Source organism: Mixophyes fleayi, chromosome 10, assembly GCF_038048845.1.
Source record: "Mixophyes fleayi isolate aMixFle1 chromosome 10, aMixFle1.hap1, whole genome shotgun sequence".
NCBI lineage: Eukaryota > Metazoa > Chordata > Amphibia > Anura > Limnodynastidae > Mixophyes > Mixophyes fleayi.
In genome coordinates, this window is record NC_134411.1 from 71,187,274 (window position 1) to 71,259,362 (window position 72,089).

The following is a 72,089-nucleotide window of genomic DNA, read 5'->3' on the forward strand; positions in this document are numbered from 1 at the left end:
TACCAAGGGATTGGCGAATAGCAGATGTGGTGCCGTTGTTTAAAAAGGGGACGAGATCACAACCAGAGAATTATAGACCTGTAAGCCTGACATCAATAGTGGGGAAACTACTGGAAGGTATTTTAAGGGACAGTATTCAGGATTACTTGGTACGCAATAAAATTATTAGTGGGAATCAACATGGATTTGTGAGGGATAGGTCATGTCAAACTAATCTAATTAGTTTCTACGAGGAAGTTAGTGGGAACTTAGACCAGGGCAGGACAGTAGATGTGGTCTACTTAGATTTTGCAAAGGCCTTTGATACAGTGCCACACAAGAGGTTGGTTTACAAAATAAGGGAACTGGGTCTAGAAATCAAAATTTGTACTTGGATCGAAAACTGGTTAGAGAATAGGGAACAGAGAGTTGTGATAAATGGAACATTTTCTAATTGGTCAAAGGTCTTAAGTGGAGTTCCTCAAGGTTCCGTGCTGGGACCACTCCTTTTTAATATATTTATTAATGACCTTGGTGATGGTTTAGAGAGTAAAGTTTCTATTTTTGCAGATGACACTAAACTCTGTAAGGTAATAAAATCAGAGCAAGATGTAGCTTCTCTACAGAGAGACTTAAATAAACTGGAGGATTGGGCGGCTAAATGGAATATGAGGTTTAACACAGATAAATGTAAGGTTATGCATTCAGGGATCAAAAACAAGAACGCAATCTATAAATTAAATGGAATTAATTTGGGAGAATCTATAATGGAAAAGGATTTGGGAGTGCTCGTAGACAGTAGACTTAGCAATAGTGCTCAATGTCAAGCAGCAGCTGCAAGGGCAAACAAAGTATTGGCATGCATAAAAAGGGGCATAGATGCAAGGGAAGACAGTGTAATTTTGCCACTGTATAAATCATTGGTAAGACCTCATCTTGAATATGCAGTACAGTTCTGGGCACCACTCTATAAAAAAGATAATTTGGAACTAGAAAGGGTTCAGAGAAGGGCGACAAAATTGATAAAGGGTATGGAGTCATTAAGTTATGAGGAAAGGTTAGCCAGTTTAGGCATGTTTACTTTAGAAAAGAGGCGTCTAAGGGGAGATATGATTACTATGTACAAATACATTAGGGGTCAATACAGAGAGCTTTCATGGGAACTTTTTACCCCAAGGACCATACACAGGACACGTGGTCATCCCCTAAGGTTAGAGGAGAGGAAATTTCACAACCAGCAAAGGAAGGGGTTCTTTACAGTAAGGGCAGTCAAGATATGGAATTCATTGCCAGGGAAGGTTGTGATGGCAGATTCAATAGATATGTTTAAGAAAGGGTTAGACAAATTCTTAGCGGAAAGGTGTATCCAGGGATACGACCGTTAATTTAAAATAAAGGATAGTAGTGGATATAGGGTAAAAATTGGATTGCAATATTGAGTCTGGGGGGGATTTTCAAAATTGAAACAGATGGGCGGTTGCCTACTCTGGATTAATTACAAATATAAGTGCAGGATCGCAGGAGATCCAAAATAGGTTGAACTTGATGGACTGGTGTCTTTTTTCAACCTCATCAACTATGTAACTATGTATGGCCTATTGGTAATGTGTGACATAACTGGAGGTAGGATATGATGTCATTGGGATGGGGCCAGGTCCTGAAAGGACAGAAAACATGGCAGAGGGCAGGGAAACAAGAAGCACACCTATTGTTTCTAATAGACTGCACAGGCAGATAATATAAAACGTTGTCTAACATATATATTCTCCCACACTATGCACAATTAAGCAAAACATATTTTGGAAGTTATAGTCCCTTTATAGGCAATTAATTAACCTAGTTTTCAAAGTTTCCCATAAAGGGGATGGAAACAATGGCAATATCACATTATTGTACAGTTCTGGTGCAGTAGAGTGTGTCTGCAGAAAAGGGAGCCACATGTGTGTGCTAAATATGACATTATCAACTCACATCCACGCATGAAATGCCTCATTTGGTCAGGTATGCCTACCTGCTGTCGAGCCTCCCAGACGATTACTCAAAGATGCCTCTACTATGAAGATGGATTATATCAATTGTAGAATAAGAATACCTGTCTGTGCTGCCCCATACCCACCAACAGAGCTGAATCATGGATTTCAGGGACCCCTATGGTCTAATACACACATATCCAAACATTGCCCCCCTCATATCTCTCCCATTGTCACCTCACATTGCCCAATCCTTACTCTCACATTGCCCCCTCCAAGTCTTCCTCATTGCTGCCTCCTCCATGTCTCTCTCATTGTTACCCTCTCAATGTTTCTCTAATTGCTGGCCCCACCGTGTGTCTCTCATTGCGCCCTACATGTTCCACTCATTTCAGCTCCCTTCATATCTTTCTCTTTGCTGTCCCCTCCATGTGTCTCTTATTGCTGCCCTTCCACGTCTCTCTCATTGCTGCCCCTTCCAGGTCTCTCTCATTGCTGCCCTTCCACGTCTCTCTCATTGCTGCCCCCTCCAGGTCTCTCTTATTGCTGCCCCCTCCAAGTCTCTCTCATTGCTGCCCCCTCCACGTCTCCCTCATTGCTGCCCACACCATATCTCTCTCAATGTTACCCTCTCCATGTATTTCTCATTGCTGCCCTCTCAATATGTCTCTCATTGCAGCTCCCTCCATGTCTCTCACTTTTACTTACCTGCAGATGTGACAGCAGTTCTACACTGCACTGCATGCTCCTTGCTGCTCAGAGGGAAAGTGCATACACGTTCTCAGGTAGCTGGTGGTAGGTGCCAGGGGCCTCCCTGTGAGAAGGATGTGCAGGGCACATGTCCCCATTCACCCCATTTAATCCGGCTCTGCTCTAGCCAAAAGAAAGTGAAAATCCCCCGCCAGTGAATGACTTAATAGTAAGCCATTATTTGTGAGAATTTCCTTTTCAAAGATGTTAAAAAAAAACTTGCTCCTGTTGATGGTGAAGGAACCGATCTAGCGTAGGGTAGTCTGTTTTCTTCACAATGCTCCCTGGTATTGGTGGCAGAGCATCATCATCATTTAATTTTATAGTACCACTAATTCCGCAGTGTTGTACAGAGAACTCATTTACATCAGTCCCTGCCCCATTGGAGCTTACAGTCTAAATTCCTTAACATACACATACACAGACACACACACACACACACACACACACACACACACACACACACAGATTAAGGGAGATTAAGGCCAATTTAATAGCAGCCAATTAACCTAACAGTATGTTTTTTGGAATGTGGGAGGAAACTGGCGCATCTAGAGGAAACCCACGCAAACACAAGGAGAACATACAAACTCCGCACTGACAAGGCCACGGTTGGGAATTGAATTCATGACCCCAGGAACAAGTGCTAACCACTAAACCATTGTGCTGCCCTTCTGAAAAGATTTGCTGTCATCCAATCATTGGCCAGGACGATGAGCCAATCAAGGCTCACCGCCTGCCATTTGAATTTGGTGCAGCAGTAAGAATTATTAAGCTTTGCCCACAGCAGTCTAAATGTCGGGAGAACAGGAAAGGAGCGCGGTGCAGAAGCGCAAAGACCAGAAATGTACAGGAGCACAAAGAAAGTCCCTCTCTAATCATGTGCAGGAGTCCAATGGTAAAGACCTACCTGAAAGGAGCTCTGGATACCAGATGCCAACATCAAACAAGAAGAAGGTGAAGCAAGTTGTTGTTGCAACTAGACTAGAGTGGGTGGGGTACACTAGATATAAATAAGGGCCAGTCAGCCGTGTGGGGAGGAGTTTGTACTGTTTGCCCCAACAGCTGTTGAGAGGGAGAGAGCACACAGCAAACAGGAAAACGGATGTTCTGGTGAGTGGTCGCTGTCTTTCTGTTAGTTTGTCCTTGTGTGTCTTGTGCTTTGTTCCCTGCCGAGGTTGCGGATCATGTTTATGGTTAGGAAGATATGAATTTGTCGAAACGTTGAGGAATTTCAGCAAGGACAATTAGTAAAAGACTTCAAGGATAATTGATACACCCCCATCTGGAGCCATTTTGGGATGTCCCAGTGGTTTCCTCGTGATCAGGTAAGATCTGTGTGCGTCTTATTGTTTGCTGCAAGAGTTACAAAATAAGTACTAAGCCAACATACACTGGTAAATTAGGGCTGAAGGTACAATTAGGTAATTGTTGTTGTTCTTATAAATTTATATGCTAACATGAGCTAAAATTGTACAAGATATGACATATATTCCTTTCTGTTAGACAAAAGAAGCACCATAACAGCAAAATAAATGAAGGGTCCTCAATGTAATGCTCACCTGCTTCTCTCCAGTAATCTCTTACTTGTTGTAATATTATGAGTAGTTTTGAACCTGAAACAAATTTCTGTGTAGTGCCTCCACTTAAGGAGCAATTAAGGGGTCAAGTACACAGCTGGAATGTTGGATAGGTTTGCTGATGTGTATCTTGCGTGAAGTCGCTTTGCAGATGGCAAGAAAGTGGCCTCACATATATGCGCACATACAAATTTGAGCATGAAGAGGTTTGACAGGTTGAGATGAGGACATTCTAATGTAGGCTGAGTACAGTAAAAGTGTGTTCATGCAATTCAGAAAGTTTGTAGTCCAGGAAAAAAACGTATCTATAGATTGTGGATTGTAAGGTTGCAAGTAGGGTTCTCTTACCTCTCTGTCTGTATGTATTACCCAGTATTGCTTTATTAATGTTTGTTCCCAATTGTAAAGCGCTACGGAATTTGCTGGCGCTATGTAAATAAACGATGATGATGATGATCTATGCCTGTGAAAGTCGTACTATCGGCAGGTAGTTAAAGGCAGGAGTACATAGTGGACAATGATGATGACGATCTCCGGCACTAGTGAACTGCTTGTAATTGGCTACTTGCGATTGCACTGCTGAAGCTCATTGGTGCTTTTCTTCATCGGTCAGGCACGTTTTTTGGTTTACTTGAGAAAGGAAGTTGTTTCCGCTGCATTAGAAAGTTTTTAAAAAAAAGTTTTATTACTACTGTTGCTGAGCTGTACAGATCTTACGATGTATATTAGCATATGGGTGTAAATACGCATTTCCTATGTCCTGTTCATTTAAATGTAAGTTACACCCGTTTCTGCATCAGCCCCAATATGTGCAATGTTACGAATATCTTCATATTCCTTCTGGAGTTAACAATACTTCATACTCTGCTTGATGGTGATTTACACCTCATACTCAGTATTAGAGATCCATAAAAATCCACCCTACCATTTGAAATTGATTTTTAAAAGGTTTTGTTTCCTCTCTCACCAAATATGTGTGTGCTCACTTTCTAGATGTGCTTTTGTTTTTATCTAGAAGCTGCCCCCTTAATAAAGTATGGTGGATTATAACCAACAATCAACACTAAGATCAGTTACTTGTTAATTATACCTTTATCTGGCTTACATGCACCTCTGATGTACCAGCTCACTCTATTGATAGACTGACTATCTATCCCAATACACTAGCAAGAGTGTCACAACAGTTCGGTGACTGAGGGTGGTTTTAGATGCATACATGAGGGTAGAAGTAAGGCAGCCTAACTGAAGGGTCATCAATGTTACATGACAGCTGGTGAGAAAAGGATTGTGGGAGGGGCTCGTTTTACCATTTGACGGGGTTCACATATAAGTTTGATACATAGGATTCTGGATGAAAAGAAGTGGTTTGGAGGGCAGATTTAGTGGAGTGTTCGTTTGATATAACCATGAGTTATGATATTATTGCATAGAATGGGTTTGAAGATAGATGTATGAGGGTTTAGTGATGAGTGTACGGATTTTAGAGAAGGAAGTGGGGACCCTGTGTGTTATGTGATTGGGGTATTATTGTAGACTGGGGTACGGTATAATGTGTGCGGTTCACTGGTGTATGCAGGGTCTCCAAGAGGAATTTCAGGCCCAGGTACGGCAACTTCTTAGGGCCTCTTCCATAGGCTCTGGAAGGCAGCATGACCACACCAACATTGTGGCTCCTTCCACTATGGGCTTTGTTACTGTGTAGCTGCTCCCCCTCCCTTTTCGGTGACCCTGGCAGTATGTAAGAGTATTAGTGTAAAGATTCAGAGACCTAATTCAAGCCCTTCCTCCACTTCTTGCACTGATTAGTGTTGTACTCATGAGCATGAGGCTTAACTTTGTACCCACATGGGGTTAGTTCTAAGAAATGGACTTTTGAGGGGTTGGTCTTAGGAGGCTATTTATCAAAGATCTCCCCCCTGTAATTTAGAGGTAAATCCCCGAAAACTGATGTTTTCAGGGATTAACTGCTAAATTACTATGTATTATTCTAGCATCGCAGCAGATATCTCAGATATCTGCTGCTTTGCATTTCTCATCGTTTTAGTGAGCACTCCCCATAACAGTGTATGGGAAGTGCTCAGTAACGCTATGTATTGAAGTCTGCCTAGAGAATTTTTTCTCTTTTTCTACATGTTAATGTACGTCATCTGAAGCTGGCGCACATTAACATATCTGAAGAGCAGAGCTGCACAGCACATGTGTGGAGGGATCATGTGATCCCTCCCTGTCACATATCGTACCTTTTGCCGTCCAGGATGTTAGTGCACATGCACCAGGTTTTCGGTCAGCGTATGCGCACTAACAAAAAGAAGAAAAAAAAAGATAATATCACCGCAGCTTTCAAAATTGAGAAAAGACAGCGATGATCAGGTGAGTCACTTCTCAGGGACAGCAGTTTATCGGCACTGCTGTCCCTGAGATGTTTTTTTAATAAATTGCCGTTACTTTTCAATCCGCATCAATGCGACGAGGATTGAAATGTTTCTACTAAAAAAAACGAAATAGTAATAAATAGACCCCTCAGTGTGGCACCCAGAATCAGGAGTTTAGGTGAGGAGGGTTTAAAATGAAGAGCACATGTATTGTATTACTCAGTATTGTTTTATTAATGTTTGTTCCCAATTGTAAAGCGCTACGGAATTTGCTGGCACTATATAAATAAATGATGATGATGAACTATCATTGTTAGACTTTAATGCAGTGTTTACGTGTATCTGCTTTTTCTTTTGATTGATTTTGTGTGCGTGTGCGTGTGTGTGCGTGCGTGTGTGTGCGTGTGTGTTGCTCCGCTGCAGACCAGGGGGGTAAATTTATCAAGCTGTGGGTTTGAAAAAGTGGAAATGTTGCCTATAGCAACCAATCAGATTCTAGCTGTCATTTTGGAGAATGCTCTAAATACATGATAACAAGAATCTGATTGGTTGCTATAGGTAACATCTCAACTTTTTCAAACCCGCAGTTTGATAAATTTACCCCTGGTGTTGTCTGACTGGATTAAGTGTGTGTCCATTCATCCCCACCCTGTACTAATGTAATAGGTTTGTATCATCCCCACCATAGTCCTATCTCCTGATTGATTAGAGCTCCCTTTTGTCTGTATTCAGCATTGTCTTACATGCTACAACAGATTTTGGGCTCTATTTATTTTTTATAGGGAGAAATCAAAGGTTTAGTCCCATCCGGCAAACAGATTAGCCAAACTCCTAGAAAATCTTAGCTATCAACGCATAATAGTATATAGAGCCCTCACTGTGGTATATGTGTGTGTATCACAATTTTTTGTTATTGCTAATGATTGTACCTTTCAATAAAAAAAATAATAGTGTTGAAAATAAAGTCCTGAAATGGCATTTAAAGTTTTAGCTAAAGCCAAATAATTTCTCCTTGTACTGCTATCCTTATTGGTACATGGTAGCTTTTGGTTATAAAAATCTGTGTGCTTGGTACTATATTCAAATTTATTTTGCATAAGACCATTGTGTTAATAGGATAATACATCTTTCCATCTTAAACCAAACAGGCTGCATATCTCTTCTTGCAAGAGGTGTTTCATTATATGCAATCAACATCATCCACCCTTTCCTTGCCAGAAGGGATGGCATCTAATTACACGTGATAATAATGCAAAGTGATCTGACGTGTGGCACAGCTCATATTATCCTCAACTTAGATTCTCCACATGCAAATTTTGCTGACACTATTTTCCTCTCTCCAGCTGGAGGCCCTGTGGGGAACATGACAGTTGTAGAAAAGCTGATTGGGGTCATGTTGTGAGGTCAACAGGATTACAGCCAATGTCAACACCAACCCAGAGACGACCTAGAGCCAATACAGCTACAAATCCGTTCTGTGCTCAAAGTGGAAGTGAGAGACACTCTCTGCGGTAGGGTCAAAAGTCAGAGAAGCTCTACAAGGATTTTGTTTATTAGGTGATGCATACATTAAATAGTGGCTCCTAGAAGAGAAAGATATATGGATTTGTGAACGGGTGCCACCCAGAACCTTATCATTCCACTTCTACAGAACAACCTCCTTAATAATAGATGTCAGAGGGGGAGACAATATATTGATATTCAAAATAATGAGTGTTTACATGGGGGAAAGCATTGGCAGGAGCTCCAGAAAGTTTAAAGAAAAACAAAAACAATAAAAATATTATAACTTAAAATATGTACAATAGCTTAAAATAACAATAACAAATAATAAAATAACAAATAATGCATACTTGCCAACTCTCCCGGAATGTCCGGGAGACTCCCGCATTTTGTGAGAGTCTCCCGGACTCCCGGGCGAGTGTGGCAATCTCCCGAATTCTGCCCACTTCACTAGGAAGTGCCCCACTTCCTAGTGAAGTGGGCAGAATTAGATCCCAAACGCCGCGATTCCCGGTGAATCGCGGCGTTTGGCCCCGCCCCCGCTGTCAAATGACGCAATTTGCGTCATGACGTCACAGGGGGCGGGGCCGAAATGACGCGATTTCGGCCACCCCGCCCCTTCACGCCCCCCTCCACTGGCTGGCTCCCGGAAGGGAGCTGAAGAAAGTAGGTAAGTATGAAATAATGGGTAACATTTATTAAAATTTTTGGAAAAGGTATTGTGTAGAATAAAACAAAACTTAAATGAAATAACTATCAGACTGTTCATGCTCTCAGATAAGTGTGTGTGTGTGTGGTCTGTGCATATTACTTTACTGCCTGCCTGGGTGCACAAATGGTAATGGGGGATAATTTAGCAATATCTGAAATCAGACATTGCATAATGCAATATAATAAAGTTCTATTTTGCCTGTGTCTATGCATATAGAGTGCAATGTGTTTAGAGTCCATTGACATCTATGAGTTTTGATACCTTTTCTGATATATATTGATACCCATGCATTCATAACGCACTCATTGAATTTGTTTACATGTATTTACAATCGACTTTGAATACGTTTCAGCTTATAAATACAATTAAGTCTGTGTACTGACACATTGATTATTACTCTTATTTATTTATTTTTTTAAAAAAACAGGCTTCATGTGATTAACATGCACAAAAAAAACAAAATAGTAAACTGTATAGGTATGTAGTAGCCTTTGCCCCACTGAAATATAAAATTGCAAATATATATAACACCCTGAAATATAGAAATTAAATTGCAGATCCTCACTGTATTTGCAGAGTTTAATATGCAAAATTTACTATAAAAGAATAGAAAATGTTATATTATTGTAGGAAGGAAAACACATGTAGAAGCAAGCCCAACTCTTTCCAGGTTTGTTCATATTAACTAAACTCATTTTCTTTTGCTAATTTGGCAGTCAAATAATGTACAATTAAATAGACATCAAATAATTAATTGCAAAATCAGTTGCAACGCTGAATAGCATGTGTACAAAAGCTACAGTATGTAAGTATGGATTATTCAGGTGAAAATGCAATTATTAAATCAAGCATGGTACTGTAGCTCAAGGAGTTATTTGGCTACTAATTATTTTCCAAGCATATGTATACATATCTAATAATCTGAGCCTGTAGGCTTGTCTCTGCCTGTTAGTGTAACAAGCCTGGTATTAATGAGATTGCTCTGTAATTGAACCAACTCCTGTATCCCTTGATAATGGTTGCATGTTAATCTGAATTTGCAGCCACAAAGCATCCATCATACTTGCTCAAACAATAAACATTAAGGTTGATTTGCCACGGGTATAAATGCTCTGTTAATTATTAGGCAAATAAAAGAACACACTCATAATTGTATCATTCAGGCAAAGAAAGGTGCAATATGATGTAGTCGCCACTATGGGGCAGTATGGGACAAATTGTTTCAATTGTATGAGTGTTTAAGTTGGTGGGGAGAGAAGGCTGAGGGGCGTCTGTTAGAGAAAGCGGTGTGAATTTCAGCTCAGGATGAGTCAATGTTATGGTAAAAAAGGTGCGTTTACATCGATCAAATACATGCATTAATAAAGCAACCGCACAGAGCTGTTATCCTTCCAAACATAGGTTGCTGGTGACTTTGAAAAGTCTACGGTTTCCAGATGGAAAAAGCCTGAAAATTGTCTGTTGTAATATCTGTTACACTAACACAGAGGTAGGCCTGTGAGTTATAGTCATGGGAGAAAGCATGACTATTCCTATGCATCATTTAGACATTTGATTGTAACATATCTAGCTCAGCTACGTTATTCAGTAACCCTTTAATATCTTACAGAGTTTTATGTTCTAATGACATAACTACTTGTCACGTGCTTATAATGTCTTGATTTCAATTAGATTAAAATCAGTTAGTTTACCAAGGTATTTTTTTTAAAAATAATTTCTGGACATCTACGGTCTTGCATTTCAGGCATAACAGGTGTTTTCAATCCCCCTATCTATGTAAAATAGAGAAAACAACTCTGTGTTGTGAGCACTGTAGAAGCTGTGCTGGGTCTTCATAGGACAGTGTTGTCTATAGACTCTTCTTTCCAAAGAAGGACATTAAGGGGTATATTTACTAAACTGCGGCTTCGACAAAATGCTGATTCTCGGCGCTTTCCTGTTATTTTTTTAAAGCGGTAATTTTATTAAAGACAAAACCGATGGGGTTTGTCTTTAGTAACATGGCAGTTTTAGAAAAATTACAGGAAATCGCTGAGAGTTTGCGGTTTGTCGCAACCACAGTTTAGTAAATATACCCCTTAGAGTCTAAATTTACTGCAAATTCTGCCCGGGTGCAAGAAAAGAGGAAAACTTTTTTGTGGCATGCAGGGGAAATACTACATGCCCCTGCTTTCTGCACACACATACTCATCAGCTATATTTTACACTGCATTTTACAGTTGGACCAGCCACCAGATCAAAATTTAGCAAGGTGCAAAGTTTGCACTCAGCAGCTAGATATGCTCCTAATTCTACATTAGCTGCTTGCGTTTTCTATACATTTTACATTGTATGTAGTTTGTAGACACCAAACTAACCTTATATTAACGACAAACACAGAATTACAAGGTTGAACATTCAGCATTTACCCAATTATGTATTTTTGTGAATTATAGGGAAATATAAAATATTATTTTATATAATTATGCAGTTCTAAAAATGTAGTACAATATTTAATTGACTATTAATCCTTATTATTTCAACAATGTTTATTCTACTGAAAGGCTGGTACATGTGTAGTTCCCTGAAAACAGGGCATTACAATTTATTGCCCTCATACTTTAAATCACTTTCTTTTTTTAAACAAGGCAAACTCTTCTTTTTCCAGAACTTTATCGCTATCAGTTACTGCACCCAATATTACTATTGAATATAACCACTGAACAAAATCTTCTAGCCTGGCTCTATTTATATGAGAACATAGTGGGCAGGTCGTATGAGCATATTTACCAACCTTTGAATATTGAATTCCGGGAGATCCCAAGCAGGGGTCGTGGTGCGGTTAATCGCGTCATTTTGGCCCCATCCCCGCGACAAAACCAACATTTGTCACGGGGGCGGGGCCAAAATGATGTGATTCACCACAAATCGCATCATTTTGGCGAGTAAATTGCAGTATGCGGATATTTGCCTGCTCTCCCGGGAGTCCGGGAGACCTGGCCGGATTCCGGAAGTCTCCCGGACATTCCAAGAGAGTTGGCAAGTATGCGTATGAGAACCTCACAGTTTACTTCTTTGTGATGCTGTGTAACAGTCTTGACGTGAGTGTTGCAATGTTCAGTCATCCTTCCATGCAAGTAAATATATGCATGTGTCTAAGGCTGAGTACACACTACAGAAAATTTCTCCCGATGCGATATCGTTAATGATTATAACAACAACTGAAAAAAAAAAATAATCAGTATGGCGATTCCTGTGTACACACTAAACACATTTTACAAGATTTACCTTCAGATCTGTGCTCTACATCTGTTATAACCATCGGCTGAAAAGCTTGTGACTCTACACACTCCATAGAGATCTATGGACACTGCAGGATTGGAACAGCATCGTTATATTGTTGAACAAGATTTTTAGTTCGGTTTAAAAACCAAATGAAACTTTGCTGTTCATACACACATTTTGAATATGTTTCTATCAAGGGCATCATACTATAGCATTTTGGACTTTATGCCCACTTAAAAAAAGGTTTAAAGTTGCATGATAATACTGACGAGTACATGTAAATCAGGTGTGTCAAACTCAGAACCCCAAATAATGAAAGTCTAAGATTGTGTGAGCTGCAAGAAAGAGAAACATTCTCATATGCAATTTTTGTCACCTCCTTTCTTCACACTGCGTCCTCTTCATCATCACACAGAGCCCTTCATGCTGCTTTGGCTCCCCTTCAATTCTCCCCTATTTCACATTGTGCCCTCAATAATGCTGCTCTCCTTCATGTCTCCCCTAATTCACACTGTGTCCTCCATTATGCTGCTTTTGCTCCTCTTCATGTCTCCACTATTTCACACTGTGCCCTCCATGCTGCTTTTGTTCCCCTTCATCTGTCTCCCCTATTTCCCATTGTACCCGCCATGCTGCTTTTTCTCCCTTTCATGTCTCTCCTATTTCACACACACTGTGCCCTCCATGCTGCTTTTGCTCCCCTATATCTATCTCCCCTATTTCACATTGTACCCTACTTGCTGCTTTTACTCCCCTTCATGTCTCCCATATTTCACAATGTGCCCTCCACTATGCTGCTTTTGCTCCCCTTCTATTGCCTTCTTTCTTCTCTTCTACCTTCTTTTCTTCTTGTGGTTGATCCCTGGGTGACCCGTGCTGGAAATGTCGGGTGTGATGACATTGCGCCCAACATTCAGTGCGAGTGGAAGGGAGGGGGGTAGGGGCAGGAGGGGAGGGCCCCCTGGCAGAGAAGGGGTGGCAGGTGGGGGAGCGCCTCTCAGGCTTGGCGTCCGTCGCCTTACCCTGTTGACCATATTTCACAGTACAGAAAATTATGCTTTTGGGCTGCATGCAGCCCGCGAGTTTGATACCCCTAATGTATATAATGTAATCTAGATTGTGATTGGAAGAAATGAAAAGGAAACACTATCCACTATGTCATCACAGATCCAGTGAAGTCCAGTACAGTCCAATGGGATGGGGCAGCACAGAAATCATTCTAAAGCACAGGCAGAAAACTTTTAAATGAACAAGGACATAGCCAAATCTGTTACTTGAGGTCATTTACTAGGTGCAACCAATACACACCAGAAAAAGCCTTGGTTTTACTCTGCTGTGCCTCTATAGCTCAGCTCATACCAAGATGAGGCCTCAATTCCTCATCTACTGCTTGGTTTAGCCTCATGTAGGGATTCAATTACATGTGATAGATGCCTCTTATATTATAAGTCCAATCAGTTAAGCTTACCACTCTTGGACAGCTTGGTAATTTTGATACCGCTTGTCTAAACTGGCGTAATCGACATAGCCTTGGTGCTTGATTCATTTTATTTCTGTTAAAAGCAAGATATCCAGCTATAAGATGTAGAGACCATTTTTATCATGAACAGACCCATTTTTTAAAAAAAATAAAAATATTTGAAAAAATGTAAAAAATTTTTAAATTCTTTATACATTAAAAATGCTTTATTGAAGGAATAAAACATTTTCTTAAATTATTAAATTATTTAAATCTCTTATATGTTAACAGAATAGGTATTGCAGTGGTACATGTACTGCCATAATACTAGTGCAGAGGGAGAGCCTTTCGCTGGTGAAAGACGGCAAATCTGAATGCTGGCAATAACAGGTTAATAGGGTAAAAATGATTAAAATCAGGAGTGTGTTTACCTGCCACCCCCCGATTAGCCCATGTTGCTTTTGCTCGGCAGCCAGCAGGACTCCAGCAACTTCAGGAGACGAGGAATAGGGAGGTAAGGGGTGAGAGAACGGAGGAGAGGGGGAGCGGAAGGTGTAGGGCAAAGGTAAGGTGGATGGTAAAGGGGTCTAGGGGAAAGTGGGTGCTGGGCGACATGGCAGAAGAAGGTTGGTGGGGGTTGAAACTGTAAGAGGGGTAAATGAGACAGACACAAACAGGCAGAAACAAAAGAACAGACACCCACAATCCAGAGACACACAAACACAAAGGAGGAGCAGCAAAGAGAGACAGGTGGGGGAACAGAGGTGCAGATACAAAATTATAGACAGACACAAAGAGGAAACACAGATGCACACAAAGGGGAACAGAGGCACACATGGGTGGAGATAGACCATAGTTGCCTACTCTTCCGGAATGTCCAGGAGACTCACGAATTTCTGGGAGCCATCCTGGATTCCCAGGAGAGCAGGCAATTCTCCCGGATCCTGGCCAGCTTTGTTAAATTAAAATGAGGGGGCGGGGCTTAGTGACGTTGTGAATGCATAATTGTGGCCCCATCCCCTGTTTTTATTGGCTCAAAATGCTGATGACTGTTTGGGGGCAGGGCTAATGATGTCATTCTTTGAGCCCCGTCCGCACAGACCCACCTGCCTCCCGGGAAACAACTTGCCAATGTTGGCAAGTATGAGATAGACAGAGAGGCACAGAGGTGACAGAAAAAGAGGAGTAACAGAGATATGCACACAGGGGAGACAGCAACAGAGGAATAACAGAGATATACACACAAGGGAGACAGAAACAGAGAATTAACAGAGATATACACACACAGGGGGAGGGAGGAATGCAGATTGATGAACTGTGAGGGAAGCAGTGGGAGGTGCAGAGGTCTTCATGAAGGTGTTGGAGGTTGGAGGTAGAGCAGAGGCCATGGGTGAGCATTTGGAGTCGGACTGTGCTCCTGTGCACAGGAAGAAACTCACAGCAGTGGGGGCGGTACCGCAGTCGCGTCCAACATGTGTATGCAAATGATGAGAACATGTAATTTCTGCGCCATTTATTAGTTTACCTCTGCCAGAGCCCACCCTCTGGCACTGTCACTCGCAGCACCTACTCCATCAGCTCTGCCCTCTCTACGCCCCTGAATAAAGCTACCCAGAATTTCTGTTGTACATGCAGATGCAGGCAGTATTTTTCCTGCATGCAAAAAACTGGATGCCTACCTCCTGCATAGCAACATGATTTGCCCTTTTAGATAGATTTATAAATGAAGCCCCATGTCCTCTAGAAATTAACCTGTTCTAACATAGATCTAGTTAAAGTGTGTTCTATATTGCACGCAGAACAATTTTTACAATAGGTACTGTTACTATTAGGGAACAACTACTGGTTATGTAACATATGGGGCCTGATTCATTAAGGATCTTAAATGAAGAGGATTCTTATTTCAGTCTCCTGGACAAAACCATGTTACAATGCAAGGAGTCCAAATTAGTATTGTGTTTTGCACATAAGTTAAATACTGACTGTTTTTCCTTGTAGCACACAAATACTTGATAGCTTATTTGTACACTGAAATCTAAAGTTGATATGTGTGTGCTACATGAAAAAACAGTCAGTATTTAACTTATGTGCAAAACAGAACACTCATTTGCACCCCTTGCATTGTAACATGGTTTTGTCCAGTAGACTGAAATAAGAATCCTCTTCATTTAAGATCCTTAATGAATCAGGCCCATAGTTTGGAAAATGTGATCAGATCTCTAGGAGCTCTCTTGCACTGCTTACTGATCTATGTAGCAGCAATCCTGGGAAAGATATTTGCATGCATAATAAATGGGGTACAGACTTATGGGTAAAATATGTTTTGTCTCTAAACCCTCAGTAAGGCTTCACTTTTAAAATGCAGCTTGGTTTTGGGCACAGGTTCACAAAAAATAAATTTGGGAACTGGAAGGAGTTCAGAGACAGGACAGAAAATTAATGCAGTTAATGGTGAGATTTTATATAAGATAAAAGGCTTTTTATACAAGCGTTGCTTACACTAAAAAAGAGCAACCATTGAGAAGACATGGTACCTTCAAACAAGTATATTCAAGGTCAATAAAAAGAACTCCCTGAGGAACTTTCCTTCGAAAATACACAAAGGACACAGAGCTCTCTTTTACATTTACCAGCAGAAATACTACTTGGTACATACTCTCTTTCACATTACAAAATTGTAAATGCATTATGATACCAAGTCATCTTAATAACATACTGTATATATCATCTTTACCCAAACAGTACAAATAAATGGGATAATTACAAGAGACTAAAGAAGAGCAAAGTTATGGTTATTGCGTTCAAATCAAGTTTGGTGGTGGAACAGGATTTCAGTGATAACGTTTTTTGAGTTCCACTTTTGTTTCATCATTCCACAGAATGACATTCGGCACTGTATATTCAAATTTGCATTTTGTGAAATCTGTAGTCTATTGGGGTGATTTAATTCTCTTGGATGTGCCGCAGAGTGCCTCCAGCATGGTCACGAAGGTATGTTGTGGTGATGCAAGAGTTTTCTTTGCACCCCATAGAAAATCTGATGGAAAATTTGCTTTGTTATGGTACCATAGTACCTGGAAATGAACACAGCCGAACCTCATGGTGATGATCTGCAGCTCAACGCTGAGCATTGAATCTGTCGCTATAAATAGAGTTGAGATAATGACGGTCAATTAATTCTCCTATGTGGTGTAGTTTGGGTAGTACTTGGAACACTTATGCGAGTGAAATGTACACATTGTTCTGCCCATACAAGTTGTATATTTTGTGGGACAGTTTTGAAAATTCTTCTTACTTATACATGAGACTTATCCAAAGAAATGATTCACTGAGCAATTGTGCCTTCACTCATAGACTGCTTGTCTGGGCAGCCAACTGGTTGTAAAATAGTGTTCTGCATGTTCCCTCTGTATCAGTGTGGTCATATGAGCCCATTTTCTGGGCACAGCTTCATTGGCATTGTGACGATTATGTATTATTGTTATTTTCCCTTAATAATCAGATATGATAATGTATATTGTATGTAACCTTGTAATGTAATCTTAACATGTGCTTTGCTAGATGAACCTATGCAAGTGTCAATAATCTTTTGAAACTAGCCAGAAAGAGATAGATAAGCATCTCTGAGGAGTTTTTTTTAGGTATGCAGAGGATATGGACCTGACCATCCATGCCGAATGAGCAGAAGTGAGAATTCAGGTCCTGTAAACATTCCAGATCTCAGGACATACCTAGCTCACTTCAAACGCCCTGTAACATTTGAGAGATCAATCTGTCCTTATTGACAGCTAAACTCCAAAGGTGGGAGGTAAGAGCAATGTGGAAAAGGGTTTAAAATCTTCTGCCTTAGGCAATAATGTGTTCATTTTGATGAGGAGGTCTATCAAGACTTAAATGTCACATATTTCTCAATTGTGTTCCCTCACACACACCAAGTCTTAACTAAGTAAGTAGTGACTCTGGTTTTATTTCTTATTTGATTTCCTGAAACTTATTTGTGCAACATATTGTATGTGTTGTTATTAATTTTTTGTAACTATTATTATTATTATTATTATTATCATTTATTTGTTAGGCGCCACAAGGTTTCCGCAGTGCCACACATATACCCTGTATAGTCTACTGTTTGTACTAACAGTACAGAACAATAAACAAAAGTACCAATACTTCAGAAACTCCAGGCAGGCAGATGCAATAGACACGGAGCAGAAGAACGGGTAAGGAGACAGGAGGGAAGAGGGCCCTGCTCAAGCGAGCATACATCCTAAGGAGATGTAGGAGAGAAATGTATGTACAGAAATTAAATAAGTGCCAGAGCCATGAAATGCATTATTATTATTATTATTATTATTATTATTATTATTATTATTATTATCCTTTATTTATTAGGCACCACAAGAGTTCCGCAGCGCCGTACACAGCACAAACAGTAGACTAAACAAGGTGACACATTACAAACGGTTAACAAAAAATACCAAAACTTCAGAGACTCCAGGCAGGCGAATGCAGCAAAGATGGAGCAGAAGAGCAGGTATGGAGAACAGAGGGAAGAGGGCCCTGCTCAAATGAGCTTACATCCTAAGGGAGGGTAGACAGATCTCAGGCACACAGGGAGCAAGTTGAAGTAAGTGGGGAGAGAACAGGGGGGCGGGAGGAGAGAGGGGAAGAACAGGTGGAGGAGAGGTTAGGTGGAAGGTTGGTAAGCCTTTAGGAACAGGTAAGTTTTGAGTGCCTTCTTAAAGGAGGACAGATTGGGAGAAAGACGGATGGAGCGAGGGAGGTCGTTCCAGTGAAGGGGGGCAGCACGGGAGAAGTCTTGGATTCTGGAGTGGGAAGAGGTGATCAGAGTGGAGGAGAGGCGACGGTCATTGGCCGAGCGCAGGGAGCGGGCAGGGGTGTGAATGAAGAGGAGGTTAGAGATATAGGGAGCAGTAGACTGAGAGAGAGCCTTGTAAGTGACGGTCAGGAGTTTGAAAAGGATTCTGTAAGGAATGGGGAGCCAGTGTAGGGCAAGGCAGAGAGGGGAGGCAGACGAGGAGCGGCGAGAAAGGAAGATGAGTCTTGCAGCCGCATTGAGTATAGAGCGGAGGGGGGCGAGATGGGAATGGGGGAGGCCGGTAAGAAGGAGGTTGCAATAATCAAGGCCCGAGATGATGAGTGCGTGGATGATAGTTTTGGTGGCATCCTGGGAGAGGAAGGGCCGGATGCGGGCAATGTTGCGTAGCTGGTAGCGACAGGCTTGGGCGAGGGATTGGATGTGGGGGGCGAAGGAGAGAGAGGAGTCGAGGGTGACGCCCAGGCAGCGGAGTTGGGTGACAGAGGAGATGGTGGTATTGTTAACAGTGATAGAGAGGATGTGGTGGGCGGGGAGTCTAGGGGGAGGAAAGACAATCAGTTCAGTTTTGGAGATGTTAATTTTGAGAAAGCGCAATGACATCCAGGAGGAAATGGCAGAGAGGCAGTCAGATACACGAGAGAGGAGGGAGGAGGAGAGATCAGGCGAGGAGATGTAGAGTTGGATGTCGTCAGCGTAAAGGTGATACTGAAGACCGAATGAGGAGATGAGAGCCCCTAGGGAGGAGGTGTAGAGCGAAAAGAGTAGAGGGCCAAGAACAGAGCCCTGAGGGACGCCAACAGGGAGAGGGAAGGGGGTGGAAGAGGAGCCAGACGTGGATACTGAGAAGGAGCGGTTAGCGAGATATGAGGTGAACCAGGCAAGGACAGATCCAGAGAGGCCAAGAGAGAGAAGTGTTTGTAGCAGGAGGGGGTGGTCCACGGTGTCGAAAGCCGCAGAGAGGTCAAGGAGGATGAGCAGGGAGAAGTGACCCTTAGATTTGGCTAAAAGTAGATCATTAGTAAGATCATAACTAAGCCTTGGAAACATTTTTCAGATTAAATTAATTTTACCTAGCGTATTCTCCATGATTCTTTGTGAACTTACAAAGCCCAGGGAAGTTCATGCTACACATGTATGTGATTTAAGTGTGAAACATTAATAAGTGGTTTTCGTGAATGTAAGGACACCATAATTAATCCTTCATGGTGGCAGAAAATGTGTATTCATTGCTAAGTGACTAAGGTGACGCCAGTCACGGCCAGCTGTTCAAATTGCTGTATCTGGGACAGGCTGGGTGTTCGTGACAGGCATTATCTACTGAATTTGGTTTCCTGCTTACATCCTTATTTTTGCACTCAGTCCTGTTTGTCTTAAGATTTAGTCCTCATTGGTCTGCCAGCAATAGCCATTCTTACCTTCCCTGCAGCTGCTGTGACAGCCCTGTTTAATAGTATTGAGACTACACAGCTGTAGAGATAGCATTACTGATAAAACCATAAAGGTAACAACAGGACTATCCAGTCTGCAAGTTGTTTCAGGGGGCACCTGAATAGGGACCCCTGCCTCCTAGTCTCAAGATTTTTGCCCAAAATGACCTAGACATTTTGGGCCTGATTCATTAAGGCACGCAAAACTAATGAATTGTGCGTATTTTTACAAACGAACATAACTTATAAAAAGCGAATCTGAAGAAACGCCTCTTATTGAATACGGGTCTAGGTACCCTCTGCATATATGGGAAAAGAGAGAGGAAAGAGACGCTGATTTGATCTGGTGCACTCTTAAAGTCCCAAAATTCTAGCAAATAGCCATTGAGAGATCAAAACATATGGTAAGAACCCACTCTTAGTGATCCTAAATGTGAATACTCCTTGCCAATGAAGTTCCATTTGTGTAGATGAAAGGACAGAGGAAAGATGACCTATATCATTAGGTGTTTGAGAGAAAGTTTGAGAGAAAGTAGCAGCACTCCTCCCACTTACTAAAAGGGCTCGTAAGGAACAGGCAGCACTGTTCAGAACAAAGTACTGGTAGAGCTACTGGTACAGACACAATTGCTAAATTAATGCAGGATATCTGTTGTTAAGGCATTGGAATAAAGTCATGGGTGTCTTAAATAGTTAAAGCACATGATCTCGGCAAGCATTCACCAGTACACAACCTGAACATAATGAAATACATCTAGATTGGCAACTGCATATATCACACTTGTGAATACCTAGCTAAAGTGCAGATAGACAAGCACAAAAGGACAATGGTGTTGGCATCTCAGACACCATGAACGGAGTGGTGTGAAATGGCTGCCTGACACCTCCCCATGAGTAAAGTGCTGGGTAGAAGTAGAGATGTTCACTGATCCTCATTTTTTTTTGGTTTTGGATATGGATTAACTTCGTGTTTCGGTTTTGGCAAAACCGCCCTCGCGTGTTTTGGTTTTGGTTTTAGATCTGTAATTTTTTGGAAAAATAGCTAAAATATGGTAAAAATGACATTATTTTGCTCTTTTCTTGTTCCTACATTATTATTAACCTCAATAACACTAATTTCCAGTCCTTCAGACAAAGGCTGTAGCGACCTGGCTGGATGCTACGCAACAGAGCAATGACACAAACACGGCAGTTACTAGCACATCTAGGAAACATTGCCACACAACAGTGGCAGAAAAAAGTGGTGCAAGATGGAGTTATCCTTGGGCCCTCCCATCCACTCTTATGTAAGATATTGAAAAGGACATGTACAGTTTAACAAAGCAAGCACTCCAGCGACAAGCAGTGTCACTTTTGTGGCTGAGGTGCTTGGTTTATTTGTGCCCCCACAAAACAATCTACCAATAGCTTAGCTGCCTTAAGCCTAACAGTGCTGTCAATGAACTTTACATTATTAAACCATGTCTGCTTGTGCTGCACCTTTAATCTCCTTCTTCTCTGTGGATACCTCCCTCTCATCCCTGAAGAACTGTCAAACTTATGTAGACACAGGAATGGATAATATAAATGGAGCCGCATTAGATCGCTTCAGAAAGACTGTGACACAGAACATGTGGGCAGCATGGAATCTGTCATATTGGAATGCGCTGTATTGAACAAATATTTAAACCAATATATAGACGCAGTTGAGGAGACCATACTCAAATGTGACCCACCGGATGAGATCCCGGATTTAAAAGCGCTTGTACACGAGAGATACACTGCGCTTCATAAGAATAAGATAGAGGAGGGCCTTAGGCAGGACTATAAATATGTCCAGTTTAAAGAACAGCTAAGAGACCTGAGAAAACAAATAGGTGTGTCACCGACCCCTGCAGACTATGCTTTGGAAGATGAAGATGAGGAGATCACCGTCACCCAGAGCACTCCTATAACACAGTTGGAGATGGTAATCCCAGTGAAAAACAAAGTATGTGGTCACACGTATGAGAGAGAAGTAATTGAAAGGATGATTGAAAACAAACTTCAGAAGGGTAAATCCGCCAGGTGTCCAAAAATTGGCTGTGATCACTCTGACATGAGTATATCAGATCTTGTTCCAGACAATACACTAAAAAGAAATTCACAGCAAAAAAGCAAGGTCATCACTGAGCTTTGAATCAGCCCCAATTCCCCAAAAATTAAAATATAATTAGGTACCTTTGACGTAAAGTGCAGATTACAAACACTTTGTGCAATACTGATGAAACAGCAGCAAAGTGTATGGTTTGAGTAATACATATACACATCTATTTAGACATCCATGCTTACATTACTACTGCAAGCAATGTTGTTCTTTGTTAATGAAACTGTTGTCTCTGTACTGTTCAAAAAAAATAAATAATTCTCCACCATCCTTTGGATGATAGTTGATAGTTGGATCAGGTCGAGTTACAGCAGAGGTGTCACATTTTTTGGTCAATTCTTTCACAGTAGATCAGACCAGGGGGTAAATGTATCAAGCTGAGAGTTTTCCGGCGGGTTTGAAAAGTGGAGATGTTGCCTATAGCAACCAATCACATTCTAACTGTCATTTTGTAGAATGCACTAAATAAATGAAAGCTAGAATCTGATTGGTTTTTCAAACCCGCCGGAAAACTCTCAGCTTGATACATTTACCCCCAGATGTCAAAATGTTGTGCTGAGTCATCTGCATCATTAAAGGGTGTTTTTGAGTTTTGCAAAGCACACAACAGTATATAGCACATGTAGGTAACATTGGCTCACAGCGGTAGCTGAAAGGATAAGTGGTGCAAGATGGAATTGTCCTTGGGGCTTCCCATCCACCCTTATGTTGCATCTTAAAAAGGACATGCACACTTTAACAAACCAAGCACTTCAGCAACAAGGAGTGGCACTTTTGTGGCTGATGTGCTTGGTTTGATTAGGCGCCCACAAAACAATCTAACAATGGGCTTAAGGCACCTAATGTAATAGTGCTGTTAATGAACTCTACTGTGGCAAAATGTTGTTGTCACCATCCTCAGCCTCATCCTCACCCTCATCAGTGTGTATATCATCCTCACACATTATTAATTCATTACTACTGGAATCCACCATTACAGAAATCTCAGTATTTTGATGTAATTAGAGGGAAAGGCCTTCCTCATGGAAAATTTAGTTCATTTTTATGAACATCATCTTTTCCACAATTTAAGGAAGTAGTCTCCTATGCCGATCGCTCACAAGGTTCCCAGCTGTGCTGAAAACTCTTTCTGAGTACACACTGGAGGGTGGGCAGTATTGGCAGTGCAAAGCGAGTTGGTACATATGTCTCCAAATTACCTTTTTTTTCTTCCCAGTATGTAGAGGTACTGTCTGATGTGTCTATTTCTATGCTGTCCTTAAAATATTCCTCCACCATCCTTAGGATGTTGATAGTAGGATCAGCTGGAGTTACGGCAGAGGTGTCATGGTTTTTGGTCAATTCTTTTAGACCAGACCAGGGGCTAGATTTACTAAGCTGTGGGTTTGAAAAACTGGGGATGTTGCCTATAGCAACCAATCAGATTCTAGCTTTCATTTATTTAGTACCTTCTACAAAATGACAGCTAGAATCTGATTGGTTGCTATAGGCAACATCCCCACTTTTTCAAACCCGCAGCTTAGTAAATCTAGCCCCAGATGTCAAAATGTTGTGCTGAGTCATCTGCGTCATCCCTGTATCTCTTAGGAAAGCTAAGTTTTTTCCTAGGAGCTGCTGACTGAGCTCCTTGCATCTCTTGAGATATGGGTCAGTTGGAAACAAAGAGAAGACATAACTCTTAAACATAGGCTCAAGCATAGTCGCCAAAATGTAATGATCCGATTTGCGAAAGGCGAAAATGTCCAGATATTTTGCGGGGCACTGACAGCATCTCCTGCACGTCCCTGTCATTTTTCAAAAGTTCTGAACCACCAATTTTATTGTGTAAGCAAAACAGGGAATGTGATGGAATTCACCCAGCTGCTCTCACAATATTGGTGCCGTTGTCAGAAATGACATATTCTGAGGAGAGTCCAAGTGGGATAAACCATGTTGCAATGACATTTCTTAGTGTTTGTAACAGATTGTCAGCTGTACGCCTTTTAATGAAGCCGGTGATACACAGAGTAGCCTGCCTCTGAAAAATGTGACGTACTTGGGTACATGTTGCTGCTGTTCCTGCTGGTGAAGGCGAATCACCAACCCAGTGGGCTGTCACAGTCATATAATCTTTAGTTTGCCCAGTTCCGCTTCTCCACATATCTGTGGTTAAGTGTACAGTGGGAAGAATGGCATTGTAGCCCAATTATTACATTTTTACGAACCTTCTTGTACAGCTGAGGAATAGCTTTCCATTTAAATTGGTGTCATGATGGAATTTGGTAACGGGAACACAAGATCTCAATTAACTGTCTAAAACCAGCTGCATTAATAGTAGATATTGGATGCAGAACTAATACTAGCATAGTTGCCATGGCGCCTGTGATCCGCTTTGCGACTAGGTGACAGCTTTCATACCTGCTTACCCTTGCAAAGGATAGTTTAACAGTCATTTGTTGTAAACTACTAGTAGTCTTCTTCTTGGTCTGCTTCTGGGATAAAGATCCACCCCCAGCAGCAGCAGCAGCAGCATGGGCACTAATGCTAAAGAATTCTTCTGAGGAATCCTTGATGGTGGAGGAGTCATCTAGTCTTAGCAACTTGGATGCAGTACTAACTCTGATTGCTAGTGAGGATATTGATGAGGACGGTTTTGTGGGTGTAGATTGCAGGTGCCGGGATCTAGGTGAGAGAAGGGAGCTAGCTGATGCTGGACTGCTTGTTGTTATTTTTTTAGCATCATTTTGAGATTTTCCCAACAACTTGCCATGAACTCGCTTCAAATGGCGTAACATGGATGAGGATCCTAGATGGTTAAGGTCTTTACCTCAACTGACTGTGGCTTTACAAACGCTACAAATGGCTAGACAACTGTTGTCAGGATTTGGGTAAACATAATTGTACACATAAGAGGTGGATTTTATTGTCTTATGCCCAGGCAGGACAATGGCCTTCTTATCACGTGCAAGAACTGCTTCCACTGGTGCAGATCTTACACAAACAACATCATTCTGATCAACATCCTCATTAGCGCCGTTGTCAGCTACACAAATATCCCCCTCATCCTGTTGCAATTCCAAAGTGGCATTCTAAATTTTGTATCACCGGCTACACTTGGACTGCTCATCCACACATCTGCAAAAGTCCTGAAAGGAGGCTTCTTTATGAGTATAGTATTAGAAAGGTCAGGCTTACACCTAGCACTCGTGGATAGACTCTCCTCAGGGATTTGTGTCATTTCTTGATCTGAACATACTGTTTCTTCTAATGCCTTACTGTTTTCTTTCAGCTTGGCTTTTACACGTAAAAGTATTGGGGCACCAGTTTTTGAGGCAGAATGACAAGGTCTTGTATCATCATGACTGACCTTACAAGAAGATGACAGTTGTAGAACTAGTACTCATAGAGAAAGGCGAAGGCCTGATTCTTTCCTTGCCACTGCGTATGTAGAATGGCATGTTGGCAATTTTATTTTTTTCAGCATTTAGCTTTGCCTGGATTACAGGTGTTTTTTTCTTTCCCAAGGTAAAAGGTGCTTTTTTACATTTTTGTTTCCCTGACTTAAAAATACTATGCACTTTAACATAGGCTTTAGCGGATGACGTAGAGGGATTACTATCAGCATGACTGGTGCCAGCAGCTGCTTGTTGCTCCTGGTCTCCTGTGGACTGATGTGAATCCATTTTGATGACACAGTACAAATGTGATTGTAGACTTTTAGTAACACTACAAGCTCTATTATTATAATTTCGGTTTCAGCACTGAAAACTGCCACCTCTTCTGTCTCTGGGTAAGCAATAGCACAGTACAATGTCACTGGAGACTTTTAATTCCACTCACTGATCATTTCTCATCTCGACTACTGCAACCTTCTCCTTACTGGCCTCCCAACTCACTCCTTTTTGATCGATACTTTATGCTGCAGCTGGACTTATCTTCCTCTATCGCTGCTCACATCTCCCTCCTATCTTTGCCAAACCTTACACTGGCTCCCTTTCCCCTAAAGAATTCTCTTCAAACTCCTCACCCTCACTTATAAGGCCCTCTTCAACTCCACTGCTCCCTACATCTCAAGCCTCATCTCCATACACACTCCCTCATGCCCCTTCTGGTCGGCCAATGACTGTCACCTTTCCTCACCTCTGGAAACCACATCTCAGTCCCTTATACAATATTTCTCCCATGCTGCCCCCCACCACTGGAAAGATCTCCCTTGTTCTATCAGATTATCCCCTAGTCTGTATAACTTCTAACAGTGCTCTACTTCACCAGCCATTTTACCATGTAGTATACCATTTTTCATCCTCCATTTCTCCCACTCTTGCTTCTTGCCCTCAGAACCTCTTACATTGGCTCTCTCCATCTGTCAAACTTTTGTCTGCCACTTTCCCTTTAGATTGTAAGCTCTAGTGAGCAGGGCCCTCTTCTTTCCTGTTCTCTTTACCTATAACTTTTGTTGATAATAATTGCTCAGTTATTTTTTAGCTAAGTGGAAGTCCACTAGAACAGCTACTAGTCATATAGGTGCCCAATAGCAGTGAAGTTTGCCAGGTGACCACCCTGCCCATTGTCACTCACCGGACCGTGAGTGCCTCTGCGCTGGTGTGTGGTTCTCTAGCCTTCCTGCCGGTGCCTGTCCTGAGCCGCGGCTGTCCGCCATCTTGATGGACTGCGCATGCGCAGCACCCAAGAACTCTTATGACCTTTGCTTTTAATCTACTTTGAGGATCAGGCACCTCTCCCTATTTAAGGCACCTGTGCTCATTACATCGTTGCCTGATCTTGAGTCTCATTCCCTGTGAGTCTCTGAAGGTGTCTCCTGTGTCCTGCTCGTGTTTTCAGTTTCCTGCTGATTACCTGCTCTACTCATCGGTGGTTCCCATACCCGCTACTGACTCCTGTGTCCTGCTCGTGTCTTCAGCTTCCTGCTTATTATCTGCTCTACTCATCGGTGGTTCCCATACCCGCTACTGACTCCTGTATCCTGCTCGTGTCATCAGCTGTCTGTTGGATTACCTGCTCTGCTCACCTGCGGTTCCCACACCCGCTTCAGCCGTTCAGCGCTCCTGCTGTGCCTGCATATCCTCGTGGACAAGCTTCTCTACTCATCAGCGGTATGCTTACTTGCTATTGACTTTAAACTGTTACCTTGCATATCCGCTTAGGACAAGCTTCCCTACTCAGCAGCGGTATCCATACCCGCTATAGACTATTAGCTATAACGCTGCATATCTGTTTGGAGCAAGTTCCTCTGTGCTCTCATTGTATTCATACAATTATTGACTCTATTCATTCTTCCACTTATCCTCACCTGGACAAGTCCTCACCTCCTCGCAGTGGTACAACTTGCTGTCCGCAGACCACTGACGCCTCCTCTACCTACCTGCACCTGGACAAGTCTTCTCATCACAGCAGTGGTACAACTTGCTGAACGCAGACCACTGACTTCCCGCTACCCTACCTGCACCTGGACAAGTCTTCTCATCACAGCAGTGGTACAACTTGCTGAACGCAGACCACTGACTTCCCGCTACCCTACCTGTACCTGGACAAGTCTTCTCCTCACAGCAGTGGTACAACTTGCTGAACACAGACCACTGACTTCCCGCTACCTACCTGCACCTGGACAAGTCTTTCCTTCACAGCAGTGGTACAACTTGCTGAACGCAGACCACTGACTCTCCCATTACCTTCCTTCACCTGCTCACGTCCACCCGGCTCTCCGTGGTTGAAACCTGCCTTCCACTATAGCTGCAAGTCGCTGACTTATCTACCAGTATAGCTGCAAGTCGCTGACTCATCTACCAGCATAGCTGCAAGTCACTGACTATCATCAATTCCATTGGCATCCTCTCTCCATCTGCTGTTATATACGTTCCACTATTCACCCTGCTGCCAGAGGACCGCTGTGCAAACTCCGCCCCTCTGGTAAGCATAGTCACCTGGTGAATCCTGGGCAGAACTCCTAGTGCCCGTGACACCCATATTACCTGGGTAAAATATCAGGTTGAATACCTGTGTGTACATTTTTGTTTGTTATTTTCAATTGACTTTCTGAATGTATTTATTTTCAATAAGTTAAAATTTTTAACTTTAAACAATTTTTAACATTTGTTTTTAATGATTATTATTATCATTATTAGAATTATTATCGTTTATTTGTATAGTGCCGACAAATTAAGCAGCACTTTAGACTGGTGAGATCATGCAACAAACAAATGACAAACAATACAATGAAACAGAAGGAAAAGATGTCCAAATAAGCTTACAATCTAGGAGATTTGCGGAACAATTAATACATGTAATCAAAATAAAATGTCTACACACTGTTATTGAAACTGCAGTTGTTTGTGATGTAAAGCCTGAAATCAAGATCAATCACGTCAGACCTTTTTCACAATTAATGTGATGTTTCAACCACCAAAATGTGAAAGTGAAAAACAAAGTTTAAGGAAAAAGAAATGAATGTCGGTAAAAGTTTCTTGAACACCAAACAACGTTCATTGCACACACCTCGATAAATCTACCTGCATGAAAGGTCAAAGGAGGTTTTAATGGTGTGATATCCTAAAGCGTAAAATGCATATAGTCACAACATACACCTGCAAGTGTTTGTAACAAGCTGACAAAACTTTGAATGACCTTGCCCTAGTTCCACTTCAATGGATGCCTCCCTCAGATCAATATCTCTTCTACTTTACCACCAAAGAAAAGAAAAACTAGTTGGCTCAAAAAAACTGAAGAAAAGAAAAGACACCAATACTAAACCAGATTCAGATACAAAATATGTAACTAAATTTGCTTTATTTCCAAAAATCAAAATCTCTATTGTGACATTGATACCTTGAAGATGATGCTCACAACTTATTTCTGTTTTTCGAGATAGATATGAATCTGCTCAGCCATAAATTCAAATTATAGTTAGGTTCAATACACGTCCATTCACTAATCTGGTAAGATCACACCTCTATTAAAGCAGATCTTTATGTTTTTGTATTTAAGAGATGTCCCATGACTTGTCTTATTAATGATACCCTTCTCCATGATAAAGAATATAATAATCAAATAAAGAAATCTCTTCCATAATTATTTCACCCTGAAAACCTTCCTAACACTTCTACAGGTCTATGGGCAGTTTTGAGAAGACACTTGTTCAGCATGGAAACTAGAAAGAAGACAGAAAAACTAAAAATAAACTGCACGAACCAAAATAAACTAGACTTTCTGTAATATTACAAGAAAAAAATTAATAAAAAAACTTTATTTAAAAAAAAAAAAACCCTGAAAAAATAGTTTACTTAAATAATAATGCATTTTTTACTGCAGGGAGCATCTGCGATAATATGGATTTAGCGGTAAGAGAACAGTGTCCATACTTGTACCACTGCTGTCCATGTTAAATAGGCTTGGCATGGAGGAACTTTGACGACAGGCCAGACAGAAAGATATCACCTGCAGATAGGCGCGGGTTGACGGACGTCAGCCCGGGGGGCACACGCCGCACAGGCGGCTGCATCACATGACACTTGATGCGGCTGCGTCATCAATGACGCGGCCGCATCACGTGTCATGTGATGCGGCCGCATCACATTTATATTACTTCCGGGGGGGGCGGTCGGCCCTAACAGCCGTGATTGTGAGCGGCCCGGGGGGCCGATGCCCCCCTGCCCCCCGGCCCAGCCCGCCCCTGCCTGCAGAGAGTGCTTGTTAAATAGGGAGAAGCCCTAAGTCTGGCAAAAACATGCACTTTTCCCTACTTGATAAATAAACCCGATAATGTTTAAAAACATTCAAAAATCACTAACACAATTTGTGTGGCATGGCAAGTTTCTAAAAAATCTCATCCTAAATAATTTAAAAAATCTTTAGCAAAAGAAAGAAAAATAATATTACTCGGTCTCCCACTTCACACAAATATTGATAACCTGAACCCCCCCCCCCCCCAGGCATGTCTACTGCTCTCAGACTCTTAATGGCTTATTGTAGGATTTTGTTTTGTAATAGATCTGATAGTCCAAAGAAGATGTATACCCAAATATCCAATAAAAAATTGCTGAAATAATATTCCACCCTTTTCAATATATTCAAATTAATCACTTCTTAGCATTTCTCCCATTAGAACTAGCTCTAAGAGATCTACCATTTGGAACAATTTGTTTTAGATACCTTAAATGTAAAAGTATGATCTCAAAATTTGGTATGTGTACCGTATGGAATACATGACAGCCATTATGATTAACTACCCGGTAAATTCTTTTACAAAAACCTGATAAACTTGTCGATATACAACACTCACCTACATTTTATGTCTTGAGCTTCTATCCATTCATAATACAATTTTTAGCCATTAATATTCTTAACATTTATTTATATAGCGCCAGCATATTCCATAGTGCTTTACAATTGGGCACAACACAGTAATAACATGAGACTGAGTATTACAGATGGGGAGAGAGGGATAAAAGGGTCCTGCTAGCAAGCGTAAAACCATTTCCCCTCTACTCACTTTTCCCCTTGATTGCCTCCCTACTCATTCCTGCTCTCCTCTTTCCTTCTCCTTCTCTCCCCACTTGTTCCTCTTTAAAATGTATAAAACCCTGGTTGACAGTTCTAATTTGTTTACTAAATTTCAGTAGTGTGGATGGATTACTTATAAATAACTTATTGTATAAATATATTTAAATTCTTAGCGCAGTGCACCAATTTAAATCAGTGCAAATGTACTGATTCTGATACTGTGTTATATTTGTGCATTGGAAATGTACTAATTTCTGATGCAGTAGTCATGGTGGAGGAAATGTGTTTCTGTAAGAAAGGAGGAAAGAAAATCCTAAATTGAGTTAATTAAGTATTTTCATCTCTGAAGTGACAAACACCTGCTTTGGCCTGAAGGCCTGGAAGGAGGTTGTGTTAGCATGTCTTGTTAGAGAGACAGGAAACATCCTAACAATATAGACATCAAATGGGAGGAATTAAACTAGTTTAATATGATATCAGATGTTTCGGTGCTTGGTCGGATCAGGGGGCTGGGCTACACCCTGACATTATGTGTATAAAAGGAGGTCTGTTTTAACATGTAATGTATCATTTTCCATCTGTAACTGCTGGATGATAACCAGTACCTCAAACTGGTGTGTAAAAGTCCTTGTCAGGACTCTGAAGCAATAAAACATCACTGCTTGAAGATTCTGCCTGAGGCTATTACCTGCTGTATCCTATGAACAACAGAAAAGAGCTTACATTCTAATCCGTTTTCCGGCTGTCCTGTGTTCAACCCAGCATGTCTGTGTCAACGCTCTGCCTACTACCTAGCAGCCCTGATCCATAGTAAGCGGTCAGGAGGTACCATGCAGCCCACAGCAAAGAGGCATCATCATCATTTATTTATATAGCGCCACTAATTCCGCAGCGCTGTACAGAGAACTCATTCACATCAGTCCCTGCCCCATTGGAGCTTACAGTCTAAATTCCTTAATATAGACCCACACTCACACACAGACATAGACAGACAGACAGAGATGGAGAGACTCAATTTTGATAGCAGCCAATTAACCTACCAGTATGTTTTTGGAATGTGGGAGGAAACCGGAGCACCCAGAGGAAACCCACACAAACACAGGGAGAACATACAAACTCCACACAGATAAGGCCATGGTCGGGAATTGAACTCATTACCCCAGTGCTGCGATGCAGAAGTGCTAACCACTAGGCCACTGTGCTGCCCTAGGCATTACAGCAGCTATATCAGCTACCCCAGAAGTAAGGGGTTCTGTGTGCTGCAGAGGAGTCCAGTGGTGGCAGCCAAATTCTCCTTCAACTAGTGTGCAGTAGGCATTTTGCGAGTGTCTGGTGGAAAGGTGACACCAGTAGGAGGGGTCAGTAACAGCTGGTTACTGAACGTGGGAAGGAAACCTAGATAAAATGTGCTGGAAGGACATCCCTCTGTTCTTCCTTCCCCCCTACAGACCGGGTGGCAAAGTAAGCCCAATGGGTTACAAGTAGTTATTCCTCTGAATTTTGTTGGTGATCCTTTGGAAAGACATATATCTGTCTCTGATTCTCATTTTTATTTCCGAATTTCCACTTGTTTTGACATATTATTATAGCTTTTGTTATATTCTATTTTGTTCAATGTTGTTGCAAAATTGTTCTACCTTGTAATAATTAAAAAAAATGAAGAAATTTGATCTTGATACTATATATCTTATTACTTCACTCCCTTGCTATACTTCAAAGCTCACCATAAGAAAGATTGGGATACAGACCTGGTTCATCACCCAGATTAGGACAGAAGGGAGGTGGCATATCTAAGAGCTCTATCTTCACCCTAATTAAGGAAACAGGCTATATATTATGAGGAACTTCCAGTCCTTGCTTTCAAGTCTTTGTTGCTGGAGAATCTGTGGCCACAGAGATACTCTTCATCACATCTTGTGGCATAGCTACAAATGGGAAAAAATACAATATCTTATTGATTCTATGTTAGAGTCTCATAAATACGCTTGGACTTTCATCTTATGTTAACTCCCCATGATAATAATAAACGCTCCAAAAACTGATGTCGCATATACTTGCTATGGCCAGAAGACTTATAGCCAAACATTGGAATAACCACCAGCACCCCTCCATGTTATCCTTTAAAAATCTTGTGTGGCATATGGCCACTGGAAAAAATCACATACTACCTCCACAATAGGAAACATTATTTCGGACCCGTGTGCATACCATGGTTCGTCATAGAATACATAGATTCGTACTCATGGGCTAGATATTCTGGGCCTGATTCATTAAGGAACATAAGGCAAAAAAAGGAGTAAGTTTTCTCCTGGCAAAACCATGTTACAATGCAAGGAGTGCAAATTAGTTTATTATTTTGTACATAAGTTAAATACTGTTTGTTTTTTCATGTAGCACACAAATACTTGATAGCTTTATCTTTACACTGAAATTTAAAGTTTATGTAGGACATGCCCTATCCCAACTATAAATCTGTCACCACATTTTAAATTTAGCTCCCCCTCCAAAACAACATGGTTTTGCCAAGGTGTAAAGTTACTCATTTTGTTTGCTTTACTTTCCTCGATGAATGAGGCTGTTATGTCTATTACTAAGCTCTTTAGTGTACATGTGCCTCTTTTTGTCGACCAATCAAAATAAATTGTGTCAAAAAATGAAATGCTTTATCCAAAGAAATGACATTCATCTGGTATGGCCATTCTGAGGTGATGATAACAGGACAGGTATTGTGGAGGTACAAATACTAGAGATGAGCGCACTCGGATTTCCTGAATCCGAGCCAACCCGAACGTTGCCGATCCGAGTCGGATCCGAGACAGATCCGGGTATTGGCGCCAAATGAAAACTTGAAAGCGAGGCTCCGAGTCATAATCCCGTTGTCGGATCTCGCGATACTCGGAACCTATAAATTCCCCGCTAGTCGCCGCCATCTTCACTCGGGCATTGATCAGGGTAGAGGGAGGGTGTGTTAGGTGGTCCTCTGTTCTGGTAGATCTCGTGCTGTGCTGTTTAGTTCTGTGCTGTGCTGTGCTGTATTCTGTTCTGCAGTATAAGCCCATTGGTACTGCAATATTACCAAGTTCACACATTCAGCAGTAAAAGTCCAGTGGTACTGCTGCAATATTACAAAGTTCACACATTCTGCAGTATCAGTCCAGTGGTGCTGTGTGCTGTGCTCTGTCAATTTTGAGTTCAGTGGTGCTGCTGGGTCCTGTGTGCGGTGTCCTGTTCAGTCCAGTGGTCCTGTGTCCCGTGCTCTGTGCTTCTAAGGGCATAGTTATTTCCACAATATTCCCAAGTGTTTAAAAAATAAAAAAAAAGTAAATACAAAAAAATATACAAAAAACTAATTAAATTTTTTTTTAATTACAACAAAATTTGCCAAACCAATCCTACAGTATAAGCCCATTGGTACTGCAATATTACCAAGTTCACACATTCTGCAGTATCTTGTGCTACATATAATGGAGAGCAAAAATTTGGAGGATAAAGTAGGGAAAGATCAAGACACACTTCCTCCTAATGCTGAAGCTGCTGCCACCAGTCATGACATAGACGATGAAATGCCATCAACGTCGTCTTCCAAGCCCGATGCCCAATCTAATAGTACAGGGCATGTAAAATCCAAAAAGCCCAAGTTCTCAAAAAAAAGCAAAAAGAGAAACTTAAAATCATCTGAGGAGAAACGTAAAGTTGGCAATATGCCATTTACGACACGTAGTGGCAAGGAACGGCTTAGGCCCTGGCCCATGTTCATAACTAGTGGTCCATCTTCACCCAAGGATCTTAGCCCTCCTCCTCCTCCCCCCCCCCCTACAAAAAATTGAAGAGAGTTATGCTGTCAGCTACAAAACAGCAAACAACTCTGCCTTCTAAAGAGAAATTATCACAAATCCCCAAGGCGAGTCCAAGGGTTTTGGTGGTTGTCAAGCCTGACCTTCCCATCACTGTATGGGAAGAGGTGGCTCAGGAGGAGGCTATTGATGATGTAGCTGGCGCTGTGGAGGAACTTGATGATGAGGATGGTGATGTGGTTATTGTAAATGAGGCACCAGGGGGGGAAACAGCTGATGTCCATGGGATGAAAAAGCCCATCGTCATGCCTGGTCAGAAGACCAAAAAATGCACCTCTTCGGTCTGGAGTTATTTTTATCCAAATCCGGACAACCAATGTATGGCCATATGTAGCTTATGTAAAGCTCAAATAAGCAGGGGTAAAGATCTTGCCCACCTAGGGACATCCTCCCTTATACATCACCTGAATAACCTTCATAGTTCAGTGGTTAGTTCAGGAACTGGGGCTCGGACCGTCATCGGTACAGGGACACCTAAATCCCGTGGTCCAGTTGGATACACACCAGCAACACCCTCCTCGTCAACTTCCTCCACAATCTCCATAAGATTGAGTCCTGCAGCCCAAGTCAGCAGCCAGACTGAGTCCTCTCCAATACGGGATTCATCCGAGGAATCCTGCAGCGGTACGCCTACTACTGCCACTGCTGCTGTTGGTTGGTCATCTTCCCAGAGGGGAAGTCGTAAGACCGCTAAGTCTTTCACAAAACAATTTACCGTCCAACAGTCATTTGCCATGACCACAAAATACGATAGTAGTCACCCTATTGCAAAGCGTATAACTGCGGCTGTAAACTGCAATGTTGGTGTTAGACGTGCTCCCGGTGTCCGCCATCAGTGGAGTGGGATTTAGAGGGTTGATGGAGGTATTGTGGCCCCGGTAACAAATTTAGTACCGGGGCCACCCCACTACACAGTCCAGATTTTTTTTTTTGGAAATTCAGAGCCGTGGAGGGTTTTTTATTAATTATATTGTGGTGACCACTCCTCTACGCAGTCCAGGTACATTTTTTGGTACGATTAAGACAAGTTGATGGTTTTCTTATTATATTGTGGTGACCCACTCCTCTACGCAGTCCAGATACATTTATTGGTGCGAATCATACAAGTTCAGGGTTTTTAAATTATATTGTGGTGACCCACTCCTCTACGCAGTCCAGGTACATTTTTTGGTGCGATTAAGACCAGTTGATGGTTTTCTTATTATATTGTGGTGACCCACTCCTCTACGCAGTCCAGATACATTTATTGGTGCGAATCATACAAGTTCAGGGTTTTTAAATTATATTGTGGTGACCCACTCCTCTACGCAGTCCAAGTACATTTTTTGGTGCGATTAAGACCAGTTGATGGTTTTCTTATTATATTGTGGTGACCCACTCCTCTACGCAGTCCAGATACATTTGTTGGTGCGAATCATACAAGTTCAGGGTTTTTAAATTATATTGTGGTGACCCACTCCTCTACGCAGTCCAGGTACATTTTTTGGTGCAATTAAGACCAGTTGATGGTTTTCTTATTATATTGTGGTGAACCACTCCTCTACGCAGTCCAGATACATTTATTGGTGCGAATCATACAAGTTCAGGGTTTTTAATTTATATTGTGGTGAACCACTCCTCTACGCAGTCCAGGTACATTTTTTGGTGCGATTAAGACCAGACCAGTTGATGGTTTTCTTATTATATTGTGGTGACCCACTCCTCTACGCAGTCCAGATACATTTATTGGTGCGAATCATACAAGTTCAGGGTTTTTAATTTATATTGTGGTGAACCACTCCTCTACGCAGTCCAGGTACATTTTTTGGTGCGATTAAGACCAGACCAGTTGATGGTTTTCTTATTATATTGTGGTGACCCACTCCTCTACGCAGTCCAGATACATTTATTGGTGCGAATCATACAAGTTCAGGGTTTTTAAATTATATTGTGGTGACCCACTCCTCTACGCAGTCCAGGTACATTTTTTGGTGCGATTAAGACCAGTTGATGGTTTTCTTATTATATTGTGGTGACCCACTCCTCTACTCAGTCCAGATACATTTATTGGTGCGAATCATACAAGTTCAGGGTTTTTAAATTATATTGTGGTGACCCACTCCTCTACGTAGTCCAGGTACATTTTTTGGGGCGATTAAGACCAGTTGATGGTTTTCTTATTATATTGTGGTGACCCACTCCTCTACGCAGTCCAGATACATTTATTGGTGCGAATCATACAAGTTCAGAGTTTTTAAATTATATTGTGGTGAGCCACTCCTCTACGCAGTCCAGGTACATTTTTTGGTGCGATTAAGACCAGTTGATGGTTTTCTTATTATATTGTGGTGACCCACTCCTTTACGCAGTCCAGATACATTTATTGGTGCGAATCATACAAGTTCAGGGTTTTTAAATTATATTGTGGTGACCCACTCCTCTACGCAGTCCAGGTACATTTTTTGGTAAAATTAAGACCAGTTGATGGTTTTCTTATTATATTGTGGTGACCCACTCCTCTACGCAGTCCAGATACATTTATTGGTGCGAATCATACAAGTTCAGGGTTTTTAAATTATATTGTGGTGACCACTCCTCTACGCAGTCCAGATACATTTATTGGTGCGATTCATACAAGTTCAGGGTTTTTAATTTATATTGTGGTGAACCACTCCTCTACGCAGTCCAGGTACATTTTTTGGTGCGATTCAGACCAGTTGATGGTTTTCTTAATATATTGTGGTGACCCACTCCTCTACGCAGTCCAGATACATTTATTGGTGCGAATCATACAAGTTCAGGGTTTTTAAATTATATTGTGGTGACCCACTCCTCTACGCAGTCCAGGTACATTTTTTGGTGCGATTAAGACCAGTTGATGGTTTTCTTATTATATTGTGGTGACCCACTCCTCTACTCAGTCCAGATACATTTATTGGTGCGAATCATACAAGTTCAGGGTTTTTAAATTATATTGTGGTGACCCACTCCTCTACGTAGTCCAGGTACATTTTTTGGGGCGATTAAGACCAGTTGATGGTTTTCTTATTATATTGTGGTGACCCACTCCTCTACGCAGTCCAGATACATTTATTGGTGCGAATCATACAAGTTCAGGGTTTTTAAATTATATTGTGGTGATCCACTCCTCTACGCAGTACAGGTACATTTTTTGGTGCGATTAAGACCAGTTGATGGTTTTCTTATTATATTGTGGTGACCCACTCCTCTACGCAGTCCAGATACATTTGTTGGTGCGAATCATACAAGTTCAGGGTTTTTAAATTTAATTGTGGTGACCCACTCCTCTACGCAGTCCAGGTACATTTTTTGGTGCAATTAAGACCAGTTGATGGTTTTCTTATTATATTGTGGTGACCCACTCCTCTACGCAGTCCAGATACATTTATTGGTGCGAATCATACAAGTTCAGGGTTTTTAAATTATATTGTGGTGACCACTCCTCTACGCAGTCCAGATACATTTATTGGTGCGATTCATACAAGTTCAGGGTTTTTAATTTATATTGTGGTGAACCACTCCTCTACGCAGTCCAGGTACATTTTTTGGTGCGATTCAGACCAGTTGATGGTTTTCTTATTATATATATTGTGGTGACCACTCCTTTACGCAGTCCAGATACATTTTTTGGTGCGATTCAGACCAGTTGATGGTTTTCTTATTATATATATTGTGGTGACCCACTCCTCTATGCAGTCCAGATACATTTATTGGTGCGAACCATACAAGTTCAGGGTTTTTAATTTATATTGTGGTGAACCACTCCTCTACGCAGTCCAGGTACATTTTTTGGTGCGATTCAGACCAGTTGATGGTTTTCTTATTATATATATTGTGGTGACCACTCCTTTACGCAGTCCAGATACATTTTTTGGTGCGATTCAGACCAGTTGATGGTTTTCTTATTATATATATTGTGGTGACCCACTCCTCTATGCAGTCCAGATACATTTATTGGTGCGAACCATACAAGTTCAGGGTTTTTAAATTATATTGTGGTGACCCACTCCTCTACGCAGTCCAGGTACATTTTTTGGTGCAATTAAGACCAGTTGATGGTTTTCTTATTATATTGTGGGGACCACTCCACTACGCAGTCCAGAAAGATACCTCGTTGCAACGTTTTGGACTAATAACTATATTGTGAGGTGTTCAGAATACACTGTAAATTAGTGGAAATGCTTGTTAATGAATGTTTTTGAGGTTAATAATAGCGTAGGAGTGAAAATAAGCCCAAAAACTTGATTTTTGAACTTTTTATGCTTTTTTCAAAAAAAATCCGAATCCAAAACCTTAAATCCGAACCAAAACCTTTCGGCAGGTGTTTTGCGAAACAAATCCGAACCCAAAACATCACGAAAATCCGAATCCAAAACACAAAACACGAGACACCAAAAGTCGCCCGTGCACATCCCTAACAAATACCACTCCAAAACTTGTTAAGTAGGTTTTCCCATGCAAAGACAAAACAGACTACACGAAGAAGGTTATCACCTGCTGTAACCCTTTCATGTATTGGGAACAATGAAAAAATGGAAAATAGAGCTTTCCACAATTGATAAAAAGTGAAACTGATATCATGTCAGTTAGCCAGTACATTGAATTACTTTAATTCAATTTTATTTCCTATTGTTTGATTATTCTACTTTAAACTAGATAATTATGGTATAACAGTTGTTTTATTCTAACACTTTCCATAGCGCGCCATACTATGTTAACATTAGGGGCCAGGCTTTACATTGAATCAGAATGGCAGAAATGTTGGTAGCAATCTGCATTCCTACCTGTTGCAGCTTTCTCGCACTGATATCATCATACAATGTATTTCCTTGATTACAAACACTTAAAAACAAACTCTGAAATGTTTTCCATTCATCAAACCAGAAATACAGTCAGATTTTTTTAAAATCTAATTAGATTTTGTTTTAACATGAAGCCGCAGCAATTATGAGTTGAGAATAAAAGGGGATTGTTAATTCACAGGGTAGCCTAAGCAATGCACATAATTATAATAATTATTGTGTACCTAATGATATCTAATAGGAATCAACACCGCAAATAAATGCAGTCAGCATTCAGCAGGGTGGCCTGCACGTACACAAGAAATATAAACAAGTTAGGCTCATGTGTTTGCAGATGGTTTTATTATAGGATCTGTGCTCACCGCAGTGCTTGTAGCTGCAGATTAGCTGCATTAGAAGCCAACAGACCAAAATAATCCACAGTAATGGACTACGCAGCTGTGCATTAAAATTATGAAACTGGATTTTCCCAACTAGTTAGTTAGTACTTGATATTCTACTCAATCTGGTTAGTTTAGTTTACAAATCGAATTCCCATATTATATTCATTTTGAAAAGCAACCTATATTTAAATCACTTGCCTTAATTGAGTTTCTGTTGCCCTGCACTTAGTGATCCCGTTGTGGACTTAAATTGTGTCATTAAGGCTGCCAGAGACACAACATGTCACGATTATGTTTGACAGTGATAAGCGATTTACATGTTTTTACTAGTGTTGGAAAAAAACCACTACTAAAAGTGTGATTTGTTATGCCAGTGGGTAAAGGGTCTTACTCAAGAAAAAGTCTACTGTGTATGCTAAATATTTGTACTCAATCCGAGTTACATTGTGAGTTTCTGTGTTGTTTGTGGGTTTCTATAATGACAGTATTTGTATTTAATTTTATTTTATTCCAGAAACTAATTCATAATCTTCTTATGACATATTATTGATGTACTATGTTATGTCCACCTAGAGTGTGCTAAATGTATGGTCAGTTATTGCTGTTATCCTTCATTTAGATAGAAGTAACATATTCTACAACTCTGTGCAGTATGAAAATAGCTCAAACATCGATAGCAATAAAGGGAAATTATTTGAGACAAGAGGACAGGAAAACAAGGCAAATTCCTTATTATTATCTTCTATTTATAAGGTGCCACAAAGGGTCCTCAACGATGCATACAGCAAAATAGTACATATTGCATTACAGGACAATACAATACAGATAAAACAGTACAATACACAACACAGCTATGAATACTCAAACAAGCAGCAATGGGGTTCAAAGCAAGGTTTAGCAATAGCAACTCACTATAACTTTAAGAAAGAAGAAGGAGAATGGGGGGACAGGATAAGGAGCAAATCAGCGCAAGCTAAACCTGTGCTCAGGAGTGTGGGTGCAGCAAACAGGATCAGAGCCACTAATTCAGGAAAGGAGTCGATGGAGGTGAGGAGACCAAGGGCTGAAATCCCAGGGAGGAGGTGCAGGACATAAGTGTGCTGGTGCCATAGGCAAAGAAAGGAGGAGGACACAAAGGAGGAGGGCCATGCGTGCAAGAGCTTACAATCTAGAGGGGAAGGAACAGACAAATGGAGTGTCATAGAAGGGGTGAAGGGGGAAGGCAGAGAGCTGGTAGGCTGTTATAAAGAGATGAGTTTTGAGAGCTCGTTTGAAGCTTTGTCGAACCTAATTATTGGAAACAGTAAAAGAGTTCCATAGGTGGGTAGCAGCATGGGAGGTCTTGGAGGCAGGAGTGAGAGGAGGTAATGTGTGGGTAGGAAGATGTCAGAATGGCCAACGAGAATATTTAGTCCATTCACTTGTAAGCATATAGAGGTGCAAATTGTGAAATGTTCAGGAGTACTGAATAAATCCACAACCCATTTAATTTCAGTCAAATTGAATTCCAAATTTTAAGAAAGCAGGACTATATCCTAGTGTTGTGCCTGTCTGAAGAGCAACAGAGGAGAGTGAGGATAAGGGGGAAAGTGGGTAATCTTTATCATTATCAACCTTTATTTGTAGAGCACCAACAAATTACGCAGTCTCTGTACCAGTGGAAACAAAACAGAGAAGAAATAAGCCCACGCTCAGTTAATACCAAACTCTCCAGGGTACTAGCTCCATGGTACCAGCTGCATGGCAATAAAAATGCCTTGTGCAGATGCAAAACAAAAAACACAGTTGTCTTCAGCCCTTAGCATTAGCATATCAAATGTGATTGTATCTACCAAAATGAAAGTATGAGGTATTAGTTCATATTTTGATAAAAAAAATAGAAGCTTGCAAACCAACAGGGTCTTCCAGTTGCAAATACTTTGATACTGTCTATCTCCAAGTATTTACATATATAGCTTGAGATTGCCAGATAATTTCGCTCACTTCCCTATTTGAGTGTCACGTGGGAAACTCGGATAACTGCACAATTGCACAGGGTTAGAGAGAAGTGGAACTCACTCCTTTTGATGTTGCTTATGAACAGGTCCTATTCCAGTACAATATGTTATACAGTTTATCCCCCTCCCTTTTTTGCAAATGTAAAATGTGCGTAGAGATTTAGAATTGGGAGGGAGCGTGTCCTATCTCAACTCTAAATTGCAGTGTAAAGATAAAGCTGTCCAGTATTTATGTACTATATGCAAAAACATCCAGTACTTTCCTTGCTTGCAGAAAATTCAAAAAACAAATAAATTTGCATTTCTTGCATGTTGAGACATGGTTTGTCCAAGAGCAAATTTGCTTTGAAATCTAGAAAAAGACCCATTGTGTCCTGAAAAGGTATTCAGGTCCATTCCCTTTTTTTACACTGGGAATATTTATTGTTTAGGATGGGTATTTTAATTGCGAGTCACACAATCATTTCGAAGAGCCCTTAAAAAAGAAAAATGATACCAAACCATAATGTAATAAAATAAGTATTCATCTTCCTTAGTCAACACTAAGTTGGCACTACTGGCAGATATTACAGCCAGTAATTTACCTAAGTTTCTATTAACCTTGAAGACCTTGATGGAGCAATATTTTCTTCTTGTAAAATTGCTCAAGCTGAATCAGGTTAGTTGGGAAACAGTGATGGGCTGTAAATTTGAGGTCTTGTCAAAGACTTTTAATGGAAATAAGGTAAAGACTTTTGCCAAAAAGAAGCAGGTTTTGTCCAGCGTTGGCTGTCATAATTCTGACATTAGAAATATCGACACTTAACCTGCTGACACGAACATTTCGACAGACTAAATGCCGACACTTCCATTGTGCCAGCAGGTTGAAAATGTTGATAGGCCTTATAAATTTTCTCACCAAAATGTTTAATGAGATCCTCCATAAAGAACCTAAAGAAATTTTACACTTTGACAGAGCACATAGAGCACTAAAACCCAGAGGTCTACACTCAGAAAGAAAAGAGTCTCAAAAATACAAGAAGACTGGATGGCATTGACTTTGAGTACCACAGAATTCAAATTTATCAAGACCTTTCATGGCATACTTTGCTACAATGTAGGATGCTTAAACCTCTTAAGGAAATTCTTCGCAAAAATGAAATTAAATACAGATGGGGATTTACAGTTAATCTCCAGGTCTTACATAACGGGAAACCTCTTACACTAAATATACCTTCAGAACTGGATAGCTTTTATTCAACTCTAAATATACAAAAAGTAAACCTTCCAGAATGGTAAGAATACTCCTAATCAATACCACCTCGTGAAGATGGAACTTGGCAAGCAGCAAAACTTTCTAAAAAAACAATAATTACCCGACAAAATTCTCCAAGAAATAGAGATACCTGAATGTAAACTTGTTTCAATAATCCATATTGTAATCCTGAGAACATATTTCTTAAAAGATTTCACATTGAATTCATTTTCTCTTTACAAACAATTTATTATACTATTGTATAAATGTTTTCTATATGTCTATCCCTACCCTGCCCCGGGGTTTTTTTTTGTTTTTTTTTGCATTAACCATATCCAGTATACTATATAATTACCGGGGCCATAATTTAGAGATTATATTTGGTTTAGAAGTTTAATCTACATGTTTTTTGATCTATCCTACTGTTTTAATTTATATTTTAATTTAAATTGTGGTTCAAATATGAATTAATTATTTTTCTATGTTGTCACTGTCACTGATCCTCCACTAACCCCCCATACCGCTTACTTTTTTCCTGAGGTTTAGGTTTGATACAATTCCTTCAGTCTTCGGAAGCGGTTATTTAGATACTATATTATTAATAATCTAGATGCTAAATTATTATACTGCTAATTTTCTTCTTTTCCTTCCTCTCCTCTAACCTCTTTTCTACCACTCCCCCCTCCCTTCCCCCTTTCCCACTAGCTCTGGATTCCAGTCCTATCGAAATTAATTTGCAATTCATTATTATTATCCCGAATTAACCTTGAAATACCAATTTCACAATGTCCATTAAATTTAAAATATTTTCAATTAATGCCTTAATATCCCAGAAAAAAGATCTACAAATTTAACTGATTTTTCAAAGGAGAGGGCGGATGTTGTCTTCATTCAGGAAACTCACTTTAATTTGGGAACTGCTCCTTCATTTCATAATCATCACTTTCCATTATCTTATTTTAGTAATAATAGTAAAGGTAAGACCTTAGGGGTTGCTATACTTTTGTCAAAAAGCCTACCTTTTACCGCAATTCAAAAAATTTGGTTGATAGATGGTAGAGCAATTTTAATCAAATGTACATTGTTGACCAAAGATACTCTTTTCTAAATCTATATGCCCCTAATCAGGAACAGTCAAATTTTCTGGAGAATGTGATGGATCAAGCAGAAACACTCATAGAAGGCATTCTAGTGGTAGGAGGTGATCTAAACTGGACTCTTAATCCAGATATGGATTCTTCTAGTCAAATACCCAGACATCCTTAAAAACTCTACCACAAGGTAAGGTGCATCCTTCATTGGCATCAGCTGATCGACACGTAGCGCCTCAAACATCCAATAGATCGTAATTACACATTTTTTTACATCCACAGGGAACTTATTCATGATTAGACTGTTTATTTATTTCCCATTGATTCCTTTATCTGGCATTAGGTACAATAGGTAATATCACCAGGTCAGATCACTCCCCTATCTCACTGACTATTCAAGTTAACCATCCTAATGTCAAAAATTGCTTCTAGAGACTAAATTAACTTCTTCTACAAGACACATATTGTAAAATTCAATTGATAAAGGCAATAATTGAATATATTCTTCTAAATGATACTCCAGAGATATCTAAATTTCAACTTGGGAGGTTAACAAATGTGTACTCAGGGGCAAACTGATTCAGTTAGGATTCTTTATGATACCACAGAAAAATGCTTATCAAGAACAACTTTTACAAAAACTCAAAGATTTAGAACTAGACATAAGTCCTCTCTGTCAGGAAGAACCTTGATAGAATTGACCGAGACGAGAAACAACTTTAAAAAAAACTCCTTATTGACAAGGTGAAATTAGATTATTGTAAATGTCGCAACCACTTTTTTCAGTGGGGAAATAAACCAGGTACACTGCTTACCAAAGCACTGAGGGCTCAAAGAGCTACAACTTATAATAGTTCTATAAAAGATGAGCAAAACAGAGAGTGTCATATAACTACTGATATTGCGGATGTTTTTCATTCTTATTATACAAAATTTTACAACCTTTTTCAACATCTCCCACAAGAGGAAGTTATATTTAGACAACATGTAATAGCCAATTTCCTAACAAAGATTACATTTCCCACCCTTTCTGAGGCTACATCTTTCTTAGACCAACCCATTACATCTGAAGAATTGATGGAAGCTATCAAATATTCCCTGAATGGAAAAAGCCCCGGTCCCGATGGATTTACCATCACTTATTACAAAATATCTGAGGATTTGCTAATCCCCCTGATAGTGTGAGACTTTAATGCCATTTCAGAGGATACTCATTTTTGTAAACAATCTCTAGAGGCGCATATCACAGTTATAGCCAAAGAAGGGAAAGACACACCCCTATGACCTAGTTACCGCCCAATTTCTTTACTTAATATTGATGTGAAGTTATATGCAAAACTTATAGCAAATAGACTGAAAACTCTACTTCCTGGTCTGAACCACTCAGACCAGGTAGGATTTGTCCCTGGTTTCACAACCCGGGTCAATACCACCAAAGTTATAGATTTGATTCATATAGCTTTGCATTCAATTATTTCCTCTATATTACTTTCTACGGATGCAGAAAAGGCCTTTGATAGAATAAACTGGGGATTTATGCAAAATGTCCTGAAATACAAAGGATTGAGTCAACTGAGCTTTCATAACATTTTAGCCCTATGCAAATCCCCTTATTCTAAGATAAAAATTAAAGGCTCCCTATCTGAACCTACTGAACTTACAAACGGAACAAGACAAGGCTGCCCACTTGCATCTATTATCTTTATCTTGTGTATGGAGGTCTTAGCGAGAGCCATCAGGGAAAATGTTATTATTTCTGGAATGACAGTTGGATAAACAGAACACAAATTAGCTCTCTTTGCAGATGACCTTCTTGCAATAATTACAAATCCGGTTATTGCTCTCCCAAATTTAAGAGAAGAATTTAATACATTTGGTAATTATTCAAATTTTAAAATTAATTATTATAAATCTGTAGCTTTAAATATTTCTTCTCCTTTTCCTATGATAGCCTCAAAAATACTTTTGCATTTAAATGGCAAACCATCTTAAATATTTAAGAATTATTATTGATAAAGATATCTCACAACTTTTTCAAAACAATTTAGTTTCATTACTAAGTAAAATTTATGAGAATTTAGAAAATGGCGATGGAAGGGATTCTCCTGGATGGAGCCGATTAACATTATAAAAATGAATATTCTCCCAAGAATTTTATACTTTCTTCAAACTCTACCTATAAATATTCCAAAATCCTGGTTCTCAACACTAGAACAATTTACAAAAAAACTTTGAAACAGAAGGGGATGTGTGCACTGGGGCAACTGGGATATACGAGCAGCTAGGTGAAAGGAGTAAACCGGACTCCTATTAAATAGATGGAAATGGGGGGGTTTTCCCTTGCGCTCGAGTATACCAATGGGTATCAGCAGAGTGTGGTGAATAAGTGTGGCTGCAGAGGATGAATATTGTGGAATTAGAGCCAGATGAGGAGATGGGAAAGGGCAGAACTGGGCAAGGGTAGCAAGGTGAAATGGCAAAATATGTTAAAATATGTACCAAAGGGAAATGGCAAAAATGAGATGGATATAAAATGCATAAATGATGCTGAATGATGAATAATTGAAGTCTCTACAAATTTGATATCAGTCCTGGGTGACTTGGGCTTGGCGACCTAGAGTGTCTCCAGGATTTTTATTTGTAGAGTGTCCATATGTTTAGACGAAACGCGCCGGAGAAGACATGACAATCTGTCCAGTGACTGTTACTCTTGCCGAATTTCTTATACCTATATGTAAGTGCATGTATTTCGCACCTGAATAAATTTTGTCAGCACTATGTAAGATCCCTTTTTCTCAAGCGACTCCTGCCGCACATGCGCGGTTCGCACGGATCGGGATTCAGCAGCTGCACCATGAGCACCCAGCGCCATTACGCACGCCGCCAACCATAGTCAGTGCCACCCGCCTGACCCGCACAGCCTACGGCGCCTGACAGACGCATCCACGACACAGCCACGGACCGCAGCTAGACCACACACAAGACCTGGAACAACCACTACAACGGTAGTTTGAAGCGCACCCAATACCGTTTCAAGGTAATTGCATAGGACTGTCAACTGCATAGGATTGTCACCTGCATAGCAACACTGCCTGTATACTGTTGCCACCTCTGTGTGGATCCTCTACATATCACAACCCTGGAGACACTCTAGGTCGCCAAGCCCAAGTCACCCAGGACTGATATCAAATCTGTAGAGACTTCAATTATTCATCATTCAGCATCATTTATGTATTTTATATCCATCTCATTTTTGCCATTTCCCTTTGGTACATATTTTAACAAATTTTGCCATTTCACCTTGCTACCCTTGCCCAGTTCTGCCCTTTCCCATCTCCTCATCTGGCTCTAATTCCACAATATCCATCCTCTGCAGCCACACTTATTCACCACACTCTGCTGATACCCATTGGTATACTTGAGCGCAAGGGAAACCCCCCCATTTCCTACAAAAAAACTTTGTTTGGTGCGGGAAAAAAACCTTTTTTCGTCATGATACTCTTTATAGACATAAACAACTAGGTGGACTACAACTCCCTCATTTAAATTTGCACTATGATGCCATTATGTTAGGTAGAATTGCGGAATGGACTAAACTATGTTGTGATAAACAATGGGTAGCTATTGAAAATTATTTCCTTCTATGCCCCATTGAATTATACCCTTGGCTCCGTAGATTCCCCATCTTAGAACATCCTACTATAGGTCCAACATTAATTAGTTGGAACAGATTACGGAAATTAAATTTTATCTCTTCTGCAATATCACTTCTAACATCTTTATTTGCAAATCCTGACTTTCCTCCAGGACTTCCAGAACAGAGCTTCCCACAATGGAAAAGAGTGGGGATATTACGTGTCAGCCGTTTCTTCATTTAATGATATTCAAACTAAATGGCAATTACCAAATTCTGGGATATAGTGCTATCTCCAATTGAAACATTTTCTGATATCATCTAACAAACATAAAGATGTTAATAGGAAGCCTACACTTTTTGAATCCATATGCAAATCTACCACATATTCAACACACCTATTATCCCAGATTTTTGAATTGTTAATAGAAATTTTGTTTAAATCCCCCTTGAAATTTATGACAAATTGGGAATGAGACCTGAAAGAAGTAATTGAAGAAAATGACTGGAAAAATATTTTTCGTGCCACACAAGCATCCACAAAAAATGTATTAGTTGTTGAAACTCAATATAAAGCTTTAACTAGATGGTATCAATGTCTAGATTTTTTAGCGATAATGAGTAATGGGGCTTCTAACCTGTGCTGGAGGAACCTATTCATATATGGTGGAAATGTTCTAAAATACGCAACTTTTGTAATTATGTAATTACTCACACAAAAATTATATTGGGAAAAGATATTTCAGACTCTCCATCATTTTGGCTTCTGCAAAAAACTGAGATACCAATTTCCCAATACAAAAATGTCTTATAATAAAATTAAACTGTGCTGCTAAAGCAGTTATCCCAATTCCCTGGAAATTCCCTATTCCTCTGACGATAGGGGAATGGTTCACCAGAATAGAGTTTTATCAAAACATGGATGAAATCAACCTCTTCTCAAATGACAAATGTGATGATTATTATACTACTTGGTGTAGTTGGTTAAACTTGATTGACTCTAAATTTTTTAAGTCTATTATATGTTCTTTATCTTAAATTAGTTTTGGATTAGTTAAATTTAGTCTTAGTTTAGTTAAATGTAGTCTTAGATTAGTATTTATGTTAAAGCTGGACTGGGATCCGGAGCTATCCCTTCCAAACTCATCCTTTCCTTCCTCATTCCTTATATTTTATATATTATCATCACTTATGTATAGTGAATTATTCTTAATAATCGTAATAGATAGTGGAATACTAGATATAATTGATGTTTTATATATACATAATTTTGCCTTATTTTCCTACTCTTTAAATTAATATAATAGATAAATAGAATACATGGAATAAATGAATTTCATTTGTTTTTATTATACTTTAGATTAACATTTAATATATAGTAAATAATTTGTATGCTATTCATTAATAATTAATTACAATGTTATTTCCTATTTTATATTCTCTCTGAATAATCTCCACTTACTGTTAGATATATTTATATTTGTTACATGAATGGTTTTCAATAAAGCAAAAATGTTAAAAAAAAAGAAAATGTCGATAGTGTGATTGGCAACATTCACAATGTCGCCAATCACATTGCAGACATGAAACGAGCAATGGCATCGGGACCGGCGACAATAACCTACCAGACCATTGTGAATGTCGCCAATCACACTATCGACATTGTCAACCTGTCAGCACAATGAAAGTGTCGACATTTAGCCTGCTGACATGTTCATGTTGGCAGGTTAAGTGCCAACATCAGAATTAGGTACCCTACCCTTGTCCAGGATTTGTGTGTAATGTGCACCATCTTACTTACTTACATCTTTCTTACACATCTTTGCAATATATCCTAGGTGGCACTTTGTAAACTATCTGCAATCTGCAGGCAAGCATATGTTTTTTTTTATTAGACAGACCCTCCCATAAAGGTCCTTGTTTGTGGATTGCTCTTGAGATTTTTGACACATCTACAAATTGTGTAATTTTTTATGTAATATTTCCTCTGTGCAAGTTTGAGCCTAAAGTTACAAGGATTTTAAATACTTTTTTAATATTACATAGTTACATAGTTACATAGTTGATGAGGTTGAAAAAAGACACCAGTCCATCAAGTTCAACCTATTTTGGATCTCCTGCGATCCTGCACTTATATTTGTAATTAATCCAGAGTAGGCAACCGCCCATCTGTTTCAATTTTGAAAATCCCCCCCAGACTCAATATTGCAATCCAATTTTTACCCTATATCCACTACTATCCTTTATTTTAAATTAACGGTCGTATCCCTGGATACACCTTTCCGCTAAAAATTTGTCTAAACCTTTCTTAAACATATCTATTGAATCTGCCATCACAACCTTCCCTGGCAATGAATTCCATATCTTGACTGCCCTTACTGTAAAGAACCCCTTCCTTTGCTGGTTGTGAAATTTCCTCTCCTCTAACCTTAGGGGATGACCACGTGTCCTGTGTATGGTCCTTGGGGTAAAAAGTTCCCATGAAAGCTCTCTGTATTGACCCCTAATGTATTTGTACATAGTAATCATATCTCCCCTTAGACGCCTCTTTTCTAAAGTAAACATGCCTAAACTGGCTAACCTTTCCTCATAACTTAATGACTCCATACCCTTTATCAATTTTGTCGCCCTTCTCTGAACCCTTTCTAGTTCCAAATTATCTTTTTTATAGAGTGGTGCCCAGAACTGTACTGCATATTCAAGATGAGGTCTTACCAATGATTTATACAGTGGCAAAATTACACTGTCTTCCCTTGCATCTATGCCCCTTTTTATGCATGCCAATACTTTGTTTGCCCTTGCAGCTGCTGCTTGACATTGAGCACTATTGCTAAGTCTACTGTCTACGAGCACTCCCAAATCCTTTTCCATTATAGATTCTCCCATATAATACTTTCTCTTTTTATTTTTAGCAACTTGAGGACATCTTTTAGAATATTTATTTTGATTTGCCATGGTACGTAAATTTCAGGAACAGAATGAGAAAAAAAATGTTGAGAGCAGAATACATTTTTCAAGGCATTGTACATGGGCTATGGATTGAAGGTGAGACACATTCAGGGCCTGATTAAGGGTTCTGGCCGCCCTAGGCTAATACGGCCGCAGCGCCCCCCCCCCCCTCCTCCGAATATATAGGTGTATAGGAACACTCCTGAATATGAATGTTCAGGTGTATTCTCCAGCATTCAAATTTAGACAGATTGTGCCATTGTCTCTTACCTGTCCTTGCTCTTCTCTCTTGCAACTTTGTTATCCTCTCGCTGGCTTCTGGAAAGTTGGCGTCCTTTTTTGAAAATGCAAAAATGTATTATAATGCAAACCCTGAATGATTAGGCCCTTTAGTTAAAACAAAACACTCCATTATGGCCAGCTAAAAGTACCCCATTGGACAGGCATATATAAGCAATATCTGAATATTTGTGGTCAATCAAATACAAACCTCTACCAGCCCCATCTCACTAATATTTAGTATTATAGTGATTGCTGAGACCACCCATGTGACCACCACACAATCATGAGATTCTGCCTCCCAAAGCTGCTCTATTTTTTAAATACCCCCTGCAGCCATTTTCCTTAACCACAACCCCCCCCCGCACAGCCATTTTCCTTAACCCCTGCTGCAGTCATTTTCTTTACCTCCCACCCTGCATCCATCCCCCTTGCAGCTATTTTCCTTACCTCCACTCTGCTAGCTAGCTATCCCCCCCCGTCACATCAAAACTCCCCCAGTCACATATATCAGCCCCCCTCCTCTGCCCTCCTTCATACATATCAACCTCTGTACCTCCCTATAGATTTTCATGGCAGCCCCCCCCTCCCACCCTATAGATTTGTATGACAGTCCCCCTCTCCCTCCCTATACATATGCAGGGCAGTTCTCCCCCTCCCTATAGATATGCAGGGCAGTTCCCCCCCCTCCCTATAGATATGCAGGGCAGTCCCCCCCCTCCCTATAGATATGCAGGGCAGTTCCCCCCCCTCCCTATAGATATGCAGGGCAGTTCCCCCCCCCCTCCCTATAGATATGCAGGGCAGTTTCCCCCCCTCCCTATAGATATGCAGGGCAGTCCCCCCCCTCCCTATAGATATGCAGGGCAGTTCCCCCCTTCACTTACCTGTAGTTGTGCCAGCATCGCTCCTCTCTTCAGATCAGCAGATAGGAAGTGAAGACGTCCTGCTTCCTGTCTGCTGCACAGCAACAGGCAGCCTGGCGATTGGCTGTGTGTTGCTAACCACTGACCACCCCCCCGCGGCGATCCCCAGCGGCGACCGCCCTCCCCCACCCCGAAAAAAAAAATGAATGAAGAAAAAAAAATAAAAATTAAAATAATAAAAAAAAAATGTAAAAAAAAAAAAAATACCCACAGTGCAGCGCCCCCCGGGACCCAGCGCCCCAGGCTGCAGCCTGGTCAGCCTAGTGGTTGATCAGGCCCTGGACACATTCATGAGCTTTCTTTGCAGATGCCAATGTTTTAGTGAGTTGTATCAAACATTTGTTTTACTTGTTTGCAACAAACTACCTCAGTTACAGGTTATCAAACAGGTACAAGCATCTAGAACCAGTGCAGGAATTCTCAAGCATTGCACTAAAAATCTCCAGGACCTTCAGTGGGATGGTACCAGGGCACTTATGTTTCAGTACACTGGAAATAGTACTTCCATTAAAATCAGTGTTTTATAGTTTTAGCCAGACCCATAGGATTATGCTACTTAAGCATACATTATGTGATCATTACATATAATGGTAGATGGCAGCAGCACTATTTCGAAGTACCCACAAAAAAATTTTCCTCCAATCACAAACTAAGTGGTATCATGTTCTGTCTTAGTGCAATGGCTTAACATGTTGATTGCAGAAAAAGAGTGAGAGAGGTTAAAATCAGTTACTATAACAAAGCTCCATATAAATAATTTTATTTCATGGGGAGGGGGAGGAAGGATAGGATTCTAACTACTAAGGAAGACCAAGAGAATGGATTTCTGAGAACTTCAGATATATGTTTAAACTATCAAGAGGCTGTTTTAATCAGAATAGATGATTGGTCTTGCCATACCTATAATAACAATAATAACAAACGAATAGATTTTGCCAGATGTTAGGTCGAGTTTTACCAAATAGGGGTTTACTTCCATCCTCTTCCCCATTGTCCTCTATACTCTATAAATTTTGTACAAGATATTTTAAGGTCAGATTGGTCTCTTCCATCCTCTCCATTGCTCCTTATAACTGGCTTTACCATTTCTCACCATGTTGGTGATGAGCATTCTTATAGAACTTTAATAGTGTGGAATGTCCTTTAATACATGATATCTTACATGAAAACAATAAGTATTTGTTTTGCACCCATTTCCCTAGCACTCTGGAAGGGGGTGGTGTAAAGTTGTCTCTCATTCTTCAGTGCTTCCACCCAAGTCTTCTACACAGTAGACTGTAATTGAGTCTGCCAGGGGTTGACTTGGGAAGCCCCTTGTACCCCACCATGCTAACCCTCTGAATAATAATGGGCTACAAACTTTGGTTGCAAACATTCAACTGGGTGTTTATTTTAGGTGAAGTAAATGGGAAAGGCAGAGATAGGCAAATAGAGGGAGATTCTGGACTGGGTAAGGGGGACAACGGGGAAGATAATATTCAAGGCCAACAGTACAGTGAACAGTAGTGACAAACAAACAAGATGGCTGCCACACTTGTATTCTCTAACACCCAAACTCTCCCACAACTCACTCACAGACAGTGTGAAAAAGTATAAAACCACAATGATTTAACACAATAATCACAGTGCTGCCAATATCAAATAGTTTGTAACATTAACTAGTTAATGTTGGAGCACTTCTAAAAATGTTGGTAACTTGCTTTAGATTTCTGATACTTGGATTGTCTCTATTTGTCTGACAGGTAGCACAGTCTCTGATATATGTTCCGATTTATGTAAGGAGGTCTAACTTGTGGAATTGAAGGTATAGTGTTCTTTTCTTAATATAACAATAATGGTGTCACAGTGTTTGCTGTGTTATTACTTATCTCTTTCTATCTGGATGAAGATTAAGGCCATTGTCGGGTTGTGGATCTTGCTAGCTGTCCCACTCTACTAACATGCAATTTGCTAACAGTAAGAGTGTGCCTCTCCGCGCATAGGCTCTCTTTGCTGTGTAATTTCCCTCAGGCTGCCTTATAGATTAATTTTTTCAGGGATCCGACTATAAGACTTTTCCGTGCAAAGTTACACCTAGCTTTTCTGTTTATAGCTCTGATGTCTCTCTATTTGTTTGTACATTCTGTGTTTACAGCAGATGCTACTATCAGACCTCTCTCCTTCCCTTACTGTTGTCACACACACCTTCGGCTGCCTGCACCTCTCACTGCCTGTTTTCCCCTTTCTTCCTCTCTCTCCTCCCAGCTCAGACGCACTGCAAGGGCTGACCTCTGCTTCAGCCTCCGTTCCCATGGCAACATGCTTTCCTGTCTACATAGAGGAACAAAACAGCTTTGCTACATTTCTATTGATCATCTTTATTAGGGAAGAATAGGAAAACAAAGGGCATGTGAAACACTCCTTAAGTATAAAAGTTATTCATATACTACATTTAAAGACAACTCTAAAACTCATTCTACTACATATCTCTAGATCTCAAGCCTTAACAAATGCTGGTGGATTGGATTTGAGGACCTTGTGACATATCTTATCAAACTTCCAGAAGTAGGAATTACTTGCCTCACTCATGTCTCCTCTATCAGTTCTAGGATACAGGAGTAACTATAAATTGTTAGCAAGGTGGTACAATACTCAAGTCCAACTGAAAATGGATTGCTTTGCTGGAGTGAAAGTTGGGACCAAGGGTATTTTTCCTCATATTTGGTGCTTCTGGCCGAATTTCCAGAAATTCTGGAAAAAAATATTGAAGATTTGAGAAAAGATGTTAGCCCATGATATTCCTTGGGTGCCTCTATTCAAAACTATTGAGAACCAATAGGTCCCTATAAACACCACTAGTCTCCTTCCTACTCAATGCTGCAAAGATACTGATCCATAGACTCTGTAAGATACCTCTTTATGAGAGAATAAGTATCAAAGGTGACTAGTTTAATGAAGATGTAGGAGGTCACTTTTACTAAATGGGATTCTTATAATAATTTTGGTTTCCATACACTACGCTTGAGAGGGGTTTTCTCAGACTTCACAGAGAAAAGTTTGAATCAACCTTAGACACTGCCTGCTTTGTATAAAATATCGCTGAACATCTGTTCCAATATCAATAGTGATATAATAAAATAGCAGTCTATTCTTGGCCCTTTACTCTTTTCGCTCTATACTTCCTCCCCTGGAGCTCTCATCTCTTCGTTCGGTCTTCAGTATCACCTATATGCTGATGATATTCAACTCTACATCTTTTCTCCTGATCTTTCCTCCTCCCTCCTCTCTCGTGTAACTGACTGCCTCTCAGCCATCTCCTCCTGGATGTCCTCACGCTTTCTTAAAATTAACATCTCTAAAACTGAACTCATTGGGCCTGACTCATTAAGGCAAGCAAAGGAGTAAATGTTCTCTGGGACAAACCATGTTACAATGCAAGGGGTGCAAATCAGTTTATTATTTTGTACATAAGTTAAATACTGGCTGTTTTTTCATCTAGCACACAACTACTTGCTATCTTTATTATTACATTGAAATATAAAGATGATCTAGGACATGCCCTACCCAAACTATAAATCTGCCTCACATTTTAAATTTACCTCCCCCTCCAATACAACATGGTTTTTGCCCAGGTGCAAATGTTACTCCTTTTTTATGCTTTACTCTCCTTAATGACTCAGGCCCATTGTCTTTCCCCCACCCAGACTCCCTTCCCACCACGACCTCTCTATCGTTGTTAACAACTCCACTATCTCCTCTGTCACCCAACTCCGCTGCCTAGGAGTCACTCTTGACTCCTCTCTCTCTTTTGCCCCCCACATTCAATCCCTTGCCCAAGCCTGTCGCTTCCAACTCCGTAGCATTGCCCGCATCCGTCCTTTCCTCTCTCAAGATGCCACCAAAACGGTCATCCATGCTCTCATCATCTCCCGCCTCGACTACTGCAACCTCCTCCTCACTGGCCTCCCCTGCTCCCACCTCGCCCCCCTCCGCTCTATACTTAATGTGGCCACGAGACTCATCTTCCTCTCACGCCGCTCCTCCTCTGCCTCCCCTCTCTGTCTTGCCTTACACTGGCTCCCCTTCCCCTACAGAATCCTTTTCAAACTCCTCACCACCACTAACAAGGCTCTCTCCCAGTCTACTGCCCCTTATATCTCTAACCTCCTCTCCATTCACACTCCCGCCCGCTCCTTGCGCTCGGCCAATGATCGCCGCCTCTCCTCCACTCTGATTACCTCTTCCCACTCTAGAATACAAGACTTCTCCCGTGCTGCCCCCCTTCACTGGAACGACCTCCCTCGCTCCATCCGTCTCTCGCCCAATCTGTGCTCCTTCAAGAGGGCACTTAAAACTCACCTGTTCCTTAAGGCCTACCAACCATCCACTTAACCTCTCACCTCTTCTGTTTCTCCCCGGCTCCTTTTTACTCTCCCCTTTGCTTCACTGGCTCCCTCTTGTGCCTGATGTAAGCTTGTATGAGCAGGGCCCCTCTCCCCTCCTGTCTCCACACCTGTTCTTCCGCTCCGTCTTTACAGTATTTGCCTGCCTGGAGTTTCTGAAGTTCTGGTACTTTGTGTTTATTGTTCTGTATTGTTTTACCCTGTATAGTGTACTGTTTGTGCTGTGTACGGCGCTGCGGAAACCTTGTGGCGCCAAACAAATAAACGATAATAATAATAATAATAAAATTCTCAGAGTACCTCCTCCATTTTTTACATTATGTTATGTTTTGTGTTTTTCATCAATTGTTCCCATATATTTGTTATATGCTGCGATTGTTGATTTACTGTTTCTTATATAAAAGTTGAAACACTTAAATACTTAAAAAATATGGAGAAAGACATGACTTCTTTACTAACAGTTTGCTACACATATACCACTACCCATGTATTCCTACTTAGTGCTAGTTTACAAAAACTTGTGGTTACCAGTATTATACTGGGTTAGTCTATCTTGCTGCATCCCATATTTAGAAAACCAAAACTGTGCTACATAAGCGCTATGGAACTTACTGGCACTATATAAATATATGATGATGATGATATGTGTTTCTCACATTGTGTTACATAAGTATATCTACTCTGCTATTTGTGGGACAGTTAGTGGGCATTTCCTTCTTTCCTGGAATGCATGACTATTTTAACTGTGAGAAGATAATGTCACCAAACTCCAGTGGTAAGGACAAAAAGTCTTTGACCATCCCAACAGTAACCTGAAGTATCATGTAGACAGCATGAGTGACTTAAATTCACTATTGTGTTTATTAATGTACTGCTATGACTTCGTACCTAGCATTAAATCCTATTTTCTTTTTTTTTTATTATGTAGTTAAGTACATGTCACTGTGTGATTAAATGAGGCAGGATTTTTTTAAAATATTGATTTCTATATAAAATATTAAAAAAACAACATAAACTATATCTGAAGACTAATCTATGTTCTTTCTCGACAGTTAAATGAAATATAATCATTTTTCTAAATGGATTCCCCTATGATAAGATTGGATTATATTTCATATCCTTGTATGAAATATGACCTATATATGCAAACTCAATCATATTTTCCAACTTCATTGTCTTTAAGAGGTTTATGTTAACTTAAATCTTTCCAATGCAATTGAAACCCAATTCACTTTTATACAAGAACAAAGATGTATTTTAAAATAGATGCTTATCTGTACAACACTATCATCAAAAAGGCTACATCTGTCTTCCTTTTTTTAAATAACCATTGACATGGTGTTTAACTGATTCCTAACCAAAGTGAGATATTGCATGGCTTCAGGGAATTATTCATTTATAGAATTAAGCAGTTATATTTTCTGGGCTCAATTTAGCTTATAATTTGCATACTGGGGAATTTATTGTTTTTCAATTACTTCAAAATAAAAAAAAAATAAACATTTGTCAATTTTTTTCATTCATCCCTAGTTATTACCAATTCAATCTCCAAGGGACTAAAAAAGATTATATCTCCCAGAGTTAATCAGACTTTAAATGCCAGGGCCGTAACTAGGGCTGTGCGATAGGGGCAGTTTAGGAATATTTTAGGTTAATTTGGTTAAAATTGAGGGCTAGGGGGGCGGTATTTCACATTCTCGCTCCAGGCGCTAGAATTAAAAGTTACGGCTCTGTTAAATGTATCCATTTTAGCACTCCTAAATATATATTATTATAATAAAACAGTGCAAATACATTTTGGAAAAGTATTGATTGAATCCTTACTTACACTTTATTCACCTAACTCTGCTGTCAGCATTGTTGAAAAGACAGATTGGGAGAATCACTAATCATTATACGTATCCTGCAGTCACTAAGCTGTCGTTGAAGTTAAACTCCCACCTGCTATGGTGGCAAGATGGGCAATTGCTGGTGTATTTGCCCTTAACAATAGTTTAAAACAAACTACTGTTGGTGATTTTAATAAGACGCTGTAGTACAAAATACTCTCTGAAAGTATGATATGCTAACAACAAAGCTTTGATCCTACACTTGTACTAAGCCACTTTTTTTTAAGTATGATTACTCTAGAATTTTTTCTAGGATCATCCAATTTCTATTTTTCACTGGTTTCTCTTCACACCCATCCTACTAAATGTTTGTATTTGTAAATGAAAGCTAAAAAATTAAAATACAGAGTTTAAAAGCAGTACAATTAATGTTTCTATCCTTAGAATGTTGCAAACAATAACAACATACTAAAAAGAAGGTATTTAAGAAGAATACACTAAATATAATCTATTTAATGCTTTGTAACAAACCACATCACGTTTCAAAGTTCGATTATACATCATTCCCACTCTAGAATCCAGGACTTCTCACGAGCTGCCCCCCTGCACTGGAACGACCTCCCTCGCTCCATCCGTCTCTCTCCGAACCTGCACTCCTTCAAACAGGCACTTAAAACCCATCTGTTCCTTAAAGCCTACCAACCATCCACCAAACCCCTCATCCACTCTTCTCGTTCTCCCCCTCTCCCCTGGCCCCTCTCTTCTCTCCCCCTGCCTCACTGGCTCCCTTTCGTGCCTGTTTTTGTTTCACCCTCCCTTAGGATGTAAGCTCTTATGAGCAGGGCCCCTCCTCCCCTCCTGTCTCCATACCGGTTCTTCAGCTCTGTCTTTACTCCATATGTGTCCTTGGAGTTCCTGAAGCATTGGTACTTTGTGTTTATTATTCTGTACTTTGTCACCCTGTTTTGTACTACTGTTTGTACTGTGAATGGCGCTGCGGTAACCTTGTGGCACCCAACAAATAAATGATAATAATAATGATTCTTCTTAATATATAAGTATTTGAAAGCTCATTACAGGTTTCAAGATTCGGTATTTTAGAAGTGTGGAAATTTCCAGACATGTATAATTTTCATCCCAGTGTTATGACCATGATCAATCTACATATATATGTCAATGCATTGTCTATGTTGAATTTGTACCAAGCTACACACTGGCAAAATGAAACGATAGTTTATACAGTAGGTGACAGAACATGAAAGAGAGCTGGAATCAGAATGGGATTGCTAGACTAGTCATGGGAGAGCACCACATAAATCCGATGGGGATTTTATTTATAGGTATTTCCCATATTCTTCTAAATACTCATTGAGGCAGCACATTAACAAAAAAGATAGTGGATCTACAGCGGGGTTTATGTGAAAAAGTGAAACTGAATATTTTTTTGTGGTTCTATTAAACTGAATCTTACCCCTGTATTCACTAAAGATATACTAAATATAGAGTTGTAAAAGTTGTGCACCCATGGTCAAATTGCATGTTTCGCTGAATCTCTGCATGAAATGAAGTTAACCCAACCTCTGCAGGGTACAAAGTCAAAAGTAACATATTTCTGTACATTGTAATGTGCAATTACTATATATTTTCTGACTTTAAAAGATTGAAAAAAAATAGAACATTGAAAGTTTCATGTGCAAAAAAATGGTCAATCAGTACTTAGTAAGAGTGGCAAGAATCATTGGCCCCAATAAGTTCTTATAGCCAGTCAAGAGCAATTTCACATATCGATACAACTGTACAGGTGTGGATTACTTATAGGCCACCCTAGAATTTTTCCCAGTATTCCGGCGGTCTCCATTACGTCTTCTGATGCTTTTAATTTTGTTCTTTATATATACAGATGTTAAAAAAACCTAGGAAAGTGTGTGTGTGTGTATGTGGGGGCGGGGTTTGGTTATCAGGGTCGGCACTGGACTATAAGTGGCTGGTCCTGGAATTGGCGTGCTTTCATTTTCCACAGGTTCCAGCCACCTTATTACATGTACATTGCAGAACAGCACAGTGGAGTAGTGGTTAGCACTTCTGCCTTACAGCACTGGGGTCATGGGTTCAATTACTGACCATGGTCTTATCTGTGAGGAGTTTGAATGTTCTCCCCGTGTTTACGTGGGTTTCCTCCGGGTGCTCCGGTTTCCTCCCACACTCCAAAAACATACTGGTAGGTTAATTTGTTGCTAACAAATTGACCCTAGTCTGTCTGTCTGTCTCTGTGTGTGTGTGTGTGTGTGTTAGGGAATTTAGACTGTAAGCCCCAATGGGGCAGGGACTGATATGAGTGAGTTTTTTGTACAGCGCTGCGGAATTAGTGGCGCTATATAAATAAATGGTGATGATGATGAACAGCCGTGGGCCTCCTACTGCCTTTCCATTTTACCCCTCTGCTTCCTTTCCCAGCCTCCATTAGTTTAGTGATTTTTTCAGGCCAAAGGCAAACTCACCTTAAGTTGGTGAGAACATGATCTTAATAAGTAGAACAGTGTCTTCTTAAATTATGTTCTTCATAAAGTGTTTATTCATTGCTAAGCTTGCTAAGCTTTCCAGGAGGTGATGAGTAACAATCCTTTTTCCAAAATGGACCCCAAAATTCTAGGATTCGACCAAGCAGCAACTGAGGTTCAGCAATAGTCACATGCCTTGCATGCTGCTTGACAGTGCTCTGGCTGCACAAATGCGGCAGAGACTCTGGCTTGTATTGCTTCGATCCTTGCAACACTAAAATGCACTAACATTGGATTGTAAGTTGTACTGAGCAGGGAGGTAGGGTTTAATGAGCTGTGGTCATGGGTTCATTCCCAACCAGGGCCCTATATGTATGAAGTTTGTATGTGCTCACTGTAACCAGCCTGGATACCATGCTACTTATTTTCCACGCGTTCCCTTGTGCTACATACAATACAGTCACTCCAGTCCTTTTTACCACTTAAATAGCATACAACCCATCCATTCCCTCTTACCTCCTTTGCTCCCATCTCCCCCACTGCCTGTTCCTTCCTAGCAGACCTCTTCAATCTGCTATCATTCCCTTCTGCTTTAAACACGCCCTTATCTCTCATATTCTTGAAAAACCCAATATTGATCCCACCTCACTCCCAACTACCACCCCATTTCACTTGTCCTCTTTGCCTTTAAATTACTCAAGCGGGTTGTCTGCAACCGCATCACCAGATACCTCTCAGATAATTCCCTCCCCGACCCTCTCTATTCCGGTTTTTGCCCTCTCCACTCCACTGAAACAGCCCTGGCCAAAGTTACTAATGATCTCCTTTTGGCCAAATCTAGGGGTCACTTCTCCCTACTGATCCTCCTGGACCTCTCTGTGACCTTTGACACTGTGGACCACCCCCTCCTGCTGCAGACCCTTCTCCTTCTCTGCCTCTCTGGCTCCGTCCTTGCTTGGTTCACCTCTTACCTCACTAACTGCTCCTTCTCTGTTTCCACATCTGGTTCACCCCCACCCTCCCTGTAAGAGTCCCTCAGGGCTCTGTTCTTGGCTGTCTACATTATTCGCGTTATACTTTCTACCTGGGTGTTCTCCTCTCTTCACACATCGGGGTCTTAGCCGCACTTAGCACATCCGCCACTGTCATATCACAGCTGCCCGAGTCCCTCCTGGTTGCCTGCAGCATTCCTGTCCATCAAATCTCTGGTTGTAAACAAACAAATACTGTTTGTTCTGCTGCATGCAAGGCCATCTTGGATGCAGTTAGGTGATCAGTCCAGACCAACCAAATTCAGCAGCTGTGATCACATGAACTGTGTAGCCAATAGTTGTTTGGAACACCATATTTAAACCTGCTGCTGAGATCTGTTCATTGCCAGAACAACACACTTCTCTCCTGAGGATAGTTCTTGGCTCCAGGTTCTAGTTGTTCCTGCATTGTTCCTGATTACCCTGTTTACAAAGTGATCTTCTTCTAAGAACATCCTGCATTACCAACTGAACTTCACTTTGCAAGTATCCTGCATTTTAAAGTGCACATCTATTTTCAATTAACTGCAATTCCAAATGCATATATTCCTTCAAGTATTCTGCATTTACCGGAGTTCATCTTTCTGCAAATACTCTGCACTTCCAAGCTGCTCATCTTCCTGCAATATTCTGCATTGAGCAAAAGAGCTTATTTCAGTAAGAACTGTGCACTATCCAGTGTCTATTCTGCAGTATCAGTGACTTTACCAGTATCATCAGTTCTGTTGCTACAGCTGGTTCTGAGTCTCTAGGGCTTATTTCAAGCTCCGTGTATCTGTCTGTGGGTTCCAGCTCTGTTGCTGCCACGCAGTCCTGAGTTCACCATTCTCTGTCATGGTTCTGAGTTCCTAGTCCATGTCTCCAGTTCGTTCTGTTCTGAGTTTCCGTGTGTTTTGTGTCTGAGTTCTTATTAGTGGGTTCTAGTCCCATGTGTCTGGCCACAGGTGCCAGGATTGAGTTCCTATGAACAGATCCAGTTCATCATTACACTGGATTCCAGTTCACTACTTAGGCACAGACTTCAGCCCTAAGACTCATATACTGCTTGTGCTACTCTGAGTACTCTAGATAAGCAAAGAGATCATGAAAGCCTTCAGGTTCTGTTTCAGTCCTGCTTCAGCTAGGCCCAAGGGTTCCGAATTGGATCAAAATACTGACGATCGTGACACTTCTGTCTTCAGTATCGCCCTTATGATGATGACATTCCACTCTACATCTCTGCTCCTGACCCCCCTCCCCTCTTGTGTATCTGACTGCCTCTCCACCATCTCCTCTTGGATGTCCTCACGCTTTCTCAAAATTAACATTCTTAAGACAGAACTGATTGTCTTCCCTCCTTCCAGATCCTTATCCCACCTTGATCTCTCTATCACTGTCAACGGCACCACCATCTCTTCTGTTCCACAACTCCACTGTCTGGGCATCACCGTTGACTCTTCCGTCTCTTTTGCCCCCCATATCCAATCCCTTGCCCAATCCTGTCGCTTCCAACTACATAACATTTCCCGCATCCAGCCTTTCCTATCTCATGATGCCACCAAAACCATCATCCATGCACTCATCATTTGATGATTTGATTATTGTAACCTTCTCCTCACCGACCTCCCTCGCTCTATACTTAGCGCAGCTGCGAGACTCATCTTCCTTTCATGGCACACTTCTTCTGCCTCCTCTCTCTGTCTGGCTTTATACTGGCTCTCCTTCCAGTACAGATTTATTTTCAAGCTCCTCCCCATCACTTACAAGGCCCTCTCCCACACCACTGCCCCTTATCTCTCCAAACTCCTCTTCATCCACACCCTCTCCCGCTCCCTGGGCTCGGCCAATGACCACCGATTTTCCTCTACCTTGATCACCTCATCGTATTCCTGAATCCAAGATTTCTCCCGAGATGCCCCTCTCCACTGGAATGATCTCCCACACTCCATCCAACTGTCCCCTAACTTGTGCTTCTTCAGACAGGCACTTAAAACTCATCTCTTCCTCAAAGCCTACCAGCCATCCACCTATTCATCTCTCCATGCTCATTCTCTTCACCTCTCTCTTCCTGGCCCCTACTCACTCCTCCTGCACTTGATCCGCTCTTCTGACTCCCTTTGTACCTGTTGTCTGTTTGCCCTCCCTTTAGGATGTAAGCTCTTACGAGCAGGGCCTTCTTCCCGCCTATCTCTATAGCATTTCTTTTGCTCCAACCTCTCTGTAATTTCAATGCCTGGAGCTTCTGGAGTCTTGGTTTACTTGGTTTTTGTTCTGTACTGTTTCACCCTGTGTGATCTACTGTTTTTACTGTGTACGGTGCTGTGCTAACCTTGTGGTCCCTTATAAATAAATTATAATAATAATAATAGTAATAATAATATTATTAATAATAATAATAATAATAATAATAATATTAAAAAAGAGTTAAACTTGCTTAAGAGTTCCTGTATCAAGACTATGCTCTACTGATAAACTTATACATATGTCTAACCCATAATCAAAGTGATGATACATATAACAAAATATATTTTACTCCCAGTAATATAGAACATATAGACATTGCATATAAAATCTAATTCATACAACACATATAGTATAGTATCACAGAAAATAGCTTACCACTGTTCCTTTATGTGTGCTGGTATCTGCGTGTATTTGTTTTTACTTCTATAAGATAGACATTAATTTACCTGAAACTGATGCTTTGGCAAAACTTTATTTAGGAACGTCCCCTCAGTGGTATGTACAACCCAGGAGTTCTACTATTTATTTCTTCATTACTCACCACCATTGTCAGCATCTATCGCAGGGCACAGACAGGTAGTTTAGTGATAGAACTACATTTATGCATACTGAATGCTATTCTCAGTCTCTGTTTGATGTCTCAGCCCTGTTATAGTCAATGAAGGAGATAACATACACATCTGCAAGTTTAAGCCACGTAATGGACTTAAATACTCACATCCTTCCAGCCCAGTCAGCCCTGCTATATTAAACTGGTGGACAATATTTCGAGTTCTACTTGTTCATTTCCTTATTTTTTTTTACAATATTGTTATGTCATCATTGATATTATTTATAGTCTTATAGAGTTTTTTGTGTGCTTTTGTTATTTTTTATTTTGTGTGGAATTTTGGGAGTGATTTAGGTTTTTTGAGCTTTTGTTTTTGGATTTATTTTCTTAAAATGTTGTGTTTTTTACAATAGCAATATGTTTGTCCCATAAATTCTAAAAAATTTTTTTACTGTATGAATCCCCACTGCAAATACTGTAATATTATTATTCCATGGATCTATCAAGCTTTTTATAATAAAGAGATCTTCTGTATGTTAGCTTTCACTGCTCCTCCCTCCAATATGAAAGCGTGTCCCATTGTTCTAGAGCATATTTGTCTACTCTCCAAGAATGTCTTAGATGCTACAAAATTCGGTGAGACTTTCAAGTAAGCCACTCTCCCTGATTGCACCTGTCCCTTATCAAAGAGGACACGTGGGTCCTAATGAAGTGATATGTATCATCAGACCCCACACCCTCTGTTCAATAATGCAATTGTGTCATTGCCCAGCGGGGGGACCGGGGCCATGATGATGTGAATCGTGACATCATGCATCTCCTCACTTGCTCTTTGGACTTCCTGGAGGGGAGGTCCAGAAATAGGCAAGTATGTTCTAGAGATTATATTATTTTTTAAGCAATACAGCTATCCTAAACTCTCTTAGTACGTTACTAAAAATAAATGTTTCTTACATATTATCTATTTCCTTTCCCTTGTCTAAGCTATACATGTTCAATTCTTGAAGTCTTTCCTAATAAGTATAGTTATGCAGCCCATACCTCATTTTATTAACCCTTCTCTGATTTTTTTTTCTATTTATTAATATCTTTTGGAGCCTCAAGACTGTACACAACACTTGAGGTGGGGTCTTTTTAGTGACCTATACAGTGGCAATATAATCTCATCCTGCTACTAGTTCCTCTTCCTATACAACCAAGTATCCTACTGACTAAACTGCCTGCTTACCTTCATATCATCGAAAATTATATCTCCAAGATCCCTTTCCTCTGCTGTTGTTGACATTTTTGTGTCACACATGCATTTTCTTTTTACATTTTAAAATATTACATTTAAGATTCCAAACTTTAGTTCATTACTCCATTTTTGCTAAATCAATATACTTTCGTTTTACCCCTTATAGGGTTTCAAAACAAATCTTTGTATCATCTGCAAAAGTGTCGTGTGGGTATCTGATAACGGGGATCATCTTGAAACGTGTAACTGAGGAAACTATTGACTGATGGATCGGGTATTTCACTGCTTTGGTGAGGAGCAGCCATAATTGTTCCTATGTGCATGATACATGAATCTAATGTGAGTGTATTATTTCCTTTATTAAACCTTTTGTATTGCAAAAACACTTGATTTATGTGGATATTTTATTTTACTCCTCAACAGCAGTCTTCACATCCTTAGTTCAGGGAACAACTGACTAACTGAGAAGAGAAACCCATTCAAATACTTATGATTCTTCTACAGAAGAGTGACTGTAATTCTGATTTTTATTTAATCCCACTGCAAACAACACTTGGGATTGTTTCTCTCTATTTCTATTCAGCACCTCCATTCCCAAAACACCTGTGGCTGGTGTAACTGACATATTCAATCAAGGGACTGTACATCTGGTACTGCAGAGAAGGGAACTATCACCTCTAACTGAAAATAAGTTTCTTATACTAGTGTTGTTCTTACACAAAGCTCATCTGCAAGAAGACCTGTTTCCCTAGACCATAGTTAATAACGGTCTGTGAGGTATACCATATGCACTCATTGACTTATCTACTTTATTTTATAAATTAAACATAATGGGCCTGAGTCATTAAGGAAAGTAAGGCAAAATAAGGAATAAATATTCTCAGGGACATACCATGTTACAATGCAAGGGGTGCAAATTAGTTTATTATTTTGCACATAAGTTAAATACTGGCTGTTTTTTAATCTAGCACACAAATACTTGATAACTTTGTTTTTACACTTATATTTAAATATGATCTAGGACATGCCCTACCCCAACTATAAATCTGTCCCCACATTTTAAATATACCTCCCTCTCCAATGCAAGATGGTTTTTCCCAAGTGCAAAGTTACTCCTTTTTATGCTTTGCTCTCCTTAATGACTCAGGCCCAACATCTTGTTTTGCTGTAAATAAATTTGTGCCTAAAGTACAGTAGGGTATAACTTTCCCCAGTAGTGTCGTTGACCCGTAATTCCTTAATTTAACAGTAAATACAGAGCATCAATAATTATTAAGGCAGTCTGCAAATTCTTGCAGACTGCTTAAAATATGCATACATAGAACACATGTGGCAGTAATTATCTCCATCAACAAGTAGACTTGCACCAGGCCTATGAGACACACAAAGTTACTCCTCCTAATTATCTTAAAGATAAGATAGATGTTAGTCAAAATTGGATGCATTACAAATAATTAAATCAGGAATGAAGGATATTCCTGATTTAAGTGCTCAACCAGTGGTTTGCTACAAACCACATGCAGTTTGTTCTAAAACCTCCAGCGGTGTGTTTATACATTTGAGGACCAGGTATTAGCCCCTTGTGTGCTGATGGATGGAATGGAAGCTCTCCCACATGAAGGGAAGGGGAATAATAGAGGGGAAGATGAGGGCAGGAGCATCCTGCTGTAGTCTGACAAACAAATGGAGCTGAGCCAGTCAGGGTAAGTGGCTGATCATCGCTGCATTGAGCAGGACATATTATAGGGTTGCTGGTGCCTTTAGGAGGGGGTAGCAAACATGAAGGATCACCAATGCCAGGGTTTTCCTCCTAAAGGCCAAGGACAGACCTGAAAAACCTGGTGCCAGCCAGACCAGGACTCCCCTGTCTTTTTTTAAAAAGAAAAAAGGAAGCAAGCGGCAAAGAGCCTGCTCTATGGGTGCAAGTTGGGCTATAAAGCAATGGGCTTGTTTGGGGCTCATTTGGCTCATGGGCCTGTCCGTACTGCACACCCTATAGCCATGGTGAATATGCCACTGTATTCTAGTGACATCCTAAGCAGTCTCAGTGCTGGTATCAATAAACATACCCCTTATAGGGATGGATTACTAATACCTTTGTGCAGCCTGTTAATACTTTTTAAATGCTTTATAATGCAGGCCTCCCAAATCTCCAGTGACTTTTCTACCCCAGACCTATGGTGTTATCATACAGACCCCATCTTTTGGCTTTAATGCAGATTCCCCATAATCTCTTATGACTTAATTATGCAGACCCCATACCGATGGTTTGAAATACTTACCCCTCCTGCGGTCCCACTCTGAGTCTGTGCAGTGGTTGATGTTTGAATTGACCATCATTCCTAGTAAATAGCCCTCAACCCACACTGGTGGAGAGTTCCAGCCATTTACAATCAGTGAGCGGGGACTCCCTGACACTCTGATTGGGGAATAGCCGCATGGTTGATGCATGTCTCTATTGACCAAGGGGCATGCGGAGAATGCTCCATGGCCATTCCAATTTTATTATAATTGGAACATCCAGAGAGCACCCTCTGCCTGTCTTTCAGGCCCCATTAAATGTGCCAAAAATGTTTAAATTGTACTGACCTGGAGGCTTAGATGCTCTCCTGCCCACCATCCCAACCTAAGTACTAAAGTGTGCTGTGCCTGTGTTGCAGTTTGACCCTGGTCAAGAGTGAGCTGACTGCAAGTATATTGTACAGAGAATGGAATGGTTTGCTGCTCACCAGTATGGGATGGGCTGGCATAAGAATCACCGATCCTAATACCCACTCTGCTTTTTGTGTTCTGCTAACCATCCTCAAAGTGTGCTGCTTTCACAGTGCATAGAAAGTGCTAATTGAAATGAGCTCTTAAGATACATGTTTTCATTTAAAAAAATAGGATTGAGAAATTACAAGCCCTCCGAACTGTCCGTAAAGCCAGCATTTAAATAATTTACTTATTGGATACTTTATTTTTGTTGCACTAACATTTGTACACACCTTAACTTACAAAATGTATGTCAATTTCAAAGTGTGGAAATCACAATTTAGGAATCCAAAGTGAAAACATTAGCCCACCTCAAACCCCAGTGGGCTACTTTAGCATATCTAATTATTGCCTGTCATACTGCATTCAGTTTCAATTTCCATTTTCATTACATAAATTGCTGTATCGTGTTTCTCTTTCAACATAAATTTATGTATCCTTTTACTCTCTGTTCATGAAATAAGCATTGCATGGATGAGGCAAACAGATTGTGTATACTGTGGGAAATAGAAGTGCTAATCATTAGATTACAACTGAAACCTGTTCTCTCCCCCTGTCTCAACAAACACAGGTGTAAATGAAATCAAACAAAATGAAACAGGCAAATTATTTTAAGCTTTTACCTACACTACACCTCTCTATTTCCCAGTAATGTCTCCTGTATTAGGAAAAAAATGCAATTTCATGCCTTATGCAATGTAATGAGAATATAAACCATTTGAGATGCTTATTGTTTAGTGATATTTTCTCACAGTAGAATAAAAGTCAGATGAAATGGATTTAAATTTATTTAGTTAAAATGGATTTTGTGAACGATTGATGTAATTTATTTAATACAGCTGTAAAGTTGTACATCTTGAAAACAGAAATAATTGCACTACATGTTAAGATGCGGTTAGTTGGCTTGATTGCCAAAAAACTTGGATCTGTGACAAATTTACCCACATACTTGTGTAGCCAAATATTACAATTGCTTGCCAATTGTGCAGAACAAAAACAAAGTAATACAAGTAGAGCTGGTCTACAATGGGCAAAATAAAATACAACTTATAGCTTGTTAATCTTAAAAAATAGGGAAATGTATGAATTTACATAGAAAACAATTCATACATGGAAATAGTGTTCTGTAAATATTAAGGCAATTCATGCTATGTGCTTACCAAAAAGAAGTAAACATCAGGGGCCTGATTCCTTAAGGATCTTAACTTCAGAAACATCTTATTTCAGTCTCCTGGACAAAACCATGTTACAATGTAAGGGGTGCAAATTAGTATTCTGTTTTTGCACATAAATTAAATACTGACTGTTTTTTTCATGTAGCACACAAATACTTGATAGCTTATTTGTACACTGAAATTTTAAGTTGATATTTGTGTGCTACATGAAAAAACAGTCAGTATTTAACTTATGTGCAAAACAGAATACTAATTTAATACTAAGCAGCATCAGTGTACGGGTTTTGAATACCCATTGAATTCTGATTCTGAACTTCACTATCTGACTGTTACGGACCTATGTTTTGGACTTCATCCAGCCTCTATACTGTGATTGTGTATCTTTTGTGTGCTTGTGACTAGACAGTATACTATTACCCTCTGGTACTCTACCTTACTTTTAAGTGAACACTTTGGGCTTATGCTCAAGTCCTGGGGGGCAGCTGAGTACTAGTAGACATATCATGCTTTAAGGGGAACGAGAGCACCTAACACTAAAGTGCATTTTAACCTGGCCCTTGTTGCTCACAAACAGGCTGTGGGCCTAGACCTGACATTTATTTCTGTACCTGATTGAGCATGTTTATATCTGTCACATCTGATTTACGGATTCCTCTTTTTACAGAGACACAAGTTTGGTCTGTGGAAAGTTACGTTGTTTGGTATTCAATATTGGTTACACATATGAGGATTTGGTCAGCCCTTGTGGTCATTTTCATCTAACTTGTCTAACCATTAAACTATATGTGGTCTCACATGATTGGCAGAAGGAAAATCCATCAACTGGTACATTGTTATTTATGTGATGTCATTGACTGACCTGGAATTGGTTTGTTCATGTATGTAACTTTGATTATCTAACAAATTGCTTAGGTACCCTTTTCCGCTATTGTCAGGAAGTGGGGTTTAACATGTAATATTTAATAAATACTAGAATCTGTATCATTATCATCATCAATTCAGTAAAAATACCCTATGTTACGTGCGTATTGTCGCTAACCAATAACGATTGTCGAACCTCGATTTGTGTTTCCAACGCACAAATATTTATTCGCAATAAGTTGAAAAAATATGCTCAAGCGATGTAATAGTAAATACAGCCGTTACTTAACGCAGGCGCTCTGGATCCAGTGCAGTCATTCAATCCTGAAGTCTGGGGACAAGAAGTCTGCACTCTGGATCACAAGCTGCTGCTTATATACACAATCAAGTACAGTATTACAATGAAGATGGTATGGCTTGCATCTATTGGTCCGGGTCTCAGGAATGTCCAAGGGGTCGTCAATCATTGGCTGGTTCATCCTAAGGAATCCAAAGGAGGGGGTCATCTCTGCAGGGGGTATGCTCTGCTCTTCCCGCCAGAATTCCTTACTCTTAAGTAGTTCATAATTCCCTATCATTCATAACTTGCGTATGCACTCTGCGATTCCCTCGCAGAGCGCACCAAACAGTAGGATATGTAACAAGGTTCATTATGATACCACTCATGATGTTATTCCTTTAACCCGTTCTGTGTATTTCACTAATATGCATGTAACTCTGATATAACATATAAATACTACTATATTTCGACATAACTGACTATGTGTTGCAACTACCAATAATGTGTACTATTTTATAAGTATGCGTGTTTGTGCAAATGTATGGTAAAAGACCAATTACTGTTGCTGCCACGTGTAGTGGATGCGTACGCCCTTTCACGCCGTAGCGTGCCCTTGTACGACATAGCGTACCGTACGCATCTTTTCAGACAAAGACAACCAAGTTTGCTAGACTTTAATTGAAATGACTTTATCCAATTTGCTGACTTCGACAGTTCCACCCTTTGATAGTGTAATAAACTATCACCCAATCACCGTTTCAAGTTCAGGATTATACAATACTTCTTCACAGACCATGATCTCGGTATCTGGTACCACCCTTTCAGTCTCTTTCTCAGTGTTACTCTTATGAGACCGTTTTCCACACTTCAACACAGTAGGAACACATTTGACAACTAAACCAATTGCTAAGATGACACCCAGTATAAGGAGAAGGAGCTTACCTACACTCGCAATCATTTCCTGTACCCACTCCCCCAGACCGGAGAACCATTTTGCTGGGTTCAACCATGAGAACCAACCCGCCACCTTTTCCCCGACCTCATATAACGAAGAATTATGGCTCTTTCGAAATTCCCATTTCAGCTGCAAAATTTCATCCATCTTCCGGTCTATAACCTCTTTAGGGTCTTCCGTATTATTAGTAATGTACGTGCAACATTTGACACCGAACTGGGTGGCCAGTGTCACACAGTACCCACCAGTAATAGAGGTGAGATAATTTAGTACCAGTCTATGTTGCACCAACTCCTTCTTGTACGCTTGTAGCTCCCTTCCAGTATACCTGAAAGTGTCATCATACATCTCGGTGATATTATCTATTAATTTAGCTAGGTCTTGGATATATTTAAAGTTTAATGTTCTCCGAGCGGTCCTGGTGAGATCTAGAGCAACCATAACTTGGAAACCAGCAGTTTCACTAATCAATTTTGTAGCTATGGGTTCCTCACCAGGAATCATATTTCTCTTGCCACGGTGTTCATACTGTGTGTGTATGTATGGTGGTGATGTAGTCTTGTGAATATCTACCATTTCTTCATGAGTAATAGTCATGATTTCAGGAACCAGTTTAGCTAAGAAACACAAGCCCTTGGAACTCGGAGTCACCCAGGAATAAGCTTTCCTCCCACAAACAAAATACACATCA